The following is a 68,691-nucleotide window of genomic DNA, read 5'->3' as shown; positions in this document are numbered from 1 at the left end:
CTTCTCCTCCCCTTTCAGCGCTGGTGATCTTCTCTTTCCATCTTCATCACACACAGCACCCAGCTCATTCACACAGGGAGGAGCTTGGCTTGGGAGCTGCTCATGGAGAACTTCAAACAGTAGAATCAGATGAATGGATAAAGGGGATTTTTGTTGTTCTTATCCTTTCATCAGCTTGATTTGGTTCCCAGCAGTTGATTTTGCAATTGCTGGTCCATCTTTGTGCTTAGGGTCAAATTAAAATCCTGTTGGAGATGGGAGCAAAGTGCTGTGGAGTTGTACGGGACAAGGAAGGGCTGAATCGTGCTTCTATAAGAGAAGCACTTGCTTCTCCTCATTTTGCTTGTGCTGAGAGGTTGGAAAACCCTTGGATGGGAGCCTTGGAGGCAGGAAGTCTCTGTGCTGAGGCTCCCCCAGCCAAGCACGTAAAATGCAGCATTAGGATGTTCCCAGTGGTGCCTGTCAGCCTTCTTGGCCCCCAGGCTTTGGGACAGCAGGGACATCAGCTGCTGCTTCTTCCCAGGGTGGTCCAGGAGTTTCCTGTGCTTCTGCTTGGTTGTGGGAAAAGGAGATGTTTCAGTGTGGGTGAAAACCCCGTGTCAGTGGGAGAGTGCAGAGCCATTAACGCTGGAAAAGGCCTTTCAGGCTGACTCCGGCTGTGGTCCCACCCCAGGCAGGACCCTGTCCCTAAGCCTGGTGGGCTGCAGGGACGTGTGAGTGCCCAGGCTGCTCCTGCCTCCCCTGGCCACGGGGAGCCACGAGTGGAATCTCCTGGCCCAGCCCTGGATCTGTCAGCTCCTGCAGGCCAGGCCACCCCAGCCAGGAATGTGGGAAGCTGAGGGGGCCCAGGGCCTGACAGCAGGGACTGCCTTAAAAACAAATAAAAGAACAGAGGGAGAAATATTTGTAATGACTGTGAACTTCAGGAACAGAAAATAAAAGCTTACTCTTTTGCAGAGGTCCCTCTGCAGCCTGTAATTTCATTTCCCCCATTTGCTTTTACTGCTTGCTCTGGGCCCTGTCAGAGCCCCCTGATTTACAGGCGACAGCTTTGGCTGTTTGTCAGGCGAGGCTCTCTAAATATAAGAGTGTGAAACCTGTCCCGCTGCCAGCAGCTCTGAGAATGAAACTCATGAGCTGCAGCATGAGGCAAAGCATTGGGTGCTCCATGGCTCCAGTGGCTCTCAGAAAAGCCTTCCTTCCTCCAGGGAGAGATTTCCCTTGCATTGCCAGAGCCTCTCTGCTGTCCTGCTGCTGGGCAGTGGGAGCAGAGCCAACAGGAGCTGTTTGCTCTCTGCAGCCCTGCTCAACCCTGCCCTGGGCTCAGCACCACGAGGCACAGCTTTACTGAGCGAGGCTTTAGCCCCGGGCTTGGTCTCAGCTTTTGTTTTAGTCTCATTATGAAAAGGTAAAGCAAAATGAGCCAATGGCAGCGATACAGCACAGCCTGCTGATGAAGTGAATTGATAATTATGTCTGGAAATTGGGGAAAGCCTGAGCAGATCTCAGCATGTGCTTTAAGCTCTGCCTGATAAGGAGAAGCTGTGTTCCCTGTGTGATGATACTTCTGAGTATCTGTCTTTGGTGGTGCTTTTTTTGGATGGTGTTAAAGTAATGTGCACCTCTGCCTGTCAATGTCTTGAAGCTCAGCAGCATTAATTTGGATTTAAAGTGGGCCATGTGTGTCCCCACTCTCCCAGAAATCATAATTCTATCATGAACTATAAGATTCTGGGTTTGCCCATTTTCAGCATCACAAAAGGGTCATTGTTTGAGCAAGGAGGCTTTTACACTCCGCTCTGCAAGGGGGGCTCCTGTGGAGTCCCAACACCCTGGGCCTGATTTACAGCCTGGCTGGGCTGAGCCGGGGCTGCTGCTGCCAGCCCGGGTGGGAGCAGCCTCAGGGAGCCCTGGCTCTGCTCTGGCTGCTCTGAGCACAGCTGGATGCAGGGGGCAGCTTCTGCTGCACAAAGGAGCCTTTTTGCTTCGGTTTTTGGGCCGGAGCAGAGAATCTCAGACTGGTTTGGGTTGGAGGGGACCTTAAAGCTCACCTTGTCCCACCCCTGCCACGGCGGGGACCCCCTCCATAGACCGGGCTGCTCCCAGCCCTGTCCAGCCTGGCCTTGGAGGAAAGGGCACCACGGTGACGGAGTGTGCTGCAGGGGCTGGGGCCTCCAGTGCTGCTCTGTGCTGCTGGGGCAGGCTCTGAGGCACATCCCCACCCACCCTGTGTCCTGCTGCAGCTCAGGCTGGCAGCTCCCACAGCCCTGCAGGACCGTGGCTGCGGCTCTTTGTTTTATCCTCCGAGTCGTGCAGAGGGAATCCGCTGCGCAGTGCCCTCTGGAGCAGCTCGTGGTGAGGATGAACACTAGCAAAGGGAATTTCTGGGATGCCTGCGAGCTCTGGGGCCTGGCTCATCTCAGGTGTCAAGGCCTGGAGGGAACAGCCCAGTCCCACCAGTGCCCCCCCACCCACCCCTGTGCCCCAGCCAGACCCCGAGGTGGGGCTGGGACAGGAGCGTGTGGGAGCTTTTCCCACTGCAGCAGGTCCTGATCCCTCGGCGTGGGCAGCTCCGGGAGAGCCCCGGGCAGGGCAGGGGCAGCAGCCATCCCGTGCCTGCAGCAGGAGGGAGCTGGGCCAGCTCTGCCCTGGACAGCCCTTCCAGGTCCCAGGGCAGTGCTGGGACAGCTCTCGCTGTCAGGTGCTGCAGGGAGAGCAGCTCGTGCTCGGAGCATTCCCAGGGATCTCATGGAGCCCTTTCTCCCTGGCCTCTGGAATCACTTCCAGGCCAGTAGCCAAGCACAGGCTGTAAATAACAAAGTGTGGCTGATGATCCCAGCTCCTTCTGCTCCGGGAGGTTGTCAGCTCTGGGCTTTCCCTTGGCATCCTCTCTCCAGTGCTTTGCATTCCCATCCTCAGCTCCCAGGGCACTCCTGTCATGCTCTTGGTGTGAAGGAATCACCTCTGTGGGGGTCTCCCCAGGGATGTAATGCAGGGAAAGCTGCTGGACCCAGGCTCTGCAGGCAGGGAATGTCTGTGTGTCTTCTCCCTGTGGCTTCTTTGGCATTTCTGCTTTGGGAAGGGTTAGAGAGAAAGTCAGAGGAGAAGTATCTGGGATTTGCATCAGCCTCTGTCTCAGCTCTCCACTATGGGAAATTTGGCAGATCTTGTGGCCTTTTCTGGGGTTCTTTGCACCCAAGCACCCACAACCACCCAGGAAAATTCAGCTGGTGTATCCAAACTTTTTTCTGACACTAAAAGTTCCCACACCAATCAAAAATCCAAACTGGGGATGCTCTCCATCACATTGCTTTTTTTCCATTTAGGAAAGTGAACAACCCCTTTATTGCCCTGTGGGAGGATGCTGTGGCAATTGGGGACTGCAGCTGAGCCCGAGGCCCTCTAGAAACCCCGGGAATATCCCGTGAGTGGCAGTATTTGTCCAGGACTAAATAGCACAGCAGCCATTCCTGCCGCATGCGCTTGTCCTGCTGTCCTGGACACATGAGCCCAGGCAGCCTCTTCAGCCCTGGAGCTGGGAACATCTGCCGAGGGGCAGGGAAGGTGAGGGCTGCAAGGAGAGCCGCGGTGGGAGGAGTGGGCTGGCCCCACATCCCGGAGCCGTGACCCCTGTCCTCCCTGCCCCTAGGTGGGTCACTCTGTGCCTCTCTCTCAGTGCTGGGGTGAGGGATGGAGCTGGATCTCTGCTCTGCGGGGCACAGGGGCCTTTGTCTGGTGGGGATGAGCAGCAGCCGCTCTCCAGCTCCTTCCAGCGGGGTCCTGCCCACGCTGGGCTCCGTCTGGGAGCTGAGGCAAGCAGGGCCCCATCCCTTGGGCAGAGCCTCGCACCCTGTGCTCAGCCACAGAAATAAAGGCTCAGAGGCTGGCAATCATGGCTAGCAGCCGTTTCTTCCATAGATTATTTGGGTCTCGATGCAGAGCAGCCACAGGCACTGCTGTCCCTCGGTGATGCCTCCGTGGCCACAGCAAAGCCACGGCTAGTCCCCGTGGGGTCCCTGGTGCCACCAAAGGACTCCTTTGTGACCCTTCCCGGGGAGGGCTGTGCTGTCACGCCGTGTTTTTGGCTTGCAGAGGATGTGCTGCCCTCACCCAGCGTGGGGCTGCCCAGCGCCCTGATCCCCCGGCAGCCGCCCGGAGCCGCCTACGTGACCCACACGGGACCGCTGGTGCGGCAGCTGCGGCAGCAGGAGCGGCCGGGCAGGGCTGGCCCGACACCGACACTGACACTGACACCGGCCCCGGCCCGGCCCCCCTCGCAGCCGAGCTCCGCACCGAGCGGAGGCGGCGGCACCGCCGCGGGCCGGGAGGGGCCCCCGGGAGCTCCCGAGGACCAGCGCCCCTCGGCACCGCCGGGCGTTTGCCACATGGTTATTTTTGCGAGGAAACCTCCCTCGGCCGCGCTGCCCCGGAGCGAGCCGGCGCGCTCCAGCCAGAGGCAATGACCCGGCTGCCGCTGAAGCCAAGGAGAGGAAGAAGATGCTCCCGAGTGTTTTCCAGACTCCATTAAACTTCCCCTGCAAGCAGCATTTAACTCTTGGAGTCTTTTCCTAAACGGCTGATTGGAATGAAAGCAGAAGGGGGTGGAAATGCATCCTGGTCTCTGCTTGCAGGTCTGGAGCAAGCCACAACTCTGCATTTGAAATAAAATATTTAACTTGTGATGGTGGAAAAAAAAAATTGACCCTTTTTTTGCTGTCAAAATTAAATTTACTTAAGGAAGCCGTTTGTCCTAGAAAACTCTGCTGGAGTTATAAACAACTTATCAGATAATCCTGAGTATTTTCTGCTGCATCCAGTGTGTGGTTCCTGCTGCGCAGCCCCTGGGATTTTGGCTGCTGTGGGACTGGTGCCACTTGGCAGCTGAGTGCTTTGGGAAAGGGTGTTTGGCTTCTGCAGGGAAAGAATGTGAAGAATGAGAAAATGTGGCAAATAAAAAAAGAGAAACTACCACGTTCTGGGCTGGATAAATAAATTTGTTCCCTGTCCTATTTTGAGGTTGGTTCCTCTCGCCGTGCCTGCAGCACGTCACGAGCCTCGTGCTCAGGAGTGGCCCTGCCAACCCTCAGTGTTGGTCACAAGCCACGGAACTGGGAACAAATCAAAAGTAAATGAGTAAATAAATAAGTAAATAAATAAATCGAGCTCCCTTTCCAGCTCTTCCCTGGGGCTTTGTTTGGGGGATCCTGGAAAGGGACACGGCCAAGTGCTGCCTCCCTGCTGAGGGGTGGGGGCAGAGCCAGCTGGGGGCCAGGGGCTGTGTCCTCCTGTCTGTGATGGGGTCACTGTCCCCTGCAGAGCCCCGGGGTGGGGGCTGAGGGCACCCTTTGGATCTCAGGGCTGTGCGTGGCTGATGGCATGGAGCTCCTGGCCGAGGCTCCGGGGTTTGCTGTTCCATCCCACGTTCCCAGGGGAGCGGGAAAGCACCGGTGTCCCCATTTCCCCATTTCCCCCCAGGGCTGCTGCCAGCCCGCCCTGCCTGTGCAGAGGCTGCTGGAGCAGCCGGGAGTTGTTTGTGCTTGCTGAGGGATGGGGAGAAGGCAAACCGCCCCTCTCCTGTGCTGGCTGCACAGAGGCTTTGCCAGGGTCGCCTTCTGTGTTAAACCATTTTCACACTGCTGCTCCTCATCCCTCAGGTGGATGGCCAGAGCTATTTACGGGCACTTCTGTGGCAGGAAATGGTGTAGGAAAACGTTGGAATCATCCCTGGAGAGCCAGGAGCAGGAGCCGAGGTGGCTGAGAAAACATTCCCGTTTTTCTTTTGCATGTGGAAGGGTTTGCACGTGTGTTGGCACTCTGTGGGAAGGTGTCCCAGGACACCCTGTGGCAGTGTCCCTGCAGGTGAGGAGCCCTGTCCTGGCCAGCTCCAGGGCCGATGGAGGTGTCACAGGCTGCTCCTTGCTCTCCTTTTCCTCTGAGCTGATTTTGGTCTCGTTTTCCCTGCAGCAGGGTCAGTTCTGTGCAGCTGGATCGTGCCTGGAGCTCAGGAGTCTTGTAGCTGCCTTGGAAATGTTCTGGCAGTGCAGCTGCAGCAGCAGGCCAGGGCTCTGAAGGATCTGAGGCAGGGAATGATTTTATCATTAAAAAGTAGTTGAAAATGCATTATGTCCTTAGTGAAGGCTGAAGTGTTGCTTCTCCAGGACAAATTAGAGTAAAATGGAAACAGGCGAAACCAAGTGTTCTGAAAAACACTTGTGGGAACAAAGGGGGAAAACTCACAATGAAAGCAAAAGAGAGAAAAAAAACAAAACCCAAACCCCCAACAAACTTGCTGGCTTTAGTAATTCCTAAAATGAGTTTTTCAATAACTTCACTTTATAGGAAATGTTGACTTTTCTGTTGTCTCTGAGGATAAAAGGGACCTCCCCAGAGGTGCAGATGGCAGCATGGTGATTGTGTTTCACTCGTGCTCTGTGTACACCAGTGCAGTACTGGCGCTCTGCTCAGCCCCAGCTGGAACATTCGCTGCTGTTTCAGAGCCCTGAGGTCCCAGGACTGCCACAGAGGGGCTGTGGGGCACTGGGGCACCAGGAGGGCTCCTCACATAGCTGAGCTGTGTTCCAGCCGAGCCTGAGCCCCCTAAAATAACCCCCAGAGGTGTCCTTGGGGCACAGCTGGGCAGCCCAGCTTTGCAGGGAGGGGCAGGAATCCCTGCCCTGTGCCTGGGGCATAGAATCCACAGGCTCTGAGGCCAGGAGGGGCTGGGGGCATCTCCTGGGGCTGGGCTGGAATTGCCCCCAGCTCTGGAGCAGCAGCTGCAGGCTGGAGCATCCCTGCCCTGCTGGCAGCACTGCCAGGATGGGCTGTGCCAAGCCCAGAGCTCAGCCCGAGCTCCCACCCTTACAGGAGGAGAGGCTGAGATGGAGCTGCTGCTGCTCTGCCAGTCCTCCCAGCCCTTCCCAAAGCTGTGCTGGGGTCCCAGCTGCTCCCACTGCCTGGCTCTCACAGACAGGGAGTCCTGTCCTCAGAGGCAGCTCTGGTGGCTTTTTTGGGGTAGGAGGGATGGAGGGGGATTGTCCCTGCTCATCACAGGGGGCTGGAGCTTGAAGGGTCCCTTCAACCCCAACTTTTCCATGATTCCCTTGGAGAAAACCACTGCATGTTTGGCTGCTGGGGCTGAGCCTGGGCTGCTGGAAGCCTCTTGGAGGAGTCCTGGCTCTCAGCTGAGCCAGGGCAAAGCTGTGGCAGCCTGAGCTGGGCTGTGCTGAGTCACTTGTATGGCAGCCGCAGAGCAGGGGAAAAGCTGCCATTTCCGAGCAGGATTGCCCTCCCCGAGCACTGCTCCATCCTCCAGGACACAAAGGTGCTTTTCTCCTGTCCCAGCACTGTGCTGCGAGCAGTTGTGCTGCTCCAGTTCTCGCCGTGACTCTGCCCCAGTAGGAGCTTGGTATGATGTCAATGTTTTGAGTGGGTGAAGCAGAGGAGGCAAAAATAGACATTTAGACATTTTTCCAGTTATGCCTTTTCAAAAATGAATATTTATAGCTCGGTGCCTGAACACAGGCTCTCTTTGTGAATCTGCTTCCAATTGCAACACAGCACATCCCCCTGGACCCCGAGGCTGTGAGCAGGCAGCTCTGAGCCCCTGGCAGGGGGGGCCTCTGTGTCCCTGGGCCGGCTGCAGTGCTGCAGGGCAGGCAGGAACACCCACAGGGACCTCGGGCTGCTCTGGGGCTGCATCCCCTGCTACGAACTGCCCTGGCCCACCTCCAGGGCAGGTGCAGCACGCTGGGCTCTGAGCCTGCATTTCCTGCTTGACTCTGGAGCATGATGAGGCTGGTGTTGAGGGAGGTGTCCTCAAGTCACTCCTCGCTGGGTGTGGAGGCCCAAATCACTGCATTTCACTGTACCTCTGTTTCCCCATCTGTGAATTTGGATAAAGGGCTTCACCACACAGTTTTGAAGTGCTTGGAGACTTTCTCAGGGCATTGTTTCACCCGAACCATCTCTCAAGGTGTGATCCTGCTTGCAAGGAGCTCTGGGGCTGCTGACACCAGTTAAAGCTCTCCAGGTCCTGCTCTCCCTGCTGCAGCAGGAAGGGGAGCTTGGGTGTGGGTGGCAGGTGAGGGGGTTCCAAAGGTCAGGACTGGCTCTCCAAAGCCCGTGGGAGACCGTGGGAGCTGTTCTTTCCATGAGGCTGTGCTGCTGCCCCTGGCAGAGGTGCTGGGTGGCTCTGGCAGTGCTCTGCCCCTGGGCTGGTGCCCCTGTGCTGCTGCTCCGAGGGGCTGCCTTGGAAACTTGGATTTAGGGGTTCTGGGACACTTTGGAGAGCAGCGAACAGAGGGGTGACCCTGACTCGTGTGGGGCTAAACTCCCAGATGGCTGTGATGGGAAAAACCTTGTGGGCAGAAAGGTGGGGCTGACGATGCCTGCAAGGCTCTGCAGGTGGGTTCAGGGCCTTGCAGGGTCACTCCTCTGGGATCCAGGGGGATTTAACTCTTGCACCTTGAAGGCAGGAAGAATAATCCTGATGAGCAGTGGGTTAAAGCCTGGCTCGCTGTGCCCTGCAGCTCTGAGGGGGAGCCTCCAAAACATGGCCAGAAAGCTCCATCTCACCTCAAAGTGCTTTTCCTCAAGCCCTGGGCTGACCTCTGGCCTGTTCTCCAGGCTGCTGGAGCAGGACAATGCCCCCACTGCTCCGGCTTGTCCCACAGAGCCCAGCTTTGTGCCAGCTCCTCAGGCTCCCCACGCTGGCTGAGGCTCCGAGCCCTCCCTGCTCCCCATCCCTGCCCGGCTCCAGCAGCTCTGCTGCCTCAGCACTGGCATTTGGATCCTCCCCTGCACTGGCAACAGCCACAAAGGTCGAGTTTAGGAACAACAGCACTGGAAATCAGTAACTCTTCTTCTGGAAAATGCAGATCAAAGAGTCAGAGAAGCACAGAAGGGGTTGGGTTGGGTTGGGAGGCACTTCGGGAACATCAATTCCAGCCCTTGCCATAGCAGGGACAACTTCCAGCTCCAGTGTCCAGACTGGCCTTGGTCACTCGAGGGATCCAGGGGCAGCCACAGCTGCTCTGGGCACCCTGTGCCAGGGCCTGCCCACCCTCCCAGGGAACAATTACTAATTCCCATTATCCCATCCATCCCTGCCCTGTGTGAAGCCATTCCCTGTGTCCTGTCCCCCATCCCTTGTCAATTCTCTCTCTCCACGTTTCCTGCAGCTCCTTCAGGTCCTGCAAGGCCACCCTGAGCTCACCCCAAAGCTTCTCCTGCCCAGGTGAGCAATGCCAGCTGTGCCAGCCTTTCCTGCCAGCAGAGCTGCTCCATCCTCTGCTCATCCTGGAGCCTCCTCTGGGCTCTGCAGCAGCTCCAGCTCCTGCCTGTGCTGGGGCAGCTCTGCAGGTGGGCTCTCACCTGAGCACAGGGGCACAGGGCCACAATCCCCTCCTCAATCTGCTAGCCACTCTGCTTTCTCCTCCAGGAGTTTGTGCCTGGATTTGGGGCTTTCACAGCAGGATGGCAGCCAAGGCCAGCTCTGCTCTGATGCTCTCCAGGTCCCTCCTCTGCTTTCTCTCTGCCCACACGTGGATGCAGCAGCACATTTCCTGGAAGATGCTCCAGCAATTAAATCAGCATCGATCGCTGGGAGCTGGAAGTGGCTGAGCTGAGAGCCGAGGCTGTGGGAGCTCTCGGGGGGAGATGAGAACCTGCTGGGGGAGCAGAACCTCTGCGTGGCTGCCAGGGCAGCTCTGGCAGCTGGCCCGGCCCCTTGGGCTGCATTAATGGCAAAGTCCAGCACCAAGAACACAGGTCCTTTGCAGTGGGAGCTGATCCCGGCCCGGCGGCTCCAGAGCTGCTGATTCTCCCCCGATGGATGAGCAGGGATGCTCTGCCCGTACTCCGTGCCCGGGGTGGGCAGGAACGGCGCCGCTGTGCCCGGCCGGGCGTGGGGCTCCGCAGCCACGAGTCAGCACTTCACCGGCAGCTCTCCTCCCTGCAGGATCCCAGAGCCGGAGGGTGGGGAAACGACGGGCTGAGGCTGTAAAACTGGGTGGGGCAGGAGCTGGAGGAGCCGAGGTGACCTGGTTGTGACCTTGGAGCCAGGTGAGAGCTGTTGTGGCGCTCTGCCCTCTGCACATCCCCGGGAAGGGAAAGGCAGAGGAGGGTTCTTGCTGGAAAAGGCTTGCAGAATCCACTGTGGGAAGGTTTTGGGTAGGCTTTGCTTGGACAAGCTGGTCTAAGGGTATCCCTGAGAGCTTCTGGTCACAGGCATCGGGGGATTCCAGAGTTTGGTGCTTCCAGCTGTGTGAGCCCCGCTGTCCCTGCAGCCATGCAATAGGGCAGGTGAGGCCCTTACTGACTCCTAAAAATGCTTTCCACCTGAGAAAGATGTCTTGAGGTAAAAGCAGCTGGGTTAGGAACCTGACTGTTCCTGCCCTGCCCTGTCCGTTCCCTGGTGGGGTGTGGGCACAGCCGGGCTGGCACAGCCCTGGCTCCGAGGGCTGGTGGCACTGGGGCTCTCCCAGTGCCAGTCTGTGCCAGGTCTGAGCAGACACACACAGGGCTGCTGCCCGGGAAGCTGCTCAGCCTGGGGAAGCCTCGGGGCACCCCGAGGCCCAGTCCCAGCCTGGGTGTGCTTTTCCATTCCTCCTCATTTCTCAGGGAAGGGGAGTGGAAGCAGGGCAGAACACCCAGCAAGGCGCCGCTTTTTACTTAAATAGCTGTTTTAAGGGGGAGAAATAAATCAGTTGAGTTAAAGCCAAAGTTCAATGGGACACTCTTCCCCACACAGCCAGGACTGTTCTGGTGATATTCCTGGTGTGGTCATGCTCAGCTTGGCCACGCAGAGCAGCTCCAGGTCTCCCTTGGCTTTGTGCTGACTTTAACCTTAAACTGCTCCATTTTCCAAGCTTTGAGGACCCACCACGGGCAGATCCAGCCCCTGCTCTGCCCCAGGACTGAGCAGAGGTTACTGCTGTTCCTCCAGACCAAGACTGAGAGGTGAGATTTCGAAGGCGGCAGAGTGAGACTTCACACAGAAGTGAACTTCCCTGCAAATTTTGGCCAGGCCCTTTGCTTCCAGCACTGCAAATGAGGCAGATCAATTATTGTGAAACAGAAAGTGGAAATTACTTTCCTGGCTGCCCTGGCTTTGTCCCAGCCTCTCAGTTTGCTGGAAAACATTCCATCTGATGAGCTACATGCACAGACTCCCTCTGGGATAGAGGGCTTCCCATGGCTTGTTTTCATGCAGATCCCTCCTGCCCACCCCAGCCTTGCCCACGTTTGTGCTCGTGTTCAGGGAGTGCTGCAGGTGCTGGGGCCACCCTGGGAGCAGTTTGGTGGCAGTTCTGAGTTGTCCCATGTGCTGTGCTGTGCTCCCTGGGCTCTGCACCCCAGGACGGGGGCTGCAGGAAGAGATTTTTCCCAACAACTCAGCTTCTTTTCCTGCAGCTGCACAGACTGGTACAGGTTTTCTGATGAAGGAGCAGAGCCAAGAGGGAGGGAGGGACATTCCCAGGGGGAGCCTCTGCCCTGTCCCACCTCCTGCAGGGAGGAGAAACCCTTCCCATAGTTATGTCACAGGAGAGACATGCTGAGGAGAGGTTTCACTTCTTCAAACAGCCACGTTTTGGACAATGTCCAGAAGAGTTCTGGTGATGAATAAGCACTTCAGCCCTGGAAAACTGTTCCTCCTCCCTCCCTGGAGCAGCACAGTTCCCCAGTTCTAAGGGCCACATTGCCTGAATTCCAGGCGAGCCACCTCCCCCCCAGTGCTGGCACAGCTCGTGGGGGATGGATCTCCTGGGGGCTGTGGGACCCTCTGCCAGCTCCACACCATTCTCTCAGTGGGGTTGTCTCTCTGGTCCTGTGGCTGGTGGCAAGCTGGAGTCACCAAGGGCAGCTTCTCTCATCATCTGGCTGAGGTCACCTAACACGGGGTTGTGTCATCTGCTCCTCTCCTTTGGGGCAAACCAGGGGTGTCCTGATGGTCACTGAGGCTGTGGGTGCCCCAGAGCAGCAGGACAAGCAACTCCTGCCCAGCTGGGTGTGGATCCATCCCTATCCATGGGGCATGGCCTGGGGGTGCATCCATCCCTCCATCCCTCCATCCATCCATCCATCCATCCATCCATCCATCCATCCATCCATCCATCCATCCCTCCCTCCCTCCCTCCCTCCCTCCCTCCCTCCCTCCATCCATCCATCCATCCATCCATCCATCCATCCATCCCTCCCTCCCTCCATCCATCCATCCATCCATCCATCCATCCATCCATCCATCCATCCATCCATCCCTCCCTCCCTCCCTCCATCCATCCATCCATCCATCCATCCATCCATCCATCCATCCATCCATCCCTCCCTCCCTCCCTCCATCCATCCATCCATCCCTCCCTCCCTCCCTCCATCCATCCATCCATCCATCCATCCATCCATCCATCCATCCATCCATCCCTCCATCCCTCCCTCCATCCCTCCCTGTCCTTGGCGCACGGGCTGTGGTGCCCCCATCCCTCTGCCTGGCCTGGACGGCCTCTGTGGGCGCCCAGCCCTCCCCGTTCATCCCCGGAGGGTGCTGGGGCCACGTGCCCGAGGTTTCCTCTCTGAAAGGCAATCTCTCTCTGAAAGGTGGGGGTTGGCTTTCCTGCTGTGCCCTGCCCAGTGCAGGGATTGATCTGGGAGTGGGTTCTGAGCACAGGAGGAAAAGGGACAAATGGCACAGACACACCAAATGTCTCCTCTGTCCTTGACCTGGCTGAGTCCGGCTTTGCTGAAGAGATTTCTGCACCAAACACCCTGCACTGCCACTTTGGATTGACCTGAAAGCTAAAAGGGTGTCTAAAGCTGAAGAAAAGGCCCCTTGGTGCCTAGGCCCCGTTTGAAGAAGGGTCTGGGGTTGTTCTGTCACTGCTGGGGTGGCTTATCTTCCTTTTGCTTGGCTGTCCCCACGTCCTGGGTGGCTCTGGAGAGAGGGAGAGCAGGTGCCTTTGTTCCGAGACAGGGACAAATGCCTCATCTTTGGGAGGGGCTGGGGCAGGGGTTGAATGTTCCACTTGGATATTGTTTCTCAGTGGGGCTTTTTGTGTTTTTTCTTTATTAAATCTGATCTGAAGCATAGGACTCAATTTTGGCCATGGATCCACACCCAGGCTGTGTCTCAGGAGCTGTCCCTGGGAGCATCCCTGGGTTTGCTCCGAGGAGAGCTCGTCAGCAGCGTGTGATGAATGAGGCTCTGCTCTGGCACAGCCTCTCAGAGCCACTGAAGCCGCTGGGTGGTTCAGGATTCCCTGGGGCTCCGGACACATCCCGGAGGGCCGGTGGGTGGCCGGAGGTGCAGCCGAGCCAGGCTCCACTCAGCCCTTGCTGCTTTTCCTGTTTCCCTTTGAGGCTTCCTGGAGCACTTGCCGCAGTTTGGGCAGGATTTGGGAATGAGCACTTTGGAAAGGGAGGGAGGGAGGGCCGGGGTGGGCTGCACACACATCCCAGAGCCCCCACTGCAGCCCCTCACCAGTCCCATTCCCAGCTGCTCCCAGACAGCTCAGAGAATCCATCCAATTCGTTTCTCACTTTGGGTTTTGCTCTTGAGCCTCCACAGTTTTCTTGCAGATTCCAACCAACTTGGAAAAAATTTTTTTCTAAGCTTTTTTCCCCCCAAAGTTGCCTTGCATTGAAGAGAACAGAATCTGGGGTCTGAATTCTTTCCTTGCCCAAACAATCACTTTGATATTGACTCAAGCAAAAATATGCTCTCTGCAATCCAAGGTAAAGAGCCATGGAGCCAACAGCTCCTTCCAAGAGCTTTGTGGTGTGAAAATTTAGGAGCAGCCCCCGAGTCCTGCCTGGCACTTGGGAGCAGCCACTCCAGTGCCTTCCCTGCCACTGCTGGACACCAGGACTGGCCACGGGGCTCCTGGTGACCGGGCACATGAACGAGGGAGATCCCTCACTGGAACAGAGATGAGGGAACAAGCGTCCTTCCCTGGGGCGATGGCTCTGTGTCCCCGGGGCTGCTGGGGACCGTGTCCCCAGTGTCACCGTGGTTGGTGGTGGCAGGGCTGTGTTTGCGTGCTCGGCTGCTCTCAGAGGCAGCGTTTGCTGTGGCCCTGGCAGCTTCACCGCGACCTTCTCGCGTTACAGGGCTCCGTGTGCCTGCGAGCTATAAACAGCCTGCACTGAAACGCCACCCGCGGCGCAGCTCCGGCTCTGCCGCAGGGATGCTCCCGTTCCTTTCCGAGGGGAGCGGAGTGCAGGGAACGGGGATGTGTGTGCCGCTGGCTCTGTGTGCCACCACGTGTGCCACTGCGGGGACACTGTGTGTGCCACTGCGGGGACATTGTGTGTGTGCCACTGCGGGGACACTGTGTGTGTGCCACTGCAGGGACACTGTGTGTGTGCCACTGTGTGTGCCACTGCGGGGACACTGTGTGTGTGCCACTGCGTGTGCCACTGCGGGGACACTGTGTGTGTGCCACTGCGTGTGCCACTGCGGGGACACTGTGTGTGTGCCACTGCGTGTGCCACTGCAGGGACACTGTGTGTGTGCCACTGTGTGTGCCACTGCGGGGACACTGTGTGTGTGCCACTGCGGGGACACTGTGTGTGTGCCACCACGTGTGCCACTGCGGGGACACTGTGTGTGTGCCACTGCGGGGACACTGTGTGTGTGCCACCACATGTGCCACTGCGGGGACACTGTGTGTGTGCCACTGCGGGGACACTGTGTGTGTGCCACCACGTGTGCCACTGCGGGGACACTGTGTGTGTGCCACTGCGGGGACACTGTGTGTGTGCCACTGCGGGGACATTGTGTGTGTGCCACTGCGGGGACACTGTGTGTGTGCCACTGCAGGGACACTGTGTGTGTGCCACTGCGTGTGCCACTGCGGGGACACTGTGTGTGTGCCACTGTGTGTGCCACTGCGGGGACACTGTGTGTGTGCCACTGTGGGGACACTGTGTGTGTGCCACTGTGTGTGCCACTGCGGGGACACTGTGTGTGCCACTGCGGGGACACTGTGTGTGTGCCACTGCGGGGACACTGTGTGTGTGCCACTGCGGGGACACTGTGTGTGCCACTGCGGGGACACTGTGTGTGCCACTGCGGGGACACTGTGTGTGTGCCACTGTGTGTGCCACTGCGGGGACACTGTGTGTGTGCCACTGCGGGGACACTGTGTGTGTGCCACTGTGTGTGCCACTGTGTGTGTGCCACTGCGGGGACACTGTGTGTGCCACTGGCTCTGTGTGTGCCACCATGTGTGCCACTGTGGGCACCGTGTATGTGTGACACTACAGAGACGAGCTGGGTTTCAAGGTGCCAGCCCCGGCCCTGTGTTTGTGCAGGGCTGCTGCTCCACACCTGGGGCTCCTGGGCTCTGACGTTCCCGTTCCTGCTGGCTCTCAGGGGAGGAAGCTGTTGGACAATTCAGCCATTTGTTTTGGCAGCCCCTGTGGGTGCCAGCTTCGGCCCTCCTGGATGTGCTCATGAGGAGCTGCTGGGCCTCCGTCCTTCACTGCTCAAAATAACCACGGGCACAGGACCAGAGAGGTCCCTGCTCTGATCCCGGTCCTGTGCGAGGCTGCCCAGGGACTTTGGGATCTCCTCCTGTGAGTGGAAAGTGCTTCAACCACCCAGCCCTGCAAGAGCAGCATTCCAGAGGAATCCCACCCGTCCCAGCTGCCCCTGCCCTGCAGAAATGAGACGCTCATTCAATAAGAGTTCCCATCCACAATGTCCTTGCAGCTCTTTTTGGATCCAGCATCTGCCGGAAGCCAGAGTTGGATGGGATTTTGCGAATTAGGAATTGTCCCCTGTGAGGGTGGGAGGCCCTGGCACAGGGTGCCCAGAGCAGCTGCGGCTGCCCCTGGATCCCTGGCAGTGCCCAAGGCCAGTCTGGACAGGGCTGGGAGCAGCCTGGGACAGTGGGAGGTGTCCCTGCCATGGCAGGGGTGGCACTGGGTGGGCTTTGAGGTCCCTTCCAACCCAAAGCATTCTGGAATTCCAGGATCTCCCGTGGTCCTCAACACCACGGCTGAGGATGACAGGGACCAGGGGTGTTACTGCACTGCGGGGTGTCACTGCTCCAGGGGTGTCATGGTGCTGGGAGTGTCACTGAAGCAGGGGTGTCACTGCACTGGGGGTGTCACTGCACTGGGGGTGTCACTGCTCCAGGGGTGTCACTGCTCCCGGGGTGTCACTGCACCGGGAGTGTCACTGCACTGGGGGTGTCACTGCTCCAGGGGTGTCACTGCTCCTGGGGTGTCACTGAATCAGGGGTGTCACTGCACCGGGAGTGTCACTGCACTGGGGGTGTCACTGCACTGGGGGTGTCACTGCTCCAGGGGTGTCACTGAATCAGGGGTGTCACTGCACCGGGAGTGTCACTGCACTGGGGGTGTCACTGCTCCAGGGGTGTCACTGCTCCCGGGGTGTCACTGCTCCAGGGGTGTCACTGCACCGGGAGTGTCACTGCACTGGGGGTGTCACTGCTCCAGGGGTGTCACTGCTCCAGGGGTGTCACTGCACTGGGAGTGTCACCACGCAGGGAGTGTCACCATCCCGGCACACAGGAGGGGCTGGGACTCATGCCCAGACTCTGACAGTTATTATCCCTCTCAATCACTTGTGCAAGGCTGATAACAATAGATAAGACTGCAGTTACTGCTCCCCATTCTGTCTGGGAGAATTCTCTTGGCTTTGGGGCACTGATCCCATGGGTGCTGTGTGCTGGGAGGGTGAGACTGCTACAGTTCGATTGAGCCATTCAGAATATTTAATCATGAGGAGAAGCAAAGGGGGATGGAATTGCTCTGAACCATTTTTTGTGCCAACTTTCAGCAATATGAAGTTGGAAAAACACGGTCTCAGTTTCTGTCTTTGCTGCTTACCTGTGGCACAGCATTTTAACTGCAGCAGATAAAAGATGGGTGGGAGTGTTGTGGGGATGAGTAGGATGGAGTATCTCAGATATTAAAGCCACTAAAAAATTATTCTCAGAATAACTTTCCATATGAACCAGCAGGTTAATTGAACCTGAGCCATGCAGTAGAAATGTGCTGATTCCAACAACATTTTACAGAAGAAAAAAAAAAAAAAAAAAAAAAAAAAAAAGGAAATATTTTGTTTGGACAGTATAAAAACTCCAGCAGAAGCAGAATATTTCTGTTCTGCCATTAAGTTAATTTCATGTCATGTACAGTGTGAATTTTCACGTTATTGCCTTTCTAGATCGTATCACTCCCCACACATGCAGTGTGATTCAGGAGAGGCACAGCAGGGACAGGAGTCATGGAAAGAGTCGCTGAAGTGAAACCCTGTGATGGCCCTAAACTGCTGCCTGGGAGGAAATGTTCTTCCTTGGCAAACACAAGGATCCCAGCTTTTAGAGCAGAATCAGAATCAATCTCTCCCTTCATGTCAGGATGTCCGAGGCAGTGGAAGTTGCAGCTCCCAGCCGGGATGTTGTCTGTGTTAATCATTCCCTGGGGTCAGATGTAGCAGGAGATATCTCCGAGGGAAGCTGGATAACGCCCCTGCTTTGAGCCATTCACAGCCCCGGCTGGGAGGGATCCTGGGCTCCTCCCAGGACTGGGATGTTGTGATCCCTGCTCCAGGAGTGACAACGGCATGAGAATGTTCTGATTATTCCACAACAAACTTGTGTTCACCTTGAAAAAACAGCAGCAGCAGCAGCAGCACCTTTCCAAAAACCTTTCAAGGAGGAAAACAACTTTCTGTTTCTAATAAGGGCCTCCAGCATCAGCTGAGCAGGCTTTATTTTCATTTTTCTTCTCCACAAAAGTTTCCATTGTGTCCAAAAGCCATTTTCTGTCAGAAAGGGTTTTGATGGAAAATATTTTACTAAATCTGTTTGCAACTGATTCAAAGCTGTGCCAAGAAAGAGGGAACGAGTGAAGGCCCTGAAGCTGCTCCTCGGCACATTAAAGGGAATATCCCAGACTTCCCAGGGCCTCTGGAGGGTGTTTGGGTGGTCCTGGTGGAGCTGGGCTCATCCCAGCCTCTGGTAAATGTTAAACTAACAAATAAATCTGCTTCGCTCAGCAGCCAGGGCTGAGCCTGCGAGCTGGGGTGAAGCTTTTAAATATCATCAGGCATATTTTCTTTAAAGGAAGGAAGGATCTTAATTCCAGCATTCCAACCCAAAATAGACGTCCCTAAGAATAGTCCTTCCCCGGGGCAGGGCAGGATGCTGCCAGGAGGAAAAGGGGTTGGGGGAAGCCAGGAGTGCTTTCCCTGACCAGGCTGGGACTGGGAGGGGATGGGTTTCACTTTGACTGTGGGGGATTGAAGCATCCAGCCCCGCGGGAGCTGCTCCTGGCACCGGGGCATGCAGCAGCCAAGGGCTCCTGGGCAGGGCAGTGGGGCCGTGCTCCAGGCAGGGAGGGGATGCCCCAGCCAGGCTCCGTGTCCCCTTGTCCCCGTGCAGAGAATCAAAGGCATCCCCTGGGAACGTTGAGGCTGGGCAGCTTCCAGGGGGAGTCACCCTCGATCCGGAGCTTCCAGGCTGGAGGGATTGCTCCGGCCATTGAAGACTCTTATCCCATCTCTTCCAGTCTGAAAAGCCCAGTGCTGGAGCACCCCAGGCTCCATGGAGTTCAACAAGAGACTGGAGGGATGGAGTCTGCATTCCCAGCCCTTTTCCCTACAAAGTACGGTTTGGCACCATTTGAACATTTTGACTTGGATATTTGCCTTCTGGGGCCACCTTTTCTGTGCAAATGGGAGCTTCAGAGAGGAGTCTTGGCTTGAGAGACGAGTTTCTCAAACAGCTTTGTGACCCCCGAGCTGTGGCTTTAAGAAAACCCCACATTTCCAGGGAAGTCCCGATGAAACAATAAAGCCTGACAGCGCAGGCAGCTCCTTCCACCCCATTTCCTTCCTGGAAGGGCTGGCAGTGCAACTGCAATTTCCCAAGTTATAAACACCCTCAGGAGCCGAGAGCTCAACATCTCCTGGAGGTTCCAGCTGCACCTTCCCAGTTCCCACAGCTTGCTCCTGTTCCTGGGACACCCTCACAGAGCTTTTGGGAGCTTTTCTGAAAGCTTCAGTGTCACATTTGGATTGAGCTCTCCCCACAAATCTGGCACTGGACTCTGGTGATGCTCAGCACTAAATAACACCAACTCAAGGTTTTCATGAGCATGTGCCAGACCTCAACTATGCTGATTTTGGCTTTACCAAATTGCATCTTTAGCTTGAAAACAGCATTTTGAGGGCTGCATGTGCCTGGTGCAGGGTGGCATTTGTCCCAGGCCATGTCTGTAGGGAAAGTGTCCCCATGGGAACTGGTTGTGATGATTCCCTCAGTTCTCAGGGGGCACAAAGAGGAAATTTTGGGGCAGAATCACGCCCCTGTCATGATGATCTTAAATGTATAAGCAAGCAAATGAACTGGCTCTATTTTATATGCCAGCTTTACAACTGAGATGGTTTATATATCGGGTGGGATGAAAAATGTTGGTGTAAAACCAGGCAAACCCCACTGGGTTTGGCCAATTACTCATTTGGTTCTTTGGGCCCCTCTCAAGTAAAGCTCCAGGTGGGCGTAATGAAACCAACCACACCCCCCCAGTCTGAAAGAGGCCTCACCCAAGCCCTGAGGAGCTGAATCTCACACTCTGGGAAGAGGGGGAAGCAATCAGGTGGGAAAATGTGAGCTCCACCAGGCTGCAAAGTGGAAACCTTCTGGAGCTTGTTGGTGGCAGAGCGAGGCCAGGAGGGGAGCTCAGGGCAGGACTGTGGGAAGGGCTGGTTCCTTCCTGCCTTTTGCACTTTCTGAGGGATAATCCCTCCACAGAAACAAGAGGAAAAACACTTCCCTTGGGATAAGGACTCAAACACACCTCTGTGAGCCCACACTGTATGCTGAGCCCTTCCAGGGCCTGAAGGGGCTCCAGGAGAGCTGGAGAAGGACTGGGGACAAGGGATGCAGGGACAGGACACAGGGAATGGCTCCCACTGCCAGAGGGCAGGGATGGATGGGATATTGGCAATCAGGAATTGTTCCCTGGAGGGTGGCAGGCCCTGGCACAGGGTGCCCAGAGCAGCTGTGGCTGGCCCTGGATCCCTGGCAGTGCCCAAGGCCAGGCTGGACAGGGCTGGGAGCACCTGGGACAGTGGAAGATGTCCCTGCCATGGCAGGGGTGGCACTGGGTGGGATTTAAGGTCCTTTCCAAACCATTCTGTGATTCCAGAATTGTTGGTGATTGCAGATGATCAGAGCAGGCAGATAATGAAATAATTTCTTTGAAAAGTGTGGGGAAATGCAGATTTCCTGGCGTGCTTTTCCTGCTTTTGTGATATATTGCAAATGTCTTCTGGTCATTATTTGCTTCCCTGTCTTTATCTGGTTTTATCTGTTCTCATTGTTCAAAGGTGCAGTCAGGCTGGTTTGTTTTGCTCTGTCCAGCTGATGGCTGAGGGTGCATCACATTCCAGGCCCCCCCTGCCCACGCCAGGCTCCTTTGTGTGAGGAATTTTGGGCTGCAGGACCCTCCTTGCCCAGGCCCGTGGGTGGCACTGGGAGAGCCCAGCCTGGAGCTCCTCACCCACTCCGTGTCACTCCTGGTGCCAAGTGTCTGTGCCTTGGATTGTCATTGTGCAAGGCAAAACTTGGGAAGAAACCATGGGAGTTAGAGGAAAAGTGAGAGGCTGGCTCTTGGGGATGCGGGTGAAAATCCCAGCTCAAACCTTGAAATTGGAGCAAAGCTTTATGAAGCAGAGCCCCAGTGATTTTCATCCTTTCCTGTTAGTCCGAGTACCATCCATCTCTCCAAAACATGCCAGAATTAACCTTCTCCTAACCTGAGCAGGCAGCTCAGGATGCAATCACAAAGCATCATTTGCTGAAACTCCTTGAAAATATTTGTCACTTCCAGGGGAAGAAGGCCATGGCTTCACCCCTGCTTTCCATTTTCATGGGCAGGCACCGTGTGCTCCAGGGATAAAAATGTCGTGTAACATGAGAGAAAGTATCTGCAGAATATTTATGTAATGAAATGTTAACGATCCCTCCAAAGGTCTGTGGCAGGGCAGAGAGGAGCTCTGCTCTTGCTGCGGTGGCACAGGGAGGGACAGAAGCCCAGAACAGCCCTGGCAGGGGCAGGAAAAGGGCCTTTATTGGGAAATCTGATCTGCCTTTTCTAGCAAAAAGCCCTGACAGATGATACCAGGGCATTTGCAGGATCTGATCTGATTGCAGCTGTCTTAATTATTTTTCAGCTGGACACGGGAATGGTCTCCCTTTGTTTTGGAGGATAAACATCCTCATGCTCCTGGGCCCCGAGGCTGGAGCTCGGGGCTGGCTGGGAAGCAGAGCCAGCCCCATTTCCCCATTCCATGGAGGATCCAGCAGTGGGAAGGGGCTGCATGGACCATTCCCTCTGGAGTGCAGTGGGCTCAGGGCTGGCTGGGGCTGCTGGGATTATTTTGGGATTGCTGCAGTTCCTGTATCGGGATCCTACAGGACTCAGGGGCCCTCCTGCAGCAGAGGCTCCTCTCTGGTCACGTCCTGAGTGGCACCAAAAGGACATGGGATGTCGCCAGCTTGTGCAGGGGACGGTGCAAGGCACAGCCCCCTCCCCAAAGGACCCTGCCTGGGGAAGGGTCTTGGGATGGAGGGAACAGCTTGCCAGTGCTCAAGGGGAGCTGAAAAGTGAGGAGAGAGATTTGGGGGTTGGGACTAGAGGATCTTTAAGGTCCCTTCCAACCCAAACCATTCTGTGATATTTATTTATTTATTTATTTATTTAAAGCGGTTTCCATGAATGCTGGTTTGGTTTTTTCTCCAGATGAGCTTTCTGGCCCCTTCCACACCAGGGTTGTGATCAGCCCTCACTATTTCCTGAGGGGCAGGAGCTGAGGGTGTTCCTGTCAGCTCTGCAGACGTTTTGATCCTTTTGCTGTCTGTGGAGTTGCAGCCTGACTACGATGACAGGGAAAAAAATACAGTAACCTTGCCTCCCTTTTCCAATGCAAGCCCTTTGCCAAAGCAATAAAAAACTTTAAACAATGGCCAGTCATGACATAAACCAGCCCTGGAGCTGTCTGCCAAAATTCACCTCAAGAAAAGAGGTCCAGAAATAAACAGTAACCTATAAAAAGCCCCACAGACTTAGAGAGAGTCCTCTCAGTGTGTTAATTGCTTTCACATCTGGCTCTGAAATGAGGAGTGTGCAAGGCAAGGAGAGGCCACCAATAACTCACTGCAGCTGAGCACTAAAGCATGTGTGGAGCATCAATCACCAGAGCCATCCACTTCTACTCAGAGACCTCAGATGCTGGGGCTCACTTTTAAATTTTGTGTTTAAACTGCCCTGAAATAATGGGGCTGATGTTAATAAACAGCACATGGTTAAACGCTTTCACAGGTGGGATATTTCAAGGTACATGTAGAGAGGCTGGGTTCATTTCCCTCTTTTCTCCCTCCATCAGTTACTGGAGCAGTTTTTGCCTGCCCTTCTTGGGAAGTCTCTGCCAGGGTGGGTGCAAGGTTTGATAATGCAGGGCTGCAGCAAGGTGGGACATACCAAGGAAGAAGGTGGGGATGTTTCGCGAGGCCTTTTCTGCGTGCCGAGGAGGTGACCCCGGGCTGTGACCCTGTGTGAGCTTGGCTGGAAGGTCCCAACTCCTCTGGGCTCTGTCAGATGCTGGGGGCAGAGCTGTGCTGGATGCCCTGCACCCCCTGCTCTGGGCTCTTTCCCCTCTCAAGCCAACGTCTGCACCTTGCGTGTGGCTCGGGGGTCTCCTCCTGCCCCACACCTCTTGGATTGTGCACCTGGGCATTCTGTGGTGTGAGAGTCCCTTGGCTTGCTGCATGCAGTTCAGGGCACACCGTCCCCACTGCCCTGGGCTTTGTGGTGCCCCCAGTGCAGGCAGCAAACCCAGAGCTCCCCCAGCCCAGGAGGGACTGAAGAGGCTGCAGGGAGGCTCTCCTTGAGCTTAGTTTTGTATTGCTGATGGCTCCTGGGCACTGCTGAGAGCATCACCAGTAACTGATGACATTTTGTGAGTCCACCACTGCTGTAATTACAGGAGTGATCCCAGGCTTAACCTTGGGGATGAGCAGAGCCTGCCCTGAGCATCTGTGGTTTGGCGGTTGTGACTCACCACGAGAGCTCGGGGAGGGATTTGCCATGATTTATTCATGCCACATTTATTGTTTGGAAAGCTCAGTCAAATGCTGCTCTGGTGAGACTGAATAATTCAGGTGCCAGTCTACATTTGGTTTAGTTTTGATCTCCTTATTGCTTTCTCTCTAAGAGTCTCATGTTCAGGGGTGAAAATCATCTCAGAGAATCGTGGAGTGGTTTGGGTTGGGAGGAAACCTAAAGCCCATCTCATCCCACCCCTGCCATGGGCAGGGACACCTTCCACTGTCCCAGGTTGCTCCAAGCCCTGTCCAGCCCAGGCCACCCTGGGATTCTGTGGTTCTGTGAATGAACAGTTGATCCCTTTCAGGCAGGTGCAGCATTTATGGGAGCCGGAGGAATATTCCAGTGTGAGTGAAAGAGTGGCAGGGCTGCTCTGGGTACGTGCAGGCTCACAGGGGGGCTGTAAAGGATCTGGATCTGGGTATTTTCAGCAGGGCAGCTTCTGACCCAGTGTAATGCTGTATTAATAGACAGCAGAATGTAGAGCTGTGACACAAAGATTGACAGCTCTTGGCAGTAGATTTTGTACTCAGGTATCTAAATGTATCCCTTGAAATTCCAGTTTGGCCAGCCTGGGCTGCCGTGTTGAGAACTGGCATCTCTGCTTCCCATCAGCTTCCCGGGTTCAGCCTGGTTTTGTTCTTTTATTCTGAGCTAAACTGGTCGAGGCTTCAGCACAAGCTGTGTCCTCACGTGTCCACCCAAACTGGATGTGTCCCAGCACAACTGGGTGGGGACAGTTTATAATTTTAGTGATGTTGCAGCTGTTGGGGTTGTAGTCAGAATTAAGGAACCAGGTTTAATTACTGAAATAAATGGTGGTGGTGTAAACAGCCTAATTCCCTGGGGTATTCAGAGATCTGGGATTTTGAGATCACAGACTGTGCACTTGGCAGCTACTTGAGAGTCACTTGTGGTATTTGGCTGTGTTACCTGTGCCAATTCTTCTCTTCTTTGCAGCTTTTAGGATGTGTGGGAGGAGGTCTAGGTTGGATTCTAGGAATAGGTTCTCCCCCTGAGGGTGCTGGCACTGCCCAGGCTCCCCAGGGAATGGACCCAGCCCTGAGGCTGCCAGAGCTCCAGGAGCCTTTGGACAGCGCTGCCCGGGATGCCCAGGGTGGGGTTGTTGGGGGGTCTGGGCAGGGCCAGGGGTCCCCAGTGATCCTTGTGGGTCCCTCCCAGCTCAGGGCATTCTGTGACTCTGGTGGGGCCAAAGCTTGGCCCCCGTGATGTCCCCACTGTCCCTCTGCTCAAGGCACTGGCCCAAGGTCCTGCCTGGGCTGCACAAAGCACCCCATGGCCATTCACAACATTATCGAATTATTATTGCCTAATTTAGCAAATGCTTCCAAAGCCCTGGGGTTGCCTCCCACAATTAGTGGTGTCCCTGGCCGGGCAGTGATTCATCTGAACAGAATTAGCCACGGGCAGGGCGTGAGAGCCGAGCTGGGGCTGGGAGCGTGCAAGGAGCAGAGAGCCGGGCTGCTCCCAGGGTGGGTGGGTGTCCTGCTGGGGACAGAGCTTGGCAGGCCTTCACTGCAGTCATTTATCTGCTTTGGCTGTGGAAAAACCAACTGATGGGCTGAATGTTTTGTTTCAGGTTGATGGAGCAGATTCCTCCCCGGCTGAGGCAGGACGTGTGTTTAAAGTGAAATTCAGATGTGCTGCACTCTGTGTGCACGAAGCACTTTGGGTTCCATTTTCTGTCGCTCTTTGGTAAGAGGCAGAGCTGTCCTGAGGAGCCAGCTCAGGAGGGGTGGCCAGGGGTCACCAGGACCTGGGAAACGCCTTGGTGTAGTCCCAGTCTGCAGCTGCAGGAGCTGGGAGAATCAGGAGAAACTGAGGCTGTGAGAGGACAGAAACACCAGCCTGGGTACTCAGTGAGCCATAGACACAGCTGGGAAATGAAGCAAATGAAAATATCCCTCTGGAGAAGATGGGACGTGGAAGCTGCCATAGCAGAGCTGGATGGCGTTCCCAGAAGCTGGGGAGAGAGAGACCCCCGTGGATGAGCTGGGGTGCCTGGGCTCACCCCCAGCACCCCTCCCCAGCTCCTGCTGTCCCTGTTCCCAGGCTGGAGCCATTGCTGTGGCCATGCCAGGACGCGTCACAGAGCCCGGCCAGTGTCACAGAACCCCCCAGAACGTGGTCACTGGCCACGGAACCCCTGTCCATAGCAACGGGGCCCTGCGAAGCCGGGCAGAGCTGGGCAGTGCCAGCACCACCACAGCAGCCAGTGATGAGCAGCAGCTCCCCGAGGCACCCCAGCCCTGAGCTCACCCCGTACTCGCAGCCGAGGGGGAGCTGTGCCTCACCCAGGGAGCCGCACACAGCCGGTACTGTCCTCAGCCCCAAACCCCCAGCCCGGGCTGTGCCCCTGCCCAGGGGTGCTGGCAGCTCTCATCCTGGCATGGCTTATCCCAAGGGGCATGCAGGGGCATTCATTTTCAGCTGGAAATGCTGGAAAAGTCATCCAGTCCATTCCCAAGTTTTTTTCTCTCTCAAGCACTTGTCTGTCAGTGTCTAAAGGGGAAGGATTTATTGGCAGGGTGGGAGCCAGGGAAAGCATCCCTGCTCTCCAAATGCTGCTCCACAGGTAAATAAGTGGCACAGAGGCAGGGAATGGCAGTGGCCTGTCCCCAGCAGGGACAAAGGGCTGGAGTGACTGCTTTGTGGGAATGGCACACGCAGGAGCTTTTATTGGAGCTCAGCACAGACGTCTCGTCCTCGGTTCTGCCAAGGTGACTCGGAGCCAGTCACACCTGTGAAGGCTTTAGTGCTGAATTTGGGGGTGTGAGTGTCCCACTGCCCATCCCAAAGCCTTTGGCCAGGCTGGATCCTGGGATGAGTCTCGCTGACCTGGATAGGAAGGGACTATCCCTGCCATGGGCAGGGACACCTCCCACTGTCCCAGGCTGCTCCCAGCCCCAGTGTCCAACCTGGCCTTGGACATTCCAGGGATCCAGGGGCAGCCACAGCTGCTCTGGGCACCCTGTGCCAGGGCCTGCCCACCCTCACAGGGGAGATCATTAGATTGACAGGGAAAATGAAGGAATAATGGGAAATAAAGAATTAAGGAATAAGGAAAACAAAGGTATAAGATCTGTCATCCTCCTAAGCAGACATTATTTGTTGCTCTCCTAATTTCAAGACCTGACACAAGATACCAACAGCAAAGTTGGTCTCAAATCCCTCCCTATCCAAGTGCCTGGGGTGCTGTCAGAGGGGATTTACATTCAGGAGATTTAGGGGCCCTGGGCTGATCCCATCACAAGCTGGGTGTTGCTGTAGGAGGTACCACAGGACAGGACAGGAACTTTCTGAGCGAGGTTTTCCTCTGCCCCCTTTGCGCAGGACCCGCACCAGCAGCATTCCATGATGGAACTCTATGGCTATCCCTTGAAAGCCAAGTTTAACCAGCCACGGCCACCACCTCCCAAGGTCCTGCCAGCGACCAACACCGTGGCCACCGGCTACAAGAACCGCATTCCCTATCATCTCGAGAGCTTCAGCATGCCATGGGTGCCCAACTCCTACTACAAAGCAGCTGCCCTCAACCCCACCTTGTCTCCCCTCACCGAAAGCTTCCCAGGGCTTCCCCCCACCAAGATAGTTCCTTTTATTTCCGAGAGACCCAACGGTGTCTTCGCCCGGCACACGCTGGATGACTGGCACAGATCCAACATGACCAACTACAAGGAGTCGGAAACCACGCGGCACAACGCGGAGCGCCTGCGGGCCGACCTGACCCGCACCATCAAGGATGTGTGCCAGCAGGCCAACAGGACCCGAGGGGAGAGCACCAAGAACCTGGGAGAGCGCATCAATGACATAGAGTACTGGAAGTCCGAGCTCTGCATCGAGCTGGATGCCATGATCAGGGAGACCAACTCCCTGATGGACATGCAGAAACGGCTGGAGAGAGCCTTGGCCGACACCGAGGGCCCTTTCCAGGTAGGGACCCTGCAACCCCCAGCCCAAACATCTGCAGCCACTCAAACCTCTCATAAAGCCCATCTCAGCCCTGTAACGTTGGAAAGTTTTCAAGAAGAGCCCATCAGTTGAGTCAGTGATAAACAAATCCCCTGCATCTGCTGCATCCTCCTCCAGCACATGCTGAGCACATCACTGCAGTGTTTGTTTAACCAAATATTTCCTTATCCAAAATCCTGCCTTGGGACACAAAAAACCCATGTCTTGCTACGAGGCTCTGGGGCAGCCAGCACCGAGCCTGACACGGGTCCCTGCACCCACTGTGGTGGCCTGGGGACACGTGGGCTCTGTCCCTTTGGTTCCATGCTGATGTAGCACTTGGCTGCTGTTGTCAGCTAACCCAGCTGCCTCGGGCAGATTTTTCCTGTGCCCACCTCCATTTTCTTTACCTGCATTCCCTGACATGGGCACAGTCCCTGCAGGGAGCCCTGTCGTTGCAGCCAGCGCTGATGTCACCACATGTCCCCACCAGGTCGCTCACAAGTGTTTGCTCAATCGGGAAAAGAGGATGGGCATCGACCTGGTCAATGACGACGTGGAGAAGCAGCTTGTCACGGTGAGTTTGGCAACACGTGTTCTGTGGCAAAGCTGTTTCTACCTCAACTCCCCTGAACAAGTCTGGCAGCCCTGTTCCCTCACTGGCTCTCCAGTGCTGCTGAGGTGCCGAAGTCTTCAGCCCCCCAGACCTGCTGGGGCAGGGGCTGGTGTTCCCACCCAGCAGCGTGTCCCTGGGAGAGGAAGGAAGAGCTGGAAACGAGACGGGTTTGTGTGGCACATCAGGGTCCTCCGACCCTCTTGGAGGAACCTGTGAGATGGTCCTGCTTTCCGAGCCCTGCCTGCACAGATCTCTCCCTGTTTGTATGACCCGTCTGTCTCTGTAGCACGTTCTGTATATCACACACACGCAGGTGGAGAGGGCAGGGTGTGCCCGACTGCTTGTCTGCCTTCCCCAGCTATATTAGTTGGGCTAATAAAAGATATTAATTACACTTCCTCATCTCTGCTTTGCTCAGGGCAGAATGGCTGCAGCAGGACTGTCACTGTGTGCTCAGGCAATGGATTTTATAGAAATCATAAAAAACCTGCACTCCTGCCTGCCTTTATCTAAGCTGCTTTAAATCATTAATTAAAAGCAAACATGGCACAGCAAATGGGATCCTAATGCAGGGTACAGCGAAATATAATCACTGCAAAAGCCTCATAAAAATGGGAAGGAAATTGCAGCCTCTGGGCCTGTGAAGCCACTGCTCTCTTAGAAGATTTTTTGTTATGAGTGAGGCCCTGAAAAATTAAAATATTAGTTTAAAGGTCATGAGAGTTTAGGAAAATTATCAGAGCTGGTATCTCCATAATGGCATTTGGGTTTTTTAATGTTTGGGATGCATTTAGGCTGTGCTTTCAGCTGGCTTCTGCAGACAGGAGGGATTGAAAATCCCTGGGTTTGGGGCACTGATCACCAGTCTCTGGAAACCCTCATGGGTGCAATAGGCTTGTGCTGCACCAAGGGAGGTGAGAGCAGCACGAGCCTTCCCCCAGGGGGGCTGAACCCTGCCTGGAACTGACTCCGGGTTCATACCAGAGTCCTCTTGTCGCATATGGATGGGATTTCTTGTGGGGAGGAAAATGCCCCGGACTGGGGATGGGGATGTGTGCTACTGCTGGCCCAGGGCAGCACTGTGCCCGTTCATGTTGGGTCAGGATGCAGCCCTGTCTCCTTGTAATGGAGAGCAGCCCTGGCCATTGATGTCAAGAGGAAAAAACTTGGGAACCCACCCTGAAAGTAATTTCAGAGGCCCTAGCCATGGCCACAGCCCCCTCCTGTCCCCTCCCTGGCCCGGGCTGGCTCAGCTGCACAGGTGGGTGCCCTGGGGCTGGGGTCCCCTCCTGCCCGTGTTTGCTGTGGGGGAAGGGGAATTCCTGCTGTGTGCCCCCAGGGCAGGAGTGCCCAGGATGTCTGAGCACCGATGCTGATGGCTGATGGGTTTGTTCTGCCTTTGCCAGGAAATCAAGATCATCAGGTCCTGCCGGGAGAGGCTACAGCAGTGCCTGGACACCGTGAATGCCCAGATCATGTAAGGAGGGCTCGGGGCCTTGCTGCAGGGCTGGTGTGCATTTGCAGCTGTGCCCCCAGCAGATCCCCGCGGGTTCAAACCCTGCAGGCTCTGCAGGAGGCAGGCAGGGATGCTCCGGGAGCGCAGAGGGGCTGAGGGGGGCACAGAACCATCCCGACTGAGGCTGCTGTTTGCGCACTCCAGGTGCAACAAGAAGGCCCGGCAGGAGCTGGAGAAGGACCTGGTTGACAAGCAGATGGGCCACCACATCGACAGCAAGTGCTACCAGCTGAAGAACACCTCCAGAGGCATCCACTACTTCAAGGGCGTGGAGAGGATCGATGCCACGTGAGCGCTGGGGGCCCGGCAGGCGCAGAGCAGGGAGCTGAGATTCCCCAGCCCTCTCTGGAGGCACATCCATCCCTCCTGGAGACACCCTCCGCCGAGGGGTGGTTTCCCTCTGGGCCCTCCAGGGGGAGAAGAACCCTCTGCTCTCAGCTGGATGCCGAACACCCGGCGGGCAAGAGCGAGCCCGACCTAATTAAACATTAGATCAGGGCTCAGAGCTCAGCCCGCAAACGAATTCAGCCCCACACCTCTGCGCAGCTCATTAAGTTCATGCATGTTTTCAAAGATGTCTCAGTGCTTGCCTGAGTGCTCCTCACTGATGGAATGTCTGGGGGCTCACCCCTGTATGGAGAGGGCCTGGCAGGGAGCTGAAATGACCCAGAAAACCAAGAAATGAGAGCATGGTCCTGGGACAGGGTTCCACTGCTTTTGGGTGCCAGGAATTCAGCTTTGGCTTGGCAGTAAATGAACAGTGACCTAACCCAGCACTCACAGAGAGAAGCCCAAGTGGCAAAGGGCTGAGAGAATAAATCTGCCCACACAAACCCATGAAGTTTATGGAGAGACACAGATTGAGACAACTTTTCTAGTAGTTTGAATAATAATTCACAGTAGAGCTCAAGACATATTTAGACAGGCAAATGAATTGCAAAGGATCAAGGCTGAAATTCAGAGGGGGGTAAAATGTGCTGAGAATCAGCAGGTTTTAAATGGAGCTTATGTGGTATTTAAGTCTTTTGTTGACCTTGTTCTGGACTACTGCACAGGCAGGAACTTCATCCCAAATGCACAGACAGGGAATGGAGTGGGATCTAGAGCTCAATGGACTTAGTGGGAGACTAAGAAGGGCTGTGAACAATTGACTGAACTGTGATCTGTGTGTCCTTGTGAGGCTGGGAATTCCTTGGCACTTAATGCTTCGAAGGTGTAAATAGGAGCTCCAACTGGAATCTCCTTTTTGTGGGAGAATATTTTGTTTGCCTGAACTTTCACAAGTTGTCTTGGTGAACATGCCCTAATTTGATAAATATCATCAAGCAAGCGGGGTCCAGATGTTTCAGTTCCAGTCATTTAACTCGGAGCACAGATTTCCTTGCACCAATCTGCATGAGGGCTCAGCAGCAGCGCGGCTGTGCCAAGGGCTGTGCTCTCCCCCCGCAGGGTCTCGGTGCCGGAGACATGGGCCAGGTTCACGGACAACAACATCTTCCGCTCGCAGAGTGCGCGCGCGACCTCGGCCAAGCTGCGAGCCAGCACCGAGAGCCTCCTGATGGGCACGGCCGATGAGATGTGGCGCCAGTTCAGCAAGGTCAACGACGCCTTCACCAGCCGCATCACCGAGACTGCCAACGCCAAGAGCAAGATCCAGACACACCTGGCCAAGGTACCGGCCCCGCCCTCGCCGCGCATTCCCATCCTCCCGAGGGATGGACGTGGCTCCCTGCCCCCACGGCTGTCTTGGGCTCCCTGCCCTGCTCTGCCAGGCACGGGAGGGGGAGAGCGGTGATGGGACCTGGCTCGGACCTGTGGGACTCCTGGGAAGCTTCCTGGGAAGGGCTCAGACCGGTGAAGTTTGCAGCACTAGGGGCTGATGGTACGTCCTTAAATAAGAAGCCATTAAAAACTTTCCCTGTATTAGCTGATGGATGATCCATTATTGCAAGCAGCAGTTTTGGGAAGCTGGTAATTCAATAGATCTATCACCGCTCCTAAACCTCCTCTGCTTCTAACTCTCCTCTGATGTGGCAGCAAGAGCAAAGAGATTTTCCCTGAAAACTCATCTGGATCTGTGCTTTGATGTGGCCTGAGCCCAGGGGCTGTTTATTGAACTTGGGTTTTTCCTGCACAAGCAGGAGAGAAGGGAATGATGTGATCACTTGAGAAAATATCTTTTCATTGATTCCTGTGTTTGTTTCACTCCAGACACGGCAGGAAATCTTCCAGCTCGAGACCAAGATCCAAGTCATCCAAAAGACCATAAGGGACAAAGAGGTTCAGCTGAAGGTGGCTCAGACCCGGTTGGATGAGCGCACGAGGAGACCCAACGTGGAGCTGTGCCGGGATGCTGCCCAGATCCGGTGAGGCCGGGCTGCCAGGGCCTGGGGGGCATTCAGGTTGGGAGGAGCTCTGCCCTTGGCTCTCCCATGCCAGGGCATGGGGTGTGGGAATCAGCCTGAGTGTGCTGGTGAGGAAACCCTGTGCCCAGAGGGCCCATCTGGGTGGGCACCACCCCCACGGGGGGTTCTGATGGGGCCCTGCTGTTTTCCAGCCTTATCCAAGAGGTCAACGAGATCAACGAGATGCTGCGGAACCTGCACCAGTGCCTGCGTGCCTCAGAGGACATGCTGCAGATGCTGGTGCGCTCCAAGGGGGTCCTGGAGCACGACCTGGTGGTCAAGAACAACTCGCTGTTCATCGACCAGGAGCGCTGCATGGGGATGCGCAAGAGCTACCCCAGCACCGTGCAGGTCCTGGGCTACGTCTCAGCAGGGCTCACCTGAGTGCTCAGCACTCATGGCAGGACACATCCCCACTTTCCCTCAGCTTCTTTGCAAATACATTGTTGCAATTTCACAAATTTGTTAGTATTTTGTTTCCTGGTGTAAACTCCGGGCAGAAATTAAATGAGTGTTTTGTTTGTTGGGTTACCAGGATGATTCTTTTCCTTTGCATTTTCTCTTTCACTGTGTGCCAGGAAGGAGCTGAAAATATCCTGTATGTCACCAAATCCACCCACGGGGATCCATCCCTACCCTTCCAGTCTGGGTTTTCAAGAGAAAAACTGTCGCGTCTTCTTCCTTTTGAGTGTGTGTGATGTGGAAAAGGCACAAGGGGAAGTAAAGCCACTTGTCAGAATAATGAGCTGCTGACATCCAGGATGGATTTTTAATGGTGCAGCAGAAGAAACACAAACTGTCCCAGAAAGAGTTGCAGTTTGTTCTGTTCCTAAAATAGAAAGATGTGCATTTTAAGCTGATTTCTAATGATGATTGTCTTGCTTTTGAAAAATGTTAAATGCCATCAAAAATGTCACTGCTGGGGTCTTAAAAAGAGGAAGTAGATTTGACTTGGAGAAAGTTAATTAAAGAAAATGCTGTGGGTTTAATTTTGGGTTCCTAGTTTAACCTCTCACGCGTAGTTCATTGGTGGGAGCACAAAAGCACTTTAATTGGTATTCAAGCCCCTCTGGCTGCACGGAGCCTTCTCTCCTGCCCTAAGTCCTGATTTTACCAAGTATTGGAATCTTCAGAGGGATAAGTCTTCAATCAATCTGAGGCTCAGTGTGAAAGTCACGTTGCAGTTTCTCTCCTTAGGCTATCACAACTCGAGTCTTTTAACCTCGGCGGTTGAGCTCAGCCTAAAGCCCCAGCGCACCAGGAATCCCAAAGGGGCAGAAGCTCGAGTCCCTCCCTCCCTCGGGAATCCAGGGCAGGGAGCAGCAGCCCAGCGTGGGGCTCGCAGGAGCTGGGGGCACTTTCCTCGTCTGCCATCCCAGATGGCTCCTCCTCACCCCACAGACCCTCTGCCCCCCCGGCCTCAGTGTCCTGGCAGGATCTCCCTCCCAGCACCAGCCCTAAACAGGAAGCAATTGTCTTTCTAACCTTTTTTTCTTTACTAGCACTTTTGTCGAGACTAAAAATAGATTTCCTCTACGTTGTGTGTGTCCAGGGGCTGGAGTCCGTCGGAGGCAGCAGCCACCCTTTCCAAAGAAAAGAGACAGCCGTGAGCAGGAGAAACTGCCCGGCTGATCTCACCTTCCCTTTCTCCACTTCCCTGCCTCCCAGAGGAGCCAGGGGAAGCTGAACTCAGTTTTTGTCAGCACCCTCTCTGGCCTGGGGCTGCTCTGTGCTGTTCTCTGCCTCTGCTCCTTTCCTGAAGTCCCTCCAGCCCCTGGTGACCTTGGCTGCTCCGCTTGTCTGCAGGCCCACTCCAGATGTTCTCAGGCAGAGCTGCCAGGCTTTTGGGCCCCAGGAGTCTGTCCCCAGGTGAGTGTGGGGCAGCAGAGGCACCCACAGCCCTTTCCTGAAAGGCTCCAGCCCTTGAGCACCTGGAGCCAAGTCCTGGCATCAGCGACAGCTTTGCCTTTGCTTCTCTTCCACCTTTGGTTTGAGTCATGTCAGAAATATCTGGGACCTGTTTTACAGTGACGGCACACCAGGATCAGTCCCCACCTTTCTCCAGTTTTGCTTTCAGAGCTCCCCAAACACTGATCTTTCCCACTGGCCAGCTCCTTTAGGGCTTTCTCCTAGCTGCCAGCATTTATGTGGTGCTGCAATTACCCAACCCCATTTTCTCTTGCTGTCCTGGCCTCCCGATGCTCCTTTCCACAGCACTGCCAAAGAGTTTCTTTCCTCTGTTTGAGCCATGACCAGAGGAATTTCAGCTTCAGCTCCTCTAATTTCTTTCACAAATACTTTCCACTTTCCTGCAGCAATTTCCCAGACGTTAGAGAATTCCCAGGTCCCTCAGGGGTTTCGTTCTCTCCACGCCAGTTTTCCATAAGTTGACAGTACTGATGTTACTTCTTCTGGTAGCTGACATCCTCCAACTCCCCCAGACACTTTGATCAGGGCATCCTACGGGTCCTTCAGTGTGAGTCTTCTTCTTCCCCTGAGGGGAGCCTGCCCTGCCCCACGCTCCTGTCAGAGGGGTCTCCAGGGAGGGGCTTTGGGTGCAGTTCCAATGAGCACGAGGCTCGTGGCCGGCTCTCCTGCACAGGGAGGGATTTGCTTTCCATGACAGAGCTGCTGCTGAGTGAAGCTGCTCCATTTAATCCCTGCAGGGCCGGCTTTGGGATTTGAGCAGCCTTTGATGTGCTCGGGAGATGAAACAACAGCCCTGCCTCCTCCTGCTGATGGCTGAGATGCCTTTGCTGCTGTGCCATTAAATGATTTCCTTTCGGAGATCATTTCTAAATGCTCAGGCGCATCTCCGCCTTTCTGTACCGAGGGGATGGCTCCTTTCTCCACGAGAGCGACGTGTCTGCTTTTATTGCTATTTATTGCTGGTTTATTGCTGCCTCTATCAGATGCCAAGTTGCTGAGAAAGTTACTCTGTGGAAATTCCTTTGCATCTTACAACCATATTCCCACCCTTCTGCATCATTCCATTTGCATCACTGCTGCAGAGCCGGGTGTGTAAATTAATTGTTTACTGACTGGAGGAGAGACAATAAATTAATAAACCCAGGACACTGTTGCTTTGTGTCAGTCCAGGATCCAGGTGAACACTCCAGGCAGGGGTGGCAAGAAACTTCTCAGAAAAGAGGTTTTGTTGTTTAAGAAAACAAAAATTATTGAATGTCCTGAAAGGGTCTGATATGAATTTGGGTGAAATCAAAGCTTGCCAAAACCCATGTTAACAATGTATTGCATAACTAGTGCAGATAATTGTGCTCAAGGGAGAGAGAATTCCCCAAACAGCATCAGCAGTCAGAAAAAAAAACAACGCCAAACTCATTGCTATCATGGAAAAAAAAAAGGCGAAAACTTTGGCAAAATGCAAAAGGAAAATTTGGGCAGTGTAGGATCACAGAAATGCTTGTGCTGGCTCAGACCAAAGTGCAGCCTCTGGTGCAGCCTCTGCCAGAGCCAACAGGAGATGCTGAGATAAAAGCACCAGAAGGCAGCAAGAGCTCCGTGAGATTCTCCCAGTCCACTTTCCCAGCTTCCAGCAATTAGTAGCCCAAGGACTTCCTGAGCCGGCATGGCTATCCTTGGGTTTAATGTCCCCCAACAGATTTGTTTCACATGCTCTTGTTCAAGTTGCTCTTGGAGCTCATCCGCTGTGTCCCTCAGCAGGGACCCGCAGGGCACAGAGCATCTGCACCCTCAGGGCAGCAGTGGCCACTGTGGCTGCTCTGGGGGCCCCGCAGGGGACAGAAAAAGGTGCCACACCTGGCACTGCTGGAGCCAAAGGTGTAAAATCCCGCAGTTTGGGCAAAAGTGTGGCTCGAAGCTGGTTTAGACCTGTGTCCTCTGTAGAGTCTGTTCTGTGCTGGCAGGAGAGGAGCACAAACCAGCAGCTCAGAAAGTTTCTGAGATCCAGTGCAGCTGGGGAGCTCAGTTGATGTTTTGACGGCTTTGGGGTCAGTGAGTAAATGTTTGGTTCCTTGAAGTCAGTGGGATTTTCTCCAGTGATTTCAGCCTGGCTCTATCAGTGCTTCACTGGCTTGGAGTGGAAAGCAAAAAGTTGGATGAAGTTGGTTTGGAGGCATGTATGCAGGCAGGACTAAAGTATTTTATAAATTCTTCTTGAATTGGTAGAAAACAAATCAGGAAAAATAAAAGTCAATATCTCTAAGATACATTAGACCTTTCGTTATTGAAGTCTGCTGAATATAAAGTCTCCCTTTATGTTTTTTTTTCTGCTTGAAATATTTCTTCCAATACCATTCCACTGGTGTAAATGTATTTATATATTTACATATATATCTATATATATATATATATAAATCTGCATGTGTGGTCTTTGAGGGAGCACTATAGATCTTGCACAAAGTTCAGCCAAACCATATCTTGCTCTCCTCCTTTTCCTGGTGGCACAGTCATATGAAAACAGGATTTTCCCCGCCTCGTTCTTCCCCCAGCACACAGCAAACGTGGCAGGAGGGGTTTGCTGATGGCAGCGAAGATTTCAGAAGATTTCAGCCCCTGCCCTTTGCATTTCAAACCCTCCTCGGGAATGGTCTTGATCACCAGAGCAGGGAACAGGAAGTGAGTCCCTAAAATTGTGATGAGAGAGCAAAATGTGGGGTTAAACAAGTTCATCCTCACAAAGACATACAGAGGAAACGTTGCCTTTTTGTGTAGTTGGAAACAATTTGTCTTCTGAAACGAGGGGTTTCGTTCACCTGGCCCGAGGAAAGGGATGAGCAGAGCCCTGATGTGATACTTCAGTTGATGCCACAGCTAAATGAGCACTAGATCCCTTTCAGTCCATCCTGCCTGGTCAGATCAGCATCTGAGCCCCATAAAGTGATAGAAACCTCACTTTCCCTCCTGGATTCTCATAATTTATTCTAGAATTTCAAGCTGAAGCATCACATTGAAAGTAGTTCCATGGAATAGATTAAAAGTGAGAAATCCACATTTTTAACCCAGAGTTTTTGCAACTCATACATCTTCCAGTATTCCCAGCACGGCCAGTGGTGAATCCTGTCTGTACACAAAACGTTTTTCCAATTTATTGTGGCACCTGCTCTGATTTTGGAGGGGGTGGCACTGCCAGCCTTGGATGGGACCTTATCCCTCCAGCAAAGGCACGAGGGCTCTGCCGTGACCATCCTCATTCTCACTGTCCCGGGGCTCTGCTGTGACCATCTTCACTGTCCCGGGGCTCTGCCGTGACCATCCTCACTGTCCCGGGGCTCTGCCGTGACCATCCTCACTGTCCCCAGGGCTCTGTGACCATCCTCACTGCCCCCAGGGCTCTGTGACCATCCTCACTGCCCCCAGGGCTCTGTGACCACCCTCACTCCCTCGCCTGCTCTCCTCCCTGGACAGGCTCCCTCCAGCACCTCTGGCTGACGGAAGGCGTGGAGAGGAGCTTTGCCCCAACCCCAGAGCTCTGTCACAGCACTCATAGCAGCAGCTGATGTTTGTCCAAAGCCCTGCTCGGTTTGAACAGTGCACCTTCCCAAAAGAAGTGTCCAAGGATCAGGGGAATGATGTGCTTGCTCTTCTCTCTGGGCTTTCTCCACCATTTCCAACCCACGGCCCTCAGCCAAAACTGGCTTTGTTACCCACAGACTGCTCTTTTTCCTGGTTTGACTTTCAGATATTTCTCCCCACGCTTACAAAGCTGCTTTTGGCACCTTTTTCAGAAGCGGAGCTGGGGCGGGTTTGCTGTCCCACGCTCACAGAGGAGTTGTCTGTGACCCCCAGCCTCCCAGTGCCTTCCCCTGCTGTGCATCCCGCTCTGCTCCAGGGAACAGGCTGGATCTTCTGTCCAGAAACAGCAGCCGAGATCTCAGAGCCGCAAACCCAGGTCAGAGAACGGTCTCTGCCAGAGCCTGGATGGCAGCCCTGGGGACAAGACCTTTCCAAGACCTTTCTCGCTCAGCCCCGAGCGCTCCTTCAGGCACCCGGCCCAGAGGGCCAGGACAGCCCCCATCAGCCTCATTAGCCAGGAATGTTCTGATGGTGGCGCAGAAGTTCCAGCCCTCGGCATGGCACTGACAGGCGTCACAGGGTGTACAGGGACGGTAGCAGCAGAGGAATTGGCGGGATTTTTTGGAGGGGAAAGGAAATTGCATCCTTTGGAATCTTGTTTCAGCCGCTGCCTCTCTCCCCCGACCCGCCCGGGTGCTCGGAGCTCCACTCCCACTCGCTGGCTGATGCCTGTGCCGGGACCCCTTCCGTGAGTGTGAGGAGCCCGTGCTGCAGGAACACGCCTCTGCTTGCCAGGAGAGAGGAGCCAAGCACGCTTCCCTAGCTCCCTTCTCCCAAGATTTACAGTCCCGGTGGCTGGATGCCGAATCCCCTCCTTTGTGCAACAATGCGGGACGAGTCTGGAGCTGGTGGGGAGAGGGGAAGCGGTGGGGACTTGTGCTAATGCTCAGGAGAGTGCAGGTCTCCTGGTGGGATTATTTGGGAGCTGAGGGTGCACTCTGTGTGCGGGGAGGTTGTTTGAACAGATTGGCTGTGCTCGAGGAATGAACGTGGGCGGCAGCGCAGTCACCCCTTCCTTCCCGAGCACCTGAGTCACAGAATCCCAGAATGGGTTGGGTTAAATCCCACCCAGTGCCACCCCCTGCCAAGGGCAGGGACACCTCCCACTGTCCCAGGCTGCTCCCAGCCCCAGTGTCCAACCTGGCCTTGGGCACTGCCAGGGATCCAGGGGCAGCCGCAGCTGCTCTGGGCACCCTGTACCAGGGCCTGCCCACCCTCCCAGGGGACAATTTCTCCTCAGTATCCCACCTAACCCTGCCCTCTGGCAGTGGGAAGCCATTCCCTGTGTCCTGTCCCTCCAGTCCTTGTCCCCAGTCCCCCTCCAGCTCTCCTGGAGCCCCTTCAGGTACTGGAAGGGCTCTGAACTCTCCCCAGAGCCTTTTCCAGGCAGAACAGCCCTAACTCTGAGTGTCCTTCAGAGCTGTGGAAAATCGCACCCTCCGTTTAGTGAAAAGTTGCTCAGTTCTACCTAATTTGGCTCTCATGTGCTAAAAACGGTCGACTCCAAGTGCTGGACTCCCTTCAGCTCAGCCAGATGCTCATTCCCCAAATCCTGTGCCACGGATCCCGTCCGGGGCTGCACAAACCCCCCGGGCCGGGCCGAGGGGACCCCCGATGTGCAGAGCTCTGTCCTCCCCGGGCACGGGCCGGTCCTGCTCACACAGCCCGGGGCTGCCGCGCCCACGCTGCGGGACACCCCCACCCACGGGGGGCTGCTCGGAGAGCGGGGCGCGGCCACCTCTCCCCCGCCTTCCTCCGCGGCTGCCTGGGCAGCGGGGCTCAGGAGAACCAGCTGCTCGTCTTTATAGTCGCCCCTCAAATCTCCTCGCTGTCGGGCGGGAGTGGCTCGGGAGCCGTGTCCGGGGAATGCAACGGCTCCATGAGCGGGTCCCGCGGGGAGGCGGCGGGGCCGGGGATGGGCCGGGCGCTGCCCCGTTTATAGGAGGGCGGCGGGCGGCGGCTGAGCCCTCCCCGTGCCGCAGACGCAAACGGGGCGGTGGCCCCGGTTAAAGGGGAAACTTGACAGCGCCGCCGCCCGCTCCGCTCCGCTCCGCCGCCGCCAGCGCGCTCCGCTCCGCCGCGATGTGAGTACGGAGCGCTCGTCCCCGCCGGGGAGCGGCCGCACCGGGGGACACGGGCTGGAGAGACCCGCCGGGGGCCCGCAGCCGGGAGGGAGGGGAGCAGCACCCCCGCTCGGGGGGTTCTCCAAGGAGAGGGGTCAGGACAGCCCCCTCCCCTCTTCACCGAGGGGGAGATGGGCTGGGGACAGTCCCCCCCCGCTCGGGAGAGGGTCCAGGAGAGCCTCTGTCGGGGGAGCCGAGGGGAGATGGGCTGAGGGCACCCTCGGAGAAGAGGGGCCGAGGCAGCCCAGTGGGCTGGAAGGGGCAGGGGCTGACGCCCCCTGCTCCCCGCCCCCTGCCCTCGCCCCGGCGGTCGCCAGGGCAGATGAGCCCGGTAAAATTCCCCCTGGGGTGGGGACCGATAGAATCACCCACACTGCTCCCATGGGTGGGTGGGCAAGGCACCCCTGCCCCCCTTTCCCCGCGGAGTGGGACCGGAGCACCCCTCGGGTGCGATGCGCCGAGACCGAGCCCTCCGCCGGTCGGGGCGGGGAGCACATTCCCTTGGGAGAGGGGACCGGACCCCTCTAGGGAGAGGGCCTGGGGGAGCCCCTTGGGGACCGTCCCCCATTGAAGGTCCAGGGGAGGGGACTGGCATGAGCCCCCTCGGTGGGAGAGGGAGAGCAGGCTCAGGGGAAGGTCTCGGGGGACCCCCCGCGGATATCGGGGTGCGGGCAGGGGGCTCGGGCCCCTCTCCGTCGGCGGGGCCCGCGGAGAGAACCCGAGCGCCGGGCACTGCCCCAGCAGCATCCCCCGCGCCGGGCGGGGCAGAGCGGAGCGTTCCTGCAGACGCACGGACAGACAGACACACGCACTCAGCACCATCTCTGTCCCGCTGCAGCTCTGCCCTCCACCACCGCCAAGATGCTGCTCCTGCTGCTGGGGATCATCGTGCTCCACGTCACCGTGCTGGTGCTGCTCTTCGTCTCCACCATCGTTAGTGTGAGTACGGATTTTCCCTGCTCCGGGCTTCCACAGGGCGTGGACGTGGCGTGGCAAGAGCAGGAGGGGTTATTTTTGTTTCTGGCTGGCTTTACAGCCTGGCTGTTAGCAGGACGCCTTTATGGGCTGGTTGCTGGTCTCAGTAACGGTGGGATTTGGGAATCTGGGAGTTGGTGCTGCCAGGGGAAGCTGGTGGGATGCTTGGCTGTGTTTTGTGGGTGCTCAGGGCATCCACGTTGGTACAGAGACAGAAGGGCTGTTGGAAACCATCTCCTCATCCTCCCCAGGCTGGTTCACATCGAGGAGCAGCCTCGGAGCACCCAAAATCCCCTCCTTTGGGGTGATGCTGCTCTCCCCTTTCATAAGGGAGCTCCACCTGCTATTGAGGTTCAGGCACAGGACCAGAACAGCCAGGCCAAGCGGAGCCCCTGAACGGGGCTGGCTGGGCACTGACTCCTCAGCACAGCAGCTCTGCTCCCCAGCTCTCCTCCTTTGGGGCTGGCAAAAAGGCACAGCCTCTTTTTCCTAACCCAACTTCCAAGGCTGAATCTGCGTGAGCAGCGTCAGGACCGAGGGCTGGATGCAGCACAGAGGCTCCCCAGCACTGTCCCGGGGCTGCAGCCCAGTGAACACGTCAGCTGCTCGGGGAGAGGCTGGAGTTGGCTTTAAGGCAGCTGTTCTGTGGAGTTGATGACTTCCAAGCTTGCTTCACCAGGGGCTTCTTTCCCGTTTTTTTTTTTTTTTTTTTTTTTTTTTGGTGGTAACAGTCACGGAAAACGTTACAAAAATCTTCCGAGCCGTTAGGAATCACGTGGAGGCATTCAAATATCCCGGCCCGGCAGCGGGCGAGGCCGGCCCGGGGAGGGAAGCGCGGCCCCGCGGGACTCGCTCCGTGTTTAAAGAGCATAAAGAGCTTCTGTTCCTGCGCCGCCGGGGCCACAGCAGTTAAAAGCGAATTCCGGGACTGACTTTCCAAACCCCTCTGTACGGAAAAGCGCGTCCCGGGGAGCGCCTGGCCGCCAGGCACGTGCGGGGCTGCGGCTGCTCGGTGCCGAAGCCTGGGGGGGGGACGCGGTGGCGCTGGGGGTACACGGCCGGGGCTGGCTGCTCCTCCCCGGGCCCCGCTCACGGGCTGTGTCTGTCCCGCAGCAATGGCTGGTGAACGGCGAGCATGCGGCAGACCTGTGGCAGAACTGCACCAGTGGACCCGCCTTCCACTGCCTGGCATCCTCCTCCAACGGTGAGTGCCCCCGGGGCCGGGGCTGTGCCCGCATGGATCAGGGCTGTGCCCTGGGATCAGGGCTGTGCCCCCGGGACCGGGGCTGTGCCCCCATGGATCAGGGCTGTGCCCCCGGGATCAGGGCTGTGCCCCCGGGACCGGGGCTGTGCCCCCATGGATCAGGGCTGTGCCCTGGGATCAGGGCTGTGCCCCCGGGGCCGGGGCTGTGCCCCCATGGATCAGGGCTGTGCCCCCATGGATCAGGGCTGTGCCCCCGGGACCGGGGCTGTGCCCCCATGGATCAGGGCTGTGCCCCCATGGATCAGGGCTGTGCCCCCGGGATCAGGGCTGTGCCCCCGGGACCGGGGCTGTGCCCCCATGGATCATATCTGTGCCCCCGGGATCAGGGCTGTGCCCTGGGATCAGGGCTGCTCCCGCCTGCTGCTTTTGTTCTCCCCCCAGCACCTATGGATTCAAGAGGGGCTTAGGACGAGGACCCGCTGCCCACGGCTCTGCCCGGCTGCCCTCGGGCTGAGGGGCAGCTCCTGGCAGCACCAGGGCAGGGTGACAGGCTCAGCTGCACTGGCAGTGCAGCTAAGCACGGCTCGAGCCCTTTTGGGGGGTCTCCTGTTATTAACACATTTTTCTTCTTGAATGCACGCACACGAGCTGTTCCTTGGGGCGGGGCCGCTGGGCCCTGTCACCCTGCTGGAGGCTGTGGGGCTCTTTTTGGCACAGCTCCCTCTTGCTCTGCTTGTGAGGGGTTTGAAGATACACACGGGGCCCTGAGCACACCTGTCTCCAGAGGACACCTGTCCCCTACCTGCCAACCTGTCCTGGCTTTGTGGTGGCACAGGCTGAGGTTTGGGCACAGCCCTGGCCCTGGGGTTTGCTGTGGGGGCTGAGCTGAGTGCCCGGGCCCTTCAGCCCGTGCACCTGCACAGCCGGGCTGCACGGCCACCGCCGGACCCAGCTGGGTGAAGGCTGATGTCACACTGGGTGACATCACCCCTGAACTGTTTGCTGAGGTCAGCAGGGGAGGATAGTGTGCTGAGACACCGTGACACGCAGTTCCCAGGGTGACCAGTGGCACCAGGAACACAAAATCCGTGTCAGACAGTTGGACGAGCCCATGCCTCAGTTTCCCTGGAAGGTAGAGCTAATGCCAGTGGTGCTGGGGCCAGCATTTGTTTTGTTAGCCTGGTTTTTGCTTTCCTGGGAGAGCAGATTGTCCCAGTGCGAGCCCCAGTGGCAGCAGCCGTGAATCCCAGCGCCGTCACTGGGACCTGGGCGCACGGGAGCCTGGGCAGGAGCACACCGATGCCATGTGGCCCTGGTGAGGGGGCACAGTCACACGGGAAGCATTCAATACTTGCGGAGCTTCCCTCAGTGACGGGAGGCTGTGCGAGGGTTTTTGGAGACTCCCATCAGAACTCCCGATGGGGGGAAACACTCGCGTTCCCCCCGTGGGGAGGCGATGCCGCTGCTCTGTCCCTACGCTGTCGCCGCTGTCCCCGGGCTCCGCTTTCTCTGGCAGCGGCGCTCCCGGCCCAGCGCAGGTCTCTGCTGACGCCTGGCGGTGTCCGGGCCAGCCGGGAGCGGCTGGATCGCATCCCGGGCGCGGAGCCCTTGGAGCCGGGTCCCGCATCAGCAGCTGGCCGGGCTGGCTATTGCAGCGTCGGCAGCCCCGCTTCAGGGCCAGTCATGCGAGCTGCGAAACTGCTGAGCCCCTGCTTGTCATGAAAGGCAGCGCCTGCCCCCAGCAGTCCCAGAGCCCAGCGCTCTAAAGCCTCCCCAAATCTTCGGCTTTTCAAGCCTGCGCCGCTCTTTCTGGATGTTTACAGGATGCTCTGTCGGGGCTATCAGTGCTGAGAGGAGCTTGTCCAAACTGTGCTTGGGTGGTTTCCACACACCCCACAGTCCTGCTGCGGGCTGGGAGTGTCCCCTGCCCGCTCCCAGAGCCTCTGGAGCCTTTCCAGTGCTGATTTATCATCATTAAAGGATGATAGTCACGATGATCCTGTTGAAAATGCAGCTGAGCAGCTGAGTTGGGTTGACAGCCCTGATGCAGGGGAAGGTGCCCATGGCAGGTGGGGTGGAACGAAAGCATCTGTAACGTCCCTTCCAACCCAAACCATTCTGGGATTCCAGGATAAAGTTCCCCAGTGAGCTGCTCTGTGAGTAGAAGTCCACTGTGCTCAAGGCTCAAGCAGCTCTCTGACAGCTCTCACTTATCCAAGGGCTCTGCTCTGGCATCAGGACAAGGGAGTTTTGCTTGCATGAAATCCTGTGCCCCATTCACCCTGCGGCCAGAGGGTGGGGGCAGTGCTGCTGAGGACCTGCCTTCATCTTCTGGGACCCTGGATGCAGGGTCCAGAGCCCTCTGCTGCTGTAGGAACATAAAATCAAACTATATTTTCTGGGCTCGTGTCAGGCTTTTCAGGTCTGTTCGTAAAAACAACAAAAATGCCACTAGGTCTCCTTTCCAGGAGGTCTTCTCTCCCCTGTCACTGCCGCAGGGGCTGCTGTTGGCCACACTTTGGAGCAGCAGTGAGGTCACAGGGCAAGGACACTGTGGCAGAGCCACCTCCGAGGCTCACACTTCTCTCCTGCCTCATCCTCACCCCTGTCCTAGGAATATGCTTATTTTCAAAATTAGGAACGATCCCATACAAATGCCACAAACCGTCCTTGGTCACAGCTCTCAGAACAGAGGCTGTGAGCAGTGGGCTCCAGAGAGCCATAAAAATTCATTTCCCTGTGCCCAGGATGGTACTGAATGGTTAATCCTGGAGTGCCAAGGTGCTCTGGGGAAACAGCAAGGAATCCTCCTTGGAAATTCTGGCAGAACTTTCAGTCTTTACACGGGGGCAGTTTTTGCTCTGGCCATCTCGGTGGCCTCTGGGGTGTGGTTCTTCTTCTCTTTTCAGAAGACAGTGGGAGTCAGTGAGTGGAATTTGGGAATTAGATGGTGCTGGGTCACCTGTGCTCATCATAAATGGGGATTTTGGCAGGGGGGTGATGCTGTGGTGCCCCCTTGGTCTCAGCTGAGCCTCCCCTGTGCTGTCACACAGGGACCCATTCATCAGTGACCTTGGTGTGGATTCCCACCGAGAAGCAGAATTTTGAAATCCAGGTGCCAGCAGGATTTGCTTTGTTTCACCCTGGGGCAGGCTTGGGCTGTGCTGCTCACCCTGCAGACCATCCCGTGGGGATGTGGGGATGGAGCAGGCAGCGAGGCAGCGCCAGGGCTGGGCACAGCGCTGCATTCGGGACTTCAGCAGCCCCTGGGCACGGGCTGGGCTGGCCTCGGTGGGGGCTGAGCTCCCACCTCCCCAGCTCCCCTCAGCAGGCTCGGCCCTCCCCTTGCTGTGTGAGCCATCCCAGCAGGAGCCCCGCGCACATTCCCACTCCCTTTCCGTGTACGACCGCCTGCTCGTCGCTTTGATTTTTGCATTTGCTGTTAGATAATACTTTTTTTTCTTCAAGAGGCCGAGAACTATGGAAAAAATGTTGCAATCTTTGCTTCGCTTGCGCTGTCAGACATTCCTGGAAAAGACTTATCTGAGGAATTCAGCTCTGCTGCGGGCCTGTGGGTTGGCAGGGCCGCGTGCCAGCCGGGCTGAGCGGCCGCGGCCGGCTAGGGGCACGCGGCCGGGCCCAGCGATGCTCTCCAGGAGGTTCCAGCCCAGATCTCCAGACTGTGTTGCTTTTTGCCCCAAAAATGGCCTTTTCTTCCCTCAGCTGAATGTTTCATGCAGGAAAGAAGACTTCTTTTCTGCTGCGTTCTACTCCGGTTGTGGTGGGAGTGCTGGAAGTGGAGAGGCCACAGGGCTGTCCATGGGGATCCCCACATCCTTCTGCAGTGGCAGGAGACATTTCTCCTGTTGTCTCCTCACAGTTTCTCCCGTGGCGGGCTTGTCCACAGGCAGGCTGGTGGTTTGGGGCTGTGTTAAAGAGAAAAGGACCCCCTAAACCTTGGGAAGGGCCCATCACTGAGTGTTGGGGGCCCTGTGATGCCCGTGCTGCTTTGCTGATGTGGTGGCCACAAGCAAAGCCCAGGTGGTTGCCCATAGCAGATTTTATTAACGTTGTTAATAACAGGTGACACCGGCTTAACTCATGCAGGGCTGAACCCTCTCTGCCAGCCCTGTGGGACTGTAACTCGTCCCTTGGTGTTCTGAAATCACCTGATTCATAGGATCCCAGGTGGTTTAGGTTGGGAGGGACATTAAAGCCCGTCCAGTGCACCTCTGCCATGGCAGGGACACTTGCCACTGTCCCAGGCTGCTCCCAGCCCCAATGTCCAGCCTGGCCTTGGGCACTGCCACGGATCCAGGGGCAGCCACAGCTGCTCTGGGCACCCTGTGCCAGGGCCTCACCTCTCTCTGGGTAAAGAATTTACTCCTAAAATCTAAAAATCTCCTATTCCAAGAGAATATTTTATATTTCAGATCACTTTGTCCCATAACTTTCTTGCCTCCAATAGGAAAAATAGTTCCTCTGCTTAAAACCAATTTCTTATTGTTGCTTGTTCTTCTGACGAAGAGCATCTGATAAGGAGAGGTGGGGAGCTGGTGCTGGTTTTTTCTCAGCTGCTCCAGATGTCTTTGGCCCCCATTTTTTTCTGTGAGAGGAGGGGTCAGACAGCCTTCCCTGCCATATTCGTATTCTGGCCCACAGAGGAGTGGGAGGAAGAAGGCAACATGTGGGCAAAGGATGACTATCAAACCAGAAGAAAGGGCGGGGTGTCCCCTGCAGAGTGTGGTGCTGGAAAACCTTTCAACCTGCACTTTTTGGCCTTGATGAGCCCCTCAGATGTCGCTGTGGGCACAGGCTGAGTGACCCTTCCCCAGGCCTGTGGGCCAAGGCACCTCTGCTGCCCACTCCTGCTGCCTGGACTGGACATCCCTGGGAGTCCTTGGGAGGATCTGGGCATGGAACAATGCATCTGCCACCTCAGCACTGGCCAGCAGGAGGTCAGAGCCACCACGATGAGGGAAAGGAGCTGCCTTGGGCTTTGTGGAGCTGTTGGAAGGAGTTTCTCGTGGTGCCAGCAACTTTCTGCTGCTTCAGCTGCATCAGGAGTGCCTCTGCGGGATGTGAGCTCCCGTGGGATGTCAGAGCATGGCAGCTCTGGAGAGCTCTGCATGTCCTGGCCTCATGGACTTCTGGATGGAGCTTCAAGGAGAAGGAAAGGGAGGAGAGCCGAGAGGAAAAGAGGAGGAGAGGAGAAGATAGAGGTTTGAGGGGTTCATCTCCATCTGAAGGAGCTGCAGGAGAGGAGCAGGAGGCCTTGGACAGGACTCGGAGTGCTGTGTTCAGTCACTGCCTCCCTGCAGCCCCCGGCTTCCCTCCTGCTCATCCCCCACAAACACCTTGGGAGCTCTTTAGAATCCCCCTTGGCCAGGGGATTTCCAGGAACACCCTGATCCAGCACAGCGTGGTTCCCAGGGGATGGAGGTGGGAGGATTGCAGAGGGGCAGCTGGGAATGTCTGACTGTGCCAGAGGGGTGCTGGGCCACAGCAGGAGAAAGCTGCACGGGAGCTGGGCTGGCCCTGGATTTTCCCTGGGACAGAACAGTGGCTCAGCTGGACAGACCGGGAGGAGGTGTCCCCAGCAGGACAGGAGAGCTGTCCCTACAGGAGAGGAGAGCTGTCCCTACAGGAGAGGAGAGCTGTCCCTACAGGAGAGGAGCTGTTCCTGCAGGAGAGGTGTCCCCAGCAGGACAGGAGAGGTGTTCCTGCAGGACAGGAGCTGTCCCTGCAGGAGAGCTGTCCCCAGCAGGACAGGAGAGCTGTCCCCAGCAGGACAGGAGAGGTGTTCCTGCAGGACAGGAGCTGTCCCTGCAGGAGAGCTGTCCCCAGCAGGACAGGAGAGGTGTCCCTGCAGGACAGGAGAGGTGTTCCTGCAGGACAGGAGCTGTCCCTGCAGGAGAGCTGTCCCCAGCAGGACAGGAGAGGTGTCCCTGCAGGACAGGAGAGGTGTTCCTGCAGGACAGGAGCTGTCCCTGCAGCCCTGGGCTGCAGGGCAGGGCTGGGGCAGTGCAGAGCAGCACCACAGGCACCGGAGCTTTTTTGGCCCTGGGGGTTCTCAGGGGCTCTGTCTGAAGGGCAGCCCGGAGTGCTGCAGCTGAGGTGGTGTTTCTGCATCTCCAGTTCACCCTTTTCCAACCCTCTTGGGGGTGTTTTGAGTATCTAAAGCACTCCAAGTTCCAGCCTTTTGCTGCAACCTGGCCACTTCAGAGGGGAGGATGTGAGCTGGGCTCAGAATCTCGGTCAGGCCTAGACACCTGAGAGTGTGCTCCGGAAAAACTCTGCTCAGAAAACCTGGCTTTTGTGGGCTGGTGCCTTTGTACCCGTGCTGCTCCTGAGATTTAACTTGCAGCATAGAAGCAGCAGGTTTTGCAGCTGGGGGCATGAATTTCCCTCCCTCCAGCTTTGGCTGTGTTATGTGCTACAGTTGCTTCCCTAATGGATGTTTTCTTCCCCAGAAGTGGTTGCTTTTTGAATGTACAGAGCGTACACACTTGGCAAAGGGAAAGCTCCATCTGCAAAACGTTCCTATCAGCTGCAGACCCCAGCACGGAGGGGGTTTTAATGCACAGCACTCATTTAGGGAGTCCTTACAGCAGTGGATAAGCTGAGTGCTCAAATAAGTGTCTTCAGTGTGCACTTCGTTTTTCCTCCTTGTCCGGGGCCAAAGAGGGTGTGGGGGGTGTGAATTAAACCCTGGGGAGGCAATGCCTGTCCTTCAAGGCCTCTGCTCCTGGCCAAGGGCACATTTTCCCCTGCCCTGTCAGTGCTGTCAGGGCATAAAACCTCCCTGCAAGCAGGGCTGGGGCTCTGCTGCCAGGGGCTGAGTTGGCTACTGTCTCTTTGGGAGATTCAGCTGCAATTTCTTCTCTGGGTTTCTTTCTTTCGTGCTGGATTTTAGGGCAGTGAAACATGGTCTTTATCTTCCCAGGGCTGAAGTCTTCTCCCTGCTGTTTTAAGTAGTGCTGTGGGCACATCAGGGCCTGCAGAACTTAAAGGAAAATTCAAATTTGTTTTGTACGAACTTCTTGCTTTGGCTGCCTGACAGGGCTGTAAACCCACTCCGGCCGGGTCTCCTCCGGAAGCGGCGTGCAGGGTGTTATCTGTCCTTTCCACGCTGCTTCCTCTTCTCCTTCCTCCTGAAGAACAAAGATATAAACACAGAGCTGAAGAGATGCAGGGGGAAAAATGGGATAACCAGCTCGCTGCCCAGGGGAAACCACAAATAACAGCCTGGCAGTAAACAGTGCTGACAGCCCAGCTGCAGCTCTGGGAAACTTGCTGTGTTTGAGATCCCGAGGGCTGGACACGGCACCAACAGCAAAGGGATTAAAGGCACGTGGGGCTGAGCAGGTAGAAACCCTACCTGCAGTTGTAGGGGTGATTTAAAATGTATTAAAGGCAATTAGCTGTCCCAATCCAGCTGGAGTCTGTGGGCAGCTGGCATGGAGTTAATGGAGCTCTGGAACTCGCTCGTGGGTCTCAGGCCTGGGCTGGGATCCTGCCCTTTTGTTTTCACAGAAGCCAGCAAAAGTCAGCAAAGGGCTGGATATGAGCTCAGAGCTCTGGTCTGTGGGATCATCTCCTGATTTCCCTGCTCCCAGGCTGGCTGCCCAAACCCTCCGGCCACGGTGGGCTCCCCCCTCAGCGCTGCCTTTCTCTGCCTCTGACATGGCTCTTTATCACAATGGGATTTTGCAAAGCCCCTGTAAATCATTTGCATTCAGAACCAAAAACCAGGCAGGGGAGGCGGATGCAATTAAAGGGCAGCTCAGCTCAGCTCAGCTTTCCGTCTAGACAGCTCTCCTAAAATAACCAGCAGTGGGAGCATCCACCTCCCAGCAGAAAGGCTCCTCTCGGGCCGGATCCCGTGGCCTTTGCCATCACAAAGACTTGGCTTTCTGGTCCTGGATGGAGCTGCAGGGCTTGGCTTTGGCTCAGCCGGTGCCCGGAGCTGGGAAGGGCTGAGAAGAGAGCTCAGCTTCCCTGAGCTGGGATGGGAGCCCTGTCTGTGCTCAGGAATGGAGGGAGGTGTAGTTCAGCAGCTGCACATCCTCCAACCACTTCTCTGGTCTGATCTGAGCAAGGATTTAGGATGATTTTGATGGTGCTGGAGCTGCCTCATCCTGTTCCCACTGGTGGAGGACAGCCAGAGCTGAAGGGGCAGGTGGGGCTGAGGCAGGGGGGGTTCCCTGCCCGGCTACCTGAGATAGGGGAAATCCATTGGACATTTTGTGTGCACGTTGCAGTGAAATCCACCCTGGGATTTCCTGGAAGCAGTAGTAGCTGCTCCTTCCTAAGGAATGGCAGCTGCTGGTGCACTGGCGTGAGGGAAGGGCAGCAGCTGGAGATGGGAAGTGTGACAGGGAGGGGAAGGACCAGGCTGGCTGTGAGGAGCAGGGGCTGCTCCGGGTGATTCCAGAGCTTTGGGAGCGGGGGCTGCGTTTGCTCCATTGCCTGAGCACCCAGAGACAAGAGGCAGAGACCAGGGGTAGAAATCCTGGTCCAAAGTCAGACCCAGAGACGTGACTGAGTGGCACGGGATGCTCCTGCAGCCGTGGGTTTGCTGGCAGTGCCAAGGGTCACCACTGCCACCCCAGCTGAAGGCTGTGCCTCACCCTCCGCTCCAAACCCCACTCTGCCCTCCCTAAGCGTGGCTCACAGAGATTTGGGGGGGACGTGTGGTCACTTCTGTGGGGCAGACGCTGCCCTGGACAGTCCTGGTGGCCCTGTTTGCTGCTCCTAAGCGTGGCTCACAGAGATTTGGGGGGGACGTGTGGTCACTTCTGTGGGGCAGACGCTGCCCTGGACAGTCCTGGTGGCCCTGTTTGCTGCTCCGAGGTCAGACGTGGCTGAGCTGAAGGGCTGAGCTTTGTTTGGAGGTTTTGCTCCACTTCAGCCATTTGCTGCAGGGAGTCGATTCTGCAGGCAGGGGACTGAAACTGGTGGGAGTAAAAGTGTGGCAGGAACATGGGACTGAGTCTGAGGCTTCAGTGCTGCCTAATCCCATCTGAGGATCCAGCCCCAAGCAGGAGTTTTCTGCCTTTCACTGGGTGGTTTGTGCCTCAGTTTACCTGTACTGAGTCCTGCATTTTGATTTCAAACTTTAGAAGGAAAGGGGAAGGCAGAGGTATCTGTGAGCACTGCCTCTTTCTGTCAAGCTGCAGCAGCTCACGGCACGGAGCTGCATTTTGCTTGTTTATTTATATTTTTACGTGAGGAGTTACACACCCACTAAGCCTGGAAATAGCTGAGCAGTGACTCACACGGGCTGGTTTAACTGGTCTGCTCTGGGACACAGCTGCGTTTGGCAGCTGGGGAGGGCTTCCAAAAGGTTCAGCTCCACAGGGGCAGAGGGTGTTTTCGTTCCCGTGTGTTTATTTGCCCTCGGAGCTCGGCCAGCGCGGTGCCCCAGAGCTTGTTGCACATGGCTTTGGTGTTTGCAGGACAGCTGAGCAGCCAGGGCCTGCCTGGCACGGAGCTGGGGGAGAGGCTCTGTCTGCTTTCTGCCGGTCAGGGATTTTGTCTCTGCTCTGTTTTGTGGCAAACACTCCCGAGGCAATGCCCAGGCCTGTGATCCGTTGTATTCCATCAGCTGATCCTGGCATCCACGTGGCACCCATAATCGCGGAGCAGCGTGCCCTGCTGGGGTCTCAGCAGCTGGGGCAGCGCTGGGCAGGGCGCCCGGCTGCTCCCAAACCCTGCAGGAGCCCGGGTGGGCTGGTGGCAAGGCTGTGCGCACAGCAGGGGCTCCCTGGTGCCCACGCTGAGGTGTCTGTGTGTCTGTCTGTCCCCAGAATGGCTGCAGTCTGTCCAAGCCATGATGATCCTCTCCGTCATCTTCAGCGTGCTGTCGCTGTTCCTGTTCTTCTGCCAGCTCTTCACGCTCACCAAGGGTGGCCGCTTCTACATCACCGGAGTCTTCCAGATCCTGGCGGGTGAGCAGGGACTGCGGGTGGCACTGCCACCTGTGGGCAGGGAGAGCGCCTGGAGGGAGGAACAGCTCCTGGGGCACATCGGGGAGGGAAGGGAAGGGAAGGGAAGGGAAGGGAAGGGAAGGGAAGGGAAGGGAAGGGAAGGGAAGGGAAGGGAAGGGAAGGGAAGGGAAGGGAAGGGAAGGGAAGGGAAGGGAAGGGAAGGGAAGGGAAGGGAAGGGAAGGGAAGGGAAGGGAAGGGAAGGGAAGGGAAGGGGATGAATAATTTGGGGGTGTTGAGGATGGGATCCAGCTCTTGGGCCGTTGTGCATCCAGGCTCTTCTGCCCTTGCACAGGGAAGGGGCAAGAGGGTTTCTGCCCCAGCCAGGGAGGCTCTGGAAGGACAAGGGTGCCAGAGCACCGGGGCAGAGCTGGGGCAGTAGATCACAGGGATGCTGGAAGGAGAGCTCTGCCTGTTCCCCAGGACTCGAGTGGGATGTTGGGTGTCCAGGGTGGCTGTGCTGGCTCTGGGACCTTTCACCACACTTGGTGAGGCTTCCACAGCTGCTGGCAGGGTGGAGAAAGTCCTGACAATCCTGTTTTGGCAAAAGAGGGCTCAGTGATTATTTATAAAGTTGCCATGAGGGGGCCTGGTGCTTTCCCCAGGAGCACAGAGCCCTGGAGCTGCAGGGTGAGCTGACTTGGACTGTCAGCTGCTATTTTTAACTCTTTGAGAACTCAGTGCTGGAAAGGAGCCACAGCTCACGTCCTACGCTGCAGCTCCCCAAGCACTGATGCTCTAAAGCCACTGGCTCTGTTTATGTTTCCACGTATGAAACCAGTGGAGAAGATTTTCAAGAGTTCAGGGTAAAAAATGTAACGGTGCTTCGAGGTCCTGGCTGCATTAGGACAGAGTGTCTGCAAAGGAGACTGGTTCTTTCCTAGAGCTTTAGATGTTACACTAGAAGCCACCCGAGGTCCTGCTGTTTTATCAGTGCAAAAACTCATTCACTGAGTTTAGACTTTAAACTTTCTGGGCATCCTCTAAGCAACTGGCTTTCCCAAACCCTGTCAGAATCCAGAGCTAAGCTTTATTGGCATGAATTCCATGATGAGTGGATCTGCTTGGCCACAGTGCGGTGGAGTTCAGATCAGTTCACCATCTCTGGAAACAGAGATGTGTGGGAACTCCTTAGAGCCACGGAGCCAAGGAGGGGAAATGGGCATTAATAATGCAATTACCTGCCTGAGAGCTTCTCTAATAGACCTGAGAGCAGAAGGCTTCTCTCTCCTGAGTGATTGCTGGTGAGTCCTCATTGTCAGAGGAGGAGAACACGGGATTGCAGCCCTCCTGTCTGTGCCATGCTGGGTATCCCAGGGGATGCAGGGTCACACCTGCAGTCTCTTTGGGCTGTGGGTTGACGCCATGCCCAGCCAGTGTGAAGGACAGAAAACGTGTGTCCTCATCTCACCTAGATTCCCTGTGGCCAGGGGGAGCTGTAGGAAGAGCTCTGGATGCAGGTGCACCATGCAGAGGTGGGCACTGGTGCCCATCCCTGCTGTGCTCCCTGGCCAGGGCTGGAGGAGGACGCTCAGGTCAGTTTTGATCTTTGTGACCCCCCAGTGTCAGGGTTGTTGGTAGGAAACAGGAGATGGCTGTGCCAGCACTGCCGGGAGATCCCACCTGGAGGTGGGGACAGCTTTGGTCACAGGAGCTGAGCCTGTTCTGGCCTCCTTGCTGCTGTGGGAGCCAGGGCAGGAGCACTGGGCTCTGCTGGGTGGCAGAGCTGGGCAGTGCTGCCCTGAGAGCCAGGGAGGAGGGCAGGGGCTGGTACCCACTGCAGGGACACCAGCGAGGGGAGGGGAGGGGAGGGCAGGAAGAGAAGTGTGAGGCCACTTTGGTCTGTGGTGCAGCAGCCAGGCAGGATCATCCCCAGCACCTCCACACAGCTTGGAATCACCCCCAAAGCCTGGCTGGATTTGTCCTGACGGATTCAAGGGCATCACAAGGCCCTCAAAGGCTCCCCTGCATCCTTGGTGGGTCCAGCATATCCATGGGTCACTCCTTGTAGCTCAGCATGGCAGAGATGTGGGTTTGGGCCTCTCAGGGTCTGACCCAACTCCTGCACCCTTCTCATCATCACTTTATCTCTTCCCTCCCACCCCTCTCACCCCAGAGCTGCTGCCCTGTGGGCTGCAGAGGGTGAGCTCAGCCTCCAGGGCTATGCCTGCCCTCGTCCCACAGCTGTTTGTAAACACTTGGCCTGGAGAGCTGCCCCAGAGCTCGCCCAGCCTCAGCCTGGTTCCTCTGCAGGGCTGGGGCTGCTCCAGCACGAACAAACCCTGGGAACAAACGTCGGGAAGCGTTTGCCCTCCGGACCTGCTAGAGCAAGGCTGGAGCGTGCTCCCAAAGCCAGGCTCTGCAGGGATGGTGGATGCATTATTGCTTGCAGCTGGCTGCAGCTGGGCCTGCCTGCCCAGCGTGTTCTCAGCCCAGAGCAGGGCAGGTGCCCCACAAGTGCAGTCGCAGCCGTCGCCTCCGGCCGGCCAAACAATCGCTGCTGTATCTGGTGGCTGTCTGGAGGTGACTGGGTGGCCACACGCCTGTCCCTGTCCCCAGACAATGGCCGTGCTCTCTGTGCATGGGCCGGGCAGTGGGAGTTGGCTCCCGTGCTTGGAGAATGGAAACTGCTCCAGCGGCGCCTTAATGAAGTGAATTCCCACTTGTGCACTTTCCCTGAACAAAAGGAGCAGTGTCAAGTGGAATTACAGCTCAAATATCACCGTGCTGAAATGTAGGTGGTCCTGAGCTCCGGGCAGGGGATTTGGAACTCGGCTCCAACAACAGCCCCGCGACTGGATAATAGAACTACTGGGATTGACTCAAAGAGCTTGTTTGGGGCAAGAATAGAGGTGGCTTTGTGCGAGCTCTGGGCAGTGCCCACCCCTGATGGCAGGGTTTGCAACAACACTTAAATGCTGCCCACCAGGGCTGGACACCCCTGGGACCCCCACGGGCCCTGGCTGGGCAGGGGTGCCATGACGGGTGAGCCACGGGCACAGAAGGGCTTGCAGGGAACAGGGTTTTCAAGGAACAGGGTTTTCAAGGAACAGGGTTTTCAGGGAACAGGGTTTGCCGGGAATGGTGTTTGCAGTTAAGCTTCTGGTGCAGCTGTGAAGGATGGGGGATCACAGCCAGAGCATCCTGAGGCCCAGTTGGGTTTGTGGTTTTTATCATCTAGAGAGGTGATAGAGAAGCATTGCTTTGGAAGCCCAGCTCTGTGTCTGCCCTCTTGCAGCACTGCAAGGGAGGTGGATCAGGCCAGGGTTTTACACAGGGCACCAGGGGAGTGGGGTTGGTGTGGAACAGCATCCCTGCTCTACCTGAGGGATGGGTTAGCCCAGGTGATGCTCCAGCTTTGTCTGCTCCAGAGCCTCTGGCTTTGCTTGCTGAGTGTGGCAGAGACATCCCTGCTCAGCTTCAGGCAGGCCAGAGCCCACAGCATCCCCTGCCCAAACCCCCAGGGGACAGGATCCTAGGGGGCAGGACAAAGCCAGCTCCCTGCTGGTGCTGGCTGCTGTGCTGGGTGACTCCGGGGTCCCAGCAGGGACTGGCCCGTGCCACCACTGACGTCCCCCGTGTTACCCTGCAGGGCTGTGTGTGATGAGTGGCGCTGCCATCTTCACAGTGAGGCACACGGACTGGCACCAAGCCTCGGAAAACACCTCCTACGGCTTCGCCTACATCCTGGCGTGGCTGGCCTTCCCCCTGGCCCTGGCCAGCGGCATCATCTACGTTATCCTGCGGAAGCGCGAGTGACGCCGCGGGATGCGGCCGCGTGACGGGGGCAGCCGCGATGTCCTCACAGCAGACGGAGGCGGGGGAGAATAGACGAGAAAACGGAAAAGAAAATTAACCAAAAAACCAAAAAAAAAGAGGAAAAAACCCTCCCACCCAAGCCAAACCCAACCGACCCCCAGAGGAAACACTCAAAGGGTTCCTTGTTAATTGAAGATGTATATAGTATCTATGGTTTAAAAAACCTATTTATAACACTTTTTACATATATGTACATAGTCTTGTTTGCTTCTGTTGACCATGTGCTGTTTTAAAGCCTAAAGCAAGTGCCTAAGGAACTCTCACTCCTAACAGTGTAACAAGAGCGTGGTGATTTTTCTCTCATGCAAAATCCTCCTTGAGCTGAACTCTCCTGCCCTGTCCCAGCCCGTCAGAACCCCCAGCTCTGGTTTTAGGCTGGCTTGGATCAGTCACACCTGGTTCTGCAGCCGGAGGGCCAGGCCCTGCTCCTGCCACACGCTGTGATCCAAAGGGCACATCCAGATCTGACGGGAGACGCTTCCAAAAGGTTTGAAGGATTTCGGAGCAAAGGCTTTGATTGCCCTGAGTGCCTAAATGACTTATGTGCCTAAGTCCTACTGCCTTGCTGCCACACCCGCTGGGAATTTGGGCTTTTAAATCACTTAGGCCGAGCTGCAATCCAGCCCGGGCCGTCCTCCCTCGCTCGGCTGCCGGGGCTGGGCTGTGCCGAGCACTGGGAACTGCTGCTCCCAGCCTGGAACGTGCTCTGCCCTTGCCGTGGAGCTAAAGTGCCCTGAGAAAGCAGCCAGCCCAGGCTGTCCCTGAAATCCAATACCAGATGTATGAAATGGTGCTATCTATTTACCATTCCTTACCCTGCTACGCCACTTAACCTTAGTCACTGGAAATTCAGTTAACAACCTTGAGGTAAACTACCAAGCTAAGAAATGAGAAATAATTCTGTGTAATATAAATGAGCTATAACTGCTTTTGTACTTAGATTTGCTCTTACTATTATTTTTAATAAAGCATTTGTAACCAAGATTCCTTTTTCCCCTCTGTGGTGCAGAGGAACAGAAGCAGCTCTGGCTGGAGCCCATGGGGCTCTGGCACTGGAGCAAGATGTGAGTCCTCTGTCTGTCAGCAACGAGTCTGGCCATGAATGGAACAGGCACCAGCACAGACCCTGGGCTGCCCCTGAGGACTCCAGACACTCTTGCTTTTTTTGGTTAAACTTGGGGTTTTTTGGGGTTCTACTTTTTTTTTCTTTTTTTTTTTTTTTTTTTTTGTGCTTTGCTTTTCTGATTTTATACCGACTGTGTGGACTAAGAAGCAGTGAAATAAAAGTCAGAATAACTCAGGTGCTTCTGCTTTTTGGGGTTTTGGGGGCTTAGAGGTGGACTCTGCTCCACCAGCCTGCTTGCACAGCCATCCCGTGGAATCATGGACTCACAGAGTGATTTGTGTTGGAAAGGACCTCAAAGCCCATCCTGTTTCCCTGGCTCTCCACCGGGGCCACAAACACACAGCACAGCTCGGTGGGGATGGGAGCTGCTGGGTGACCCCTGCACCAGGGTGCTTCAGCACCTCCTTTGCCCATTTCCCCCGTTATCCCCCCGTTATCCCTTCGTAATAACCCCATTATCCCCCCGTTATTCCCCCGCTATTCCCCCGTTATTTCCCCGTTATCCCCCCGTTATTCCCCCGTTATTCCCCCGTTATTTCCCCATTATCCCCCCGTTATTCCCCCGTTATTTCCCCATTATCCCCCCGTTATTTCCCCGTTATTCCCCCGTTATTTCCCAGCCCGATCCCGTCGGTCCCGGCCGAGCGCGGAATGCGAGCGCCCTCCGGTGGCTGCGGGCGGAGCGGCGGCTTCGGGATCCCCCGAGCCCCGCCGGGCCTGGGGACAAACTGAGCCGGGCTTAGGGACAAACTGAGCCGGGCCTGGGGACAAACTCAGCTGGGCTTAGGGACAAACTGAGCCCGGCTTAGAGACAAACTGAGCCGGGCCTAGGGACAAACTCAGCCGGGCTTAGGGACAAACTGAGCCGGGCCTGGGGACAAACTCAGCCGGGCTTAGGGACAAACTCAGCCGGGCTTAGGGACAAACTGAGCAGGGCCTGGGGACAAACTGAGCCGGGCCTGGGGACAAACTGAGCCAGGCTTAGGGACAAAGCTGGGCCTGGGGACACAGCCGGGATCCAGGGGCAGCCACAGCTGCTCTGGGCACCCTGTGCCTGCCCACCCTCCCAAGGAACAATTCCTAATTCCCAATATCCTATCCATCCCTACCCTCAGCAACTCAAAGCCATTCCCTGTGTCCTGTCCCTCTATCCCTTGTCCCTGGTCTCTCTCCTGCTCTCCTGGAGCCCCTTTAGGCCCTGGAAGGGCTCTGAGCTCTCCCCAGAACCTTTCCTTCTCTAGGTGAGCACCTTTCAGCTGTTCCAGCCTGGCCCCTGGGCTGCTGTCCCTGTGCTCAGGGGGTGGGAGATGGGCTGCTTCTCCCAGGCCGTGTTTAGCAGCATGGAGAGCTGCCTTCCCTCCAAAGGCATCACTTACTGCCCACTGGGAATGAATGAAAGTGAACCACGAGATGCTCCAGAGGTCTTTATTGCCTCCTGCTGCTTGGGTGTGTCTGCCACCAGCTCCAGGCTGGGCCGGGCTTTGCTTCACCGAGACCTCCAGGTGTGGAGAGTCCCCAGCACTCCCCTCCTAGGGAAAAAGCCTTTCCTAAACATCCCTGCCCTCAGTCTGCCCTCCCTGCATGCACTGGCCGCAGCACTCGCCCTCTGACCCGCCCAGGAATCCTCTGCACAGGGGTGTGGGCAGCAGCAGGGGTGGTGAACCCCCCCAGGCTGGGGGTCCATCCCTCCCCGGGCACGGCGCTCCCCGCACGGCTCCAGCAGCTCCCAGGGACAGCAGGCACTGAGGCAGATCCAGCCTTTGTGCCTGATCAGCTGCGAGCATCGCAGAGCTAAATGAGTCTCCGAATTTCAGTGCTCCCTGGGGCTACAGCCCAATTAAAATCCAAACAGCCCATAAAGCAGCGAGCTGAGCACAACAGCAGCAGCACGGCACGAACCCGCAGAGGGGTGAAAAAAATATTAGGGAAGTTTCTTTAATGTGTGTTGTGTCATAAAAGCAATTGTTTAAATGGCTTTTGCGGCGTTCTCAGCAGTAAATACTCCTGGAAAATGCGCTGAGCACATCTCATCTCCCTCTTTCATTTACTGCCTTGTAAATTGAAAAATTACGGTGGGAATTGGAGCCGTGGGTGCCCAGGCACAACTGCGGCTCCAGCCCCGCTCCGGCCGGGCGGGGGCGGCCCCGGCCCGCGCACCGGGAGCGCTCCGGGAGCCGAGCCGGGCCGAGCCGTGCGGGACACGGGACCCGGGATGTGGGGCAGGACACGGCTCGGCCCCAGCGCGGGCTGCAGCAGCCAAGCCTGGGCGAAGGGGCTCCTTCTGCCCGCTCAGGTGAGACCCCGGTGAGAGCTGCTCCCGCCCCGGGATCCATCCTCTGCTCCCACCCCACGGCTCCTGGGCGAGCTCTGGGATCCATCCTCTGCTCCCACCCCACGGCTCCTGGGCGAGCTCTGGGATCCATCCTCTGCTCCCACCCCACGGCTCCTGGGCGAGCTCTGGGATCCATCCTCTGCTCCCACCCCACGGCTCCTGGGCGAGCTCTGGGATCCATCCTCTGCTCCCACCCCACGGCTCCTGGGCGAGCTCTGGGATCCATCCTCTGCTCCCACCCCACGGCTCCTGGGCGAGCTCTGGGATCCATCCTCTGCTCCCACCCCACGGCTCCTGGGCGAGCTCTGGGATCCATCCTCTGCTCCCACCCCACGGCTCCTGGGCGAGCTCTGGGATCCATCCTCTGCTCCCACCCCACGGCTCCTGGGCGAGCTCTGGGATCCATCCTCTGCTCCCACCCCACCGCTGAGGCTGTTCTTGCCTTTCCAGCCTCCCTAAGCTCCCAGCATTAACAAGCCACTTCCCCCAGGATGATGAAAGGATAAAAGCTCCGTGTTGTCCCTAGTTTATTTACTTCCTGGGGGATAATTCAACACATTTAGCTTTCCCCAAGGGTGAGCTTTCCTGGGGGAATCTTTGGCTGGCACTTTGCAGGATGGTTTTATTGCTCCTCTGCAGGCACTGGGTGGGGAGAGGCTTTATTTTAAAGTCCTTTAACTGCTTCATTACAGTCTTTGTTGGTCATGTTTCCTTTCATATCCACTTTTTCAGCTTTCATTTCCTAGGGCTCCCTCTTATCTGCCTTTGGAGGCAGCTCTTGTAAAAAAAAAAAAAAAAATTAAGAAAGGGAAATCAAACCTCAAAGCTCTGTCCCTGGGCTGCTTTCAAGAGAAAGGCCCCTGCCCCCTTTCAAACCTCTTTTGGGAGAAATAGATCCCAAGCCGGCGTGCGCCACAGCCCCCAGGAAAGCCTTTGAAGTAAATTAAACCAAATTAGTGTCTATGATATAGATGAGCAGAGGAGCCCCCGCTGTGTCCCTGGCCTGGCCCTTGGCGCAAGCTTTAACCCTTGTCCCTGGCTCCCCTCGCCTCTGGTTGACCGTGAAGCACCTGGGGGGGGCTTGGGGGGATCCCATCTGCCCTGTGCAGGGCAGGATCCCCGCTCTGAGGCGATGGGGGGGTTTAATAGGCTGAGCAAGGCTGGGATAATGAATTACCTCCCACCTCCCCTTCCTTGTGCTCAGTGTCCAATTCTGCTGCTTCTTCTCTCTTATTCCCCCTTAATGAGAGCCCCCCTGAGCCCGGGGGCGTCCCAGCCCTGCCCCAGAGCCCCGGCCGTGCTGGGGGAGCTGCAGCTGCTCCTGACCCCAGCTCAGCCCGGGAGCGGGTGGGGCAGGAGGCTCCTGAGCCCGGCACTGACAGCCCTGCAGGGTGGCCTTTCCCGATGTCCCTGGGCTGTGACAGACCCAGGGGGGCTTTCCCGATGTCCCAGGGCTGTGAGAGCCCTGAAAGGTGGGCAGCTCCTCAGGGGGGTTCCCAGCACCCCGACGCTGTGACAGCTCCTCGGGGGGTTTCCCAAAGGCTCTCCCAGCCCTTGGTGTGCCCCAGCCAGCACCGGAGGGCCAGGCTGCCTTTGGCATCAACAGGGCTGAGCTGTGCTGGCGTTTATTTGGTCAGGACAGGTCGGGTGGGGATTCTGGGGGTGTGAGGGGGATTTAAGGGTCCTCTGGCCCTGTCGGGCTGGGAAAGCAGCACACGTGGTGGCCTTGCAGGTTGGGCAGGCTCAAAGGAAGCCCAGGGATATTTGCATATGCAAATTACACTACACCTGTGAAAGAAATTATTTATACTTCCCTCCCCTGTCCCGAGGGCCTGCCTGGATCCCCCTGACCCACCACCAACATTTGGGGTTCACTAACCCGCAGCAGGGTCAGCTGCTCCTCTTCCTGAGGGGTCTCAGAGCAAACCTTGGGGACCCCCTTGGGACAGCTGTCATTGTGCTGAAACATCTTCATGCGGCGGCAGCAGTGTCCAGAGGGCTTTGAGCTCAGCTGGTGGCACCAGCTGCGTTCTCCTGGCACGGAGGGACCAGCAGGGCTGGGCTTGGCAGGGCAGGGATGGGAACAGGAGCATGAAATTTGCTGGCAATACTGCAGGGCTGCCTGGCAATGTCCTTCTCTGGGGGAAGATGTTCCCCAGTGCCACGGCAGCCTGGCAGTGTCCCCTCGGGGCTGTCCTGGAGTGCTCCAGGCAGCGCTTTTGGTGCCCGCAAGAGCTGTGTGCACGCAGCCTTCGGAAGGGGCTGCATATTTTATGAGCGTGCCTATAAATAAATCACGGCCAAATGGAATGGTGAAGCACGAATAACCCGCACGGAGCGCGGGGGAAGCAGAGCAGAGCCCGAGCCCGGCGCTGTGCAGGAGGGGGCGGTAGGTCCCCGCGCAGCCGGGCCGGGAGCTCTGCGCTCGGAGAGCCGCGGCTGGAGCTGAGCGCCCCGGCTGGCCCTGGCATCCCTGACGGACGCAGCGGTCAGGAGGCCGAGCCAGGCTCTGGGGCAGTCAGAGGCCGAGCCATCCCTGCACTGAACAAGCACCCAGAGCATCCTCCTCCTCTTCCCCCCGGGGCTGGATGAATAAAGCCAAACCCGGGCGTTTGCTTTTGCTTATTCCATGTGAGGATTCCCAGGCAGGAGCATTTTTACTTTATAGCAGCAGCTTTGTGGCTGAGGATTCTCTTCAACACAGAGCAGCTCAGGCTGTGCTTGGCCTGGCCAGCACAGTCTGTGGGGCTGGTTTTTGGGGTGAACTGGTTCATTTGCAGAGTGGATTTGCCAGAGCCTGGTGCTCAGACCTTGTTGGGACTCTGTGGGGAGTCACACAGATTTCATCCAGTCCTGGACTTCTCTGACGGATGCCTGGGAAAATCCAGCAGTGCCATGGTGGGGTTTAATCCAGGGCAGATGGAAGAGCCAATAAATCTCTATGAAAGCAAAAGGTGTCACCAGCCAAGGTGTGCCGAGAGTGAAGGGATTACGAGCAGGGCAGGTGACCCTCACTCCAGGTCACACGGGGTTATCTTGGAACATCAGGCATGGTGTAAGACTCCCATGTGTGGAAAACCTGCATTTGTACCTAGGAAATGCAAGGAGAGACCTTTTAGCTGTGAATCAGAGCAGCAAAAGGAATTTTTCCTTGCTGAGGGTGTTGGGAGGAATCATTGGTTATTTTAACTGGTCTTAGTGAATTCTTCAAGTGCTCAGAGCAAAGAGACATGAGGAGAGGAAGCAAATGATGAGAATAAATCTGACTGACATCTTCCCAGGGATTTGCAGGATTTCCTGGTGTGCCAGGGTCACCAGTCACTTGTGCCTTGGCTTTGAGCTTCACAGGGGTGGGCAGTGCTTTTGATGAGCCTCCTGCTGCTCGGCCCAAACCTCTCTCAAGCCCTCTCTTCCCACCGAGACAGACTGAGCTCTCCCAGTCCAACTGGGATCAGCACCCAGGTGCAGGCATTCAGCCAGAATTCAGCCAGAGCTGCAGCCCCCAGGACAGCAGGATCCCTCTGGCTGCTGCATCCCCCAGTCAGCAGCCCAGGGCTGGAGTGATGCTGCCGCCTCCTGGGATGGCTGGATCCCAGCAGTGCCCTCCCAAACCTGCCCAGGGGAGGTGGGGCAGTGGGGAGAAGGGGTGGGGATCGCCAAGTGCTTAAATATTCGAATCACTCCATCTTCTGGGAGATAATACTTTTAATTTTCGCCACACAAAGAATATGTCTTGAACCAGAAGGGGTTTGCCTAATTCATCATGCTTGCTCTGCACACAATACCAGGGCTGACAAGCAGAACATTTTAAAATGAGAGAAGTGGACATAATTAATGCTCATGAATTGCAAACGCTTCTTTATTAAAGGGCTTTTGCTTGCCCCGGGACCATCTGCTTCATATCACTGGGCCGGGGTCCTCAGGCTATAATAACTTGCAGCTTTAATAATTTTACCTCTTAATTAAAGCTCATCTCAAAGTGCAGGAGCACAGACATGTTCCAAGCCCAAATCTGATTTTTAATGGAGCAAACCTTGAGGGATGGGTAATAGAATTTGCATCTTTTCCTTTGCAACCTCCCTGCAGCGAGGCTGGGTAAAGCTGCTGCCTGGAGAGGAGCACAGCCCCAGGGTCCTGCACAGGGGGGATGAGGGGCTGAAGGCTCAGGAGCTGCGCTGCCGGGGTAGCCACGGGCCCAGTGCCCAGCTGGGATGGGGAGCAGAGGGGTCCCTGCTGCCCTCCCAGCCCTCCGGGGCGCAGCTGGGGCTGCACCCAATGCCTGCATCCCTGGCTGGGGCATCGGGAAAGCTCCTGCCTAAGCACTGGGAGGCTGATGGCAGCCTTCCCCTGCAAGGGGATCCCAAAGCTGTGTTCCCAAAGCTGAGCTAGCAAAGCCCCGGGCTGCAGGGAAGGTGGTCCCAGGCTTAGCCTGGTGCCGCTGGAGCCTTGGGGCACCCCATGCAGCGGACCCCAAACCTTTCCAAAGCTGACACCATCCACAGCTGCTCTCCCCACAGATCCAGGTGACCTCTGGGGGGCTGTGCTCCATGGGGGTGGGATGAGTTGACAGCCCATGAAATACGGTGGATTAATTCCCACTTCATTGTGCCAGACACGAGGCCGAAGGTCGAGGTCCGTTAAGAAAACTGGGTATGAATTAATGCCCTGCACTTCACACATTGAGGTCTTCTTATGGACAGAACATTTCATTGGAAATGTTTTAATTATTTATGTGTTAATTGAGTGCTGTAGAACTTGATTCAGTGAAGGCACATTAAGGAGGAAGAGTTTGGGTTTTGAATGACACTTTGTTTGTCCAAATTGAAAAATCAATAAATAACCTAAGAACCACAGAGACATCTTGATCCTCTCCTCTCCTCTCCTCTCCTCTCCTCTCCTCTCCTCTCCTCTCCTCTCCTCTCCTCTCCTCTCCTCTCCTCTCCTCTCCTCTCCTCTCCTCTCCTCTCCTCTCCTCTCCTCTCCTCTCCTCTCCTCTCCTCTCCTCTCCTCTCCTCTCCTCTCCTCTCCTCTCCTCTCCTCTCCTCTCCTCTCCTCTCCTCTCCTCTCCTCTCCTCTCCTCTCCTCTCCTCTCCTCTCCCTTCAATTTTTCGCTTTCCTTTCCAGTTTTTTCCTTTCCCTTTCTCCCATCCCCTTTCCTCTTTCCCCTTTGCCCTTTCCTTTTCCTTTTCTTAGTGGCAGAAATGCTCCAAGTAAGCCACAGACAAAAGTCTCTTGGAGTGACCTGACCAACCCTGCAGCCTTGGAGAGGCGCTGGGGCAGACAGAGCTGTGCTCTGGGTGGGGGAGATGAGTCCCCTGCTCCAGGGGAGTTCCTGGGGGCAGAGCCCCTTCCCCAGGGATCTGTCCTGGCTGCGCCCAGAGCCAGCTCCCGCCTGCCCCAGCAGCAGTTCGTACGAGCTGGGCTGGGAAGCACCCCCAGAGGGATGCCTGCACTGTCCAGGCACTGTCCTGGTGTGGGCTTGCTCCTGGAGAGCCACAGGCAGGGTTTGGTCCTGGAGAACCACATGCAAGATGTGCTCCTGGAGAACCACATGCAGGATGTGCTCCTGGAGAGCTGCTGTCCATCCTGCTGAACCCCCCCAGAGCAGGAAGGGGCTGCAAACACTCGGCATCTGCAGCAGAGCCAGGGCACCACAATCAAATCGTGTCTTCCCTTTATGTTCTTGGAAGTTCTGAGGCAAACATTTATTTTAGTTGTTGCGACAGTTTCCTTTTGTTTTTGCTTTGCTGACCGAAGCAGCTGCTTTTCAAAACCGTTTTAAAGAGCAAGCTTCTGGTTTTGGTTACAGAAAACAAAACAAACAGCTGCTTTTCTGTAACCAACATTTACTTTAATGAAAATTCTTGCTTTTGATGAAAATTGGAACAAATGATTGATCATAGTTTTCTTGGGGTTTTTTTTCCCTGCAAAAATTGTAATTTCCAGTGACACGTCTCCAGCCAAATTTCCATTTGGATGGGGAGTGCACAGCCAGCTTTGCCTGTCTGGGCTTACCCAGGAATGAGGGGATGTCTGCGTGGATCCGTGAGCCTGCAGGGTGCAAGGAACGGTCCAGGGGAGTCTCTGCTCCTGCTGCCTCCTGTTAAAACTCTCGGCAAGGAAAGCACTCGTGGAGAGGAGCTGTGGCTGTGCTGAACCAGGCTGCAGCTCAGAGTTCTGCTCATTGGTTATAATTAATCTTTGCCCCTCAAAAGGAATCCCCCTTGGAAGGGGATGGACAAAAACCTGTTTTCCTCCTGTGCTTGTAGCGCTCGCTCCCTTCGCCGGAGGCACAGGAGCAGGGATTCCTGGCAGCTCCTTCTCCTGCAGCTCATCCCTATGGATGGGGCTGGCCAGGCAGGGCTGTCCCCACAAGCTGCTGATGTTGTTGTGTCTCTAAGAACCGTCAGTCATGCTCCAGGAGAAGGTTCCCATCACCTCTGTGCATTTACCTTCTGTGCTTCCCACCCTGTGCCCAACATCCTTCCAGCTCCTGCTCCTGAAATGGGTCCATTGGACAAAATTGGGTCCCTGACACAAAATTCCTGACAAAACAACAAATTGGCAGGAAAAATATTGCCCGTATTGAGCTCCAGACCATGCCCAAAGTCTTTGGGCTTTTCATCTCTTCGGGGACATTGATACTGGGAATGGAATGAACCACCAGATGCTCAAAACCGCCTGGGCTGTTCAGGATCTCCAGTTCTGCATCTCCAGTGATGGCACTGGACCCTTGGATGGCTGTTGGGCAGGAGCCCTGCTGGAGTAGCAGGGGACAGTCCTGTCCCTGCCGTCGCTGGGGCCGGAGGAGGGCGGGTGGGCTGGGAGGGAGGAGCAGGCTCCTTGAGGGGGCTGCTGGAAGGTTTGGAGCTGAAATCTTGAGTCTTCCCTCTGCCCCCTGGGACCATGGGCCTGTCCCTGGCCTGGGGCCACCAGGGCCAGCCCAGGAGCTCACACAGGCTGGCTCTGGCACCTGCCTGCCACCCCTTGGGCACATCCAGGACCCAGGGGCAGCCCAAGCCTCTCTGGGCACCCTGTGTCAGGGCCTCTCACCCTCACAGGCATCCAGCAGAGGATGGGAGGCACAGAGGAATTACAGAAGGTAAATGAATTTTCCCATTTCTCTCCAAATTAGTTATTAATCATATCTCATTTACATATTCAGTAACCATAATACAAACCATATTTTTATTAATATGGCAAAGAAACAATTACAGGTGAAAAATGGGTTGTCTGTTTATTTTATACAAGGATCTTGTTCCTCATTTGCATGAGTTAAAAATTGATGTTTTTTCTTGCCATGCAAAAAAAAAGATTCTGCTGGGGATGTGTTCCAGCCCATGGAAAGAGGTGTTTGGATGAGCAGCTGGAACCAAAGCCACTGGCATGGGGGGATTTTCTTCTCTTTGGCCAGGAATGGGTTGTACTGAGTCAGTCCTGGGCTGGGACTGGAGCAGGGATTTTCCATCCAGTGCTGCCTCCTGTTTGAAGGGTTTCAGAAGGTGCCTTGGGAAGATTCTGCAAACCAGCACAGAAATCCTCTCTGTGCATTTCCACTCAAGCAGGAGAAATGTGGGGAGCAGAGCTAACAAATGAATAGTCAAAGCCCAGCTCTGAGTTGATTATAAAGGGGAGCCATCCAATGGTCAATAGTTTATTTTATCCTCATGGAAGTGAGATGAAGTTTTGGGTTAAAATGCTTGAGAAGCTACACCCCCAAGTCCTCCCCACTCCCTTCCCTGCAGTTTCATGATGAAAATTACTGGATTTCAGTACATTTCTTGGTGAATCAGGCATGAGTCATTCAAAGGGGAAACTCTGGTTTTCCCATTGCCATTTCTTTGGTCCAGAAGGTTAAACTGGACTTCAGCAAAATGACATGGCAGAGAAAAAATACATTGTTGATTAAAATCTTGTATTATGGGTTCCTGTGTGTGAGTTGTGGTGTTGGGATCACATTGGGAACGAGGGGAGCTCCCCTTGCAGCCCCAGCAGGGCTGTATTACATGGACAGCAATTCCTTTCTCCAGAGGAGACACATCTTCCACAGCTCTAGCAAAGCTGCTCTTGATCACAGGGCTCAAATTTTACAGTTACAGCCAAGCTGCTTTCCTGTAGTTTGGACCAGCACATGCCAACACTGCACCAACCACAAAAACACAGGAACATCACCCAGGGCTCAGTGGGATCTGCTGGAAACCAGGGGGTATTGCTGCTCTCGCTTTCCAAAGGGGAAACTGAGGCACAGGGAAGGCCTTGAATGCCTCTGAGCAGCCTGGGATTTGAATGAAGTGATCTTTAAGGTCCCTTCCAACCCAACCCAGCCCAACACAGCCTGTGCCCACACGGGAGCAGCACAGCCATGCCTTGCCATGGCTGGGCCAAGCTGCTGCCCCCACAGACAAGGCGGGTGCTGTGACTGTGACCCTGAGGGCTTTCCAGGACTGGCCTTCTCTGCCTTCTGGCCCATCCACCAATCCTGGCACAGGAAATCGCCTTCTTTATAAAGCTTGCAATTACTGGGCTACCTGAATTCCAAACTTCCCCGAGCCTCCCACCTTCTCTCTCCTCCCTCCAAGGTGCCACCTCTGGCTCGGGCCCTGAGTGCCTGTGGGGTGGTCACGGGCTCCCAGCTCAGCAAGGAAGCTGTCTGGGCAGGATCAGGCCCCATCCCTGCAGAGCCTGTGGAAGCAGTGCCTTTCCAGTCCAGCTCAAGGAACGTGCCTGTGCTGGGTTTGCTGCCCGAGCCGTTCCCAGCGAAGCCCAGAGATTTATCAGCAGTGAAGCCGGGGGAGCCAGTTTTCATCAACTCCATTTCTGCATCGTTGTCAGCCCTGTTAAACCCAAGTCATCTCCCCCTGACCACTGCACCCAAGCATTTCTTCCCTCCTTTGCTTCCATCAGTGCTTTTCTTCTCTCCCAAGCCCCAGAACAACCTGGACTGCGACGAGCTGGCGATGGCACAAACACACGTCCGTTCCAAGGGAAAATATTGATGCTTCTGCGTCATCTCATGGCACATCTGGGCTCCTGGGGGCCCAAATACAGCACTGCCCAGCCCGCCAGGCCAAGGGAAGCAGGAGGAAGAAAAATAAATGTGATGACAGTTGGGCTCTTGCAAATGAGTCGTGGTCTGAAAGAAGCCAGAATAAGCATCTCGAACCAGCTCACACGCAGGGCTGGAGCCCAGGGAAAGGGGGAACGTGCAGTGTTCACACCGTGGGGGCAAAGGTCTGCAACATGAGCAGCACTGCTCAGAGAGGCAGATTTCCTGCCTAATAATGCTCCAGGAAATACCCGGGCACTTGCTGCTCAGCCGTGTCCAACGCCCGCTTGTGGAGCAGGAGGAGGGAGAGTGGGAATGCTGCAGCACAGCTCCTCCAGCCCAGCTTTGCAGGGCACAGCCCTTATCCATGTGTGTGCTTGGCTCTGGAAGCCCTCACAGGTCCCTTGTGTTTTGGCCAATGTGCTTCAGCCTGAGCTGCTGGGCCTAAAACCCAGCCTAACCTCATGCACAGAGATGTGCTGTGAGCCTGAGCTTGGGGTCAGCTGCTTGCAGAGGGACTGAAACGGGCTGTGCACAGGGACTTCAGCTCACGGCTGACAGGCTCTGGGTTCCAGGACAGGCTGCTCCTCAGGGCAGGGGAATTTTGTCTCCATCTCCTTTGTAATGAAGAGTTAACTTGGGTCTGAACAGCACAGTTTGGGGTTTATTGTCCTCTAATCCCACCAAGCAATTCCCTGGGCTGCTTTTTCCATCCTTTTTAGTTATTCCCGTTCGTCTCCTTCCTGCACACCCCGAGTCTCTGGGTGGTTTGTGCACGCTTGGCTGTGGCTCAGATCCCTGTGGCCCTCTCCATTCCTCCAGCATCTGCATTGGGTTCCAGTTAACTTCTGCTCCACCAGAAACCTGGAAAGCTT

The 68,691-nt window shown here is 56.2% G+C and overlaps 2 protein-coding genes across 2 annotated transcripts; both read left to right on the top strand.

Annotated features, from left to right (window-relative positions):
* The first annotated feature begins 26,465 nt into the window (after nt 1-26,465).
* On the top strand, nt 26,466-32,039 carry TEKT3 (tektin 3). Its single transcript, XM_068209263.1, has 7 exons — nt 26,466-27,090; nt 27,602-27,685; nt 29,131-29,201; nt 29,385-29,528; nt 30,690-30,912; nt 31,452-31,606; nt 31,798-32,039. Exons 1-7 carry the CDS (start codon nt 26,512-26,514, stop codon nt 32,027-32,029), a joined length of 1,488 nt encoding a protein of 495 aa, XP_068065364.1. The 5' UTR covers nt 26,466-26,511; the 3' UTR covers nt 32,030-32,039.
* Nucleotides 32,040-39,163: 7,124 nt separating this feature from the next.
* On the top strand, nt 39,164-56,296 carry PMP22 (peripheral myelin protein 22). The gene is made up of 5 exons (XM_068209262.1): nt 39,164-39,285; nt 40,163-40,263; nt 41,413-41,503; nt 51,316-51,456; nt 55,086-56,296. The coding sequence occupies exons 2-5, from the start codon at nt 40,186-40,188 to the stop codon at nt 55,250-55,252; spliced, it is 477 nt and encodes a 158-aa protein (XP_068065363.1). The 5' UTR covers nt 39,164-39,285; nt 40,163-40,185; the 3' UTR covers nt 55,253-56,296.
* The last annotated feature ends 12,395 nt before the right edge of the window (nt 56,297-68,691 follow it).

Source organism: Anomalospiza imberbis, chromosome 19 (assembly GCF_031753505.1).
Source record: "Anomalospiza imberbis isolate Cuckoo-Finch-1a 21T00152 chromosome 19, ASM3175350v1, whole genome shotgun sequence".
NCBI classification, from domain to species: Eukaryota; Metazoa; Chordata; class Aves; order Passeriformes; family Viduidae; genus Anomalospiza; species Anomalospiza imberbis.
The sequence above is the reverse complement of the archived record's forward strand: the minus strand, read 5'-3'. Positions and strand labels throughout refer to the sequence as shown.

Coding starts and splice junctions, on each gene's coding strand:
- TEKT3 (XM_068209263.1), top strand. CDS start 26,512: ATGATGGAACTCTATGGCTATCCCTTGAAAGCCAAGTTTAACCAGCCA. Junction 27,091..27,601: donor ACACCGAGGGCCCTTTCCAG/GTAGGGACCCTG, acceptor TGTCCCCACCAG/GTCGCTCACAAGTGTTTGCT. Junction 30,913..31,451: donor TCCAGACACACCTGGCCAAG/GTACCGGCCCCG, acceptor GTTTCACTCCAG/ACACGGCAGGAAATCTTCCA.
- PMP22 (XM_068209262.1), top strand. CDS start 40,186: ATGCTGCTCCTGCTGCTGGGGATCATCGTGCTCCACGTCACCGTGCTG. Junction 41,504..51,315: donor CCTGGCATCCTCCTCCAACG/GTGAGTGCCCCC, acceptor GTCTGTCCCCAG/AATGGCTGCAGTCTGTCCAA. Junction 51,457..55,085: donor AGTCTTCCAGATCCTGGCGG/GTGAGCAGGGAC, acceptor GTTACCCTGCAG/GGCTGTGTGTGATGAGTGGC.